The sequence below is a fragment of the Lagenorhynchus albirostris genome, chromosome 1 (genome assembly GCF_949774975.1).
Source record: "Lagenorhynchus albirostris chromosome 1, mLagAlb1.1, whole genome shotgun sequence".
Taxonomy (NCBI): domain Eukaryota; kingdom Metazoa; phylum Chordata; class Mammalia; order Artiodactyla; family Delphinidae; genus Lagenorhynchus; species Lagenorhynchus albirostris.
In genome coordinates this window covers 99,860,579-99,932,667 of record NC_083095.1, presented here as the reverse complement: position 1 = coordinate 99,932,667, position 72,089 = coordinate 99,860,579, and positions in this window count along the sequence as shown.

The following is a 72,089-nucleotide window of genomic DNA, read 5'->3' as shown; positions in this document are numbered from 1 at the left end:
TGAAACATCTAAAAAACAAAGCAACAGAGCCTAGGGCACTTCCACTTATGCTCCTATAGCTTAGGGAAATTCAAATCAAAAAGACACAGCCACCCCAACGTTTGGGACGGCTCTGTTTACAAGATCCTCGTTTATGGTACAAGTTCAATATCACAGAAAGCGAAAAATGAATAAAGAGTTTGTGGTATTTACGTACAATGCAATATCACTCAGCAATGAAATCTATGTCATCAGGCCCGTAGCACCATAATGAGTGGATTCAGATACAATGATTCTAAGTGAAATAAGTCACACAGAAAAAGAAACATCATAAGATATCACTAATACATGGAATGTAAATTTGGCTACCCAGGAACTGAATTACAAAACAGAACAGGGTCTCAAATGTAGAAAACCAACTTATGCTTGCTTAAGGGGAAAGGTGAGTTGGGGTGCTGCATAAAACCAGAGATTGAAATTAGCACAGATACCGTTCTATAAGCCAAATATGTAATAGACAAGAGCTACTCCTTGCTCAACGAAGTGGACTCAACACCCCATATTAAACGCCTAAAAATATACCTGAATACTAAGAATCTTAAAACCTATGGATTTATATGTCTCCGAAAAGGAATCAAGCGTGTGTACAGCAGCATAAACGCAGCAGTGATAGGATTAGTGAGTTTCGGTGAGCAAATGCAGACCCTTTGAAGTCATATTGCATGGTACCCATTCCATGGGTCACAACTCTCCAGGTAAGGGATTCTTCCTTCAGCTAAAACATGCATGTGGAACCCAGAGTATGATCCACCATGTGATCGGGAAACGTGTTCAAATGTGTCTCAGTTTTCGTCCCCTGGTCCTCGGTTGCAACATTCCAGACGCTTTACTAACACTCTCCCCACTTGGAGAGTGAGTGCCTTTAACCTCCTGGTTGGCCCAGTTTGCAATTTCTGTGGGAAATGAACAGGAATAGGGAGAACCAATGAGAGACTAGCTGGAGGTTTCTGGACGTGAAAATTTAACTCTCATTTCCCACCAGGAAGAGGAATTAACCAAAGGCTCAGCTTGCCGTGCCGGAACCACACTAGGGCCTGAAGCAATCCTGCGGTGTTGCGGCCAGCTCACAATAAAGAGAGTTGAAGAAAGGATCTCAGGGGCCCTGTCATTCACAAACCTGCAGAGTTATAAATGACAGCTATCGTCCAAAAATATATTGAAGTAAGGCTGCCAAGAGCACTTGAAAGTGGGGCAGAATTGCAGGAAACCGATTTCAGGAGGTAGACTGGATTTGCATGAAAAGCATAGGAAAAGAGGCAGAACGTCCACAATGATGCACTTGGCCAAAAAGGGTGTATGCGTTTTTTCCTGAATATATTCAGGTGAAAACGCATACGCCCTTTTTGGCCAACCAAGCAAGCTAGCAAAGGAAATCTGCACTACAATGAAGTCTCACTGCCCCACGGGCAAAAGGGCCATCTGAAAAAAGTGTAAAATCCAGAAACGCAGGACAGGCCATGGAGAACTGGGAGCCTTGTTATGCTGATGGGCGGGATGTCAATTGCCAACAGCCACTCTGGAGAAGTGTATGGTGTTTCCTGAAACATCTAAAAAACAAAGCAACAGAGCCTAGGGCACTTCCACTTATGCTCCTATAGCTTAGGGAAATTAAAATAAAAAAGACACAGCCACCCCAAAGTTTGGGACGGCTCTGTTTACAAGAACCTCGTTTATGGTACAAGTTCAATATCACAGAAAGCGAAAAATGAATAAAGAATTTGTGGTATTTACGTACAATGCAATATCACTCAGCAATGAAATCTATGTCATCAGACCCGTAGCAGCATAATGAGTGGACTCAGGTACGATGATTCTAAGAGAAATAAGTCACACAGAAAAAGAAATATAATAAGGTATCACTAATACACGGAATGTAAACTTGGCTACCCAGGAACTGAATTTCAAAACAGAACAGGGTCTCAAATGTAGAAAACCAACTTATGCTTGCTTAAGGGGAAAGGTGAGTTGGGGTGCTGCATAAAACCAGAGATTGAAATTAGCACAGATACCATTCCATAAGCCAAATATGTAATAGACAAGAGCTACTCCTTGCTCAACGAAGTGGACTCAACACCCCATATTAAACGCCTAAGAATATACCTGACTAGTAAGAATCTTAAAACCTATGGATTTACATGTCTCCAAAAGAGAATCAAGCGTGTGTACAGCAGCATAAACGCAGCAGTGATAGGATTTGTGAGATTCGGTGAGCAAATGCAGAGCCTTTGAAGTCATATTGCATGGTACCCATTCCATGGGTCTCAACTCTCCAGGTTTAAGGGATTCTTCCTTCAGCTAAAACATGCATGTGGAACCCAGAGTATGATCCACCGTGTGATCGGGAAACGTGTTCAAATGTGTCTCAGTTTTCGTCCCCTGGTACTCGGGTGAAACATTCCAGACGCTTTACTAACACTCTCCCCACTTGGAGAGTCAGTGCCTTTAACGTCCTGTTTGGCCCAGTTTGCAATTTCTGCGGGAAATGAACAGGAATAGGGAGAACCAATGAGAGACTAGCTGGAGGTGTCTGGACGTGCAAATTTAACTCTCATTTCCCACCAGGAAGAGGAATTAACCAAAGGCTCATCTTGCCGTGCCGGAACCACACTAGGGCCTGAAGCAATCTTGCGGTGTTGCGGCCAGCTCACAAGAAAGCGAGTTGAACAAAGGAGCTCAGGGGCACTGTCATTCACAAACCTGCAGAGTTATAAATGACAGCTATCGTCCAAAAATATATTGAAGTAAGGCTGCCAAGAGCACTTGAAAGCGGGGCAGAATTGCAGGAAACCGATTTCAGGAGGTAGACTGGAATTGCATGAAAAGCATAGGAAAAGAGGCAGAACGTCCACAATGATGCACTTGGCCAAAAAGGGCGTATGCGTTTTTTCCTGAATATATTCAGGAAAAAACGCATACGCCCTTTTTGGCCAACCAAGCAAGCTTGCAAAGGAAATCTGCACTACAATGAAGTCTCACTGCTCCCTGGTCAAAAGGGCCATCTGCAAAAAGTGTAAAATCCAGAAAGGCAGGACAGGCCATGGAGAACTGGGAGCCTTGTTATGCTGATGGGCGGGATGTAAATTGCCAACAGCCACTCTGGAGAAATGTATGGTGTTTCCTGAAACATCTAAAAAACAAAGCAACAGAGCCTAGGGCACTTCCACTTATGCTCCTATAGCTTAGGGAAATTCAAATCAAAAAGACACAGCCACCCCAATGTTTGGGACGGCTCTGTTTACATGTTCCTCGTTTATGGTACAAGTTCAATATCACAGAAAGCGAAAAATGAATAAAGAATTTGTGGTATTTACGTACAATGCAATATCACTCAGCAATGAAATCTATGTCATCAGGCCCGTAGCACCATAATGAGTGGATTCAGATACAATGATTCTAAGTGAAATAAGTCACACAGAAAAAGAAACATCATAAGATATCACTAATACACGGAATGTAAACTTGGCTACACAGGAACTGAATTACAAATCAGAACAGGGTCTCAAATGTAGAAAACCAACATATGTTTGCTTAAGGGGAAAGGTGAGTTGGGGTGCTGAATAAAACCAGATATTGAAATTAGCACAGATACCGTTCCATAAGCCAAATATGTAATAGACAAGAGCTACTCCTTGCTCAACGAAGTGGACTCAACACCCCATATTAAACGCCTAAAAATATACCTGAATAGTAAGAATCTTAAAACCTATGGATTTATATGTCTCCGAAAAGGAATCAAGCATCTGTACAGCAGCATAAACGCAGCAGTGATAGGATTGGTGAGTTTCAGTGAGCAAATGCAGACCATTTGAAGTCATATTGCATGGTACCCATTCCATGGGACACAACTCTCCAGGTAAGGGATTCTTCCTTCAGCTAAAACATGCATGTGGAACCCAGAGTATGATCCACCATGTGATCGGGAAACGTGTTCAAATGTGTCTCAGTTTTCGTCCCCTGGTACTCGGGTGCAACATTCCAGACGCTTTACTAACACTCTCCCCACTTGGAGAGTCAGTGCCTTTAAACTCCTGTTTGGCCCAGTTTGAAATTTCTGCGGGAAATGAACAGGAATAGGGAGAACCAATGAGAGACTAGCTGGAGGTGTCTGGACGTGCAAATTTAACTCTCATTTCCCACCAGGAAGAGGAATTATCCAAAGGCTCAGCTTGCCGTCCGGGAACCACACTAGGGCCTGAAGCAATCCTGCGGTGTTGCGGCCAGCTCACAATAAAGAGAGTTGAAGAAAGGATCTCAGGGGCCCTGTCATTCACAAACCTGCAGAGTTATAAATGACAGCTATCGTCCAAAAATATATTGAAGTAAGGCTGCCAAGAGGACTTGAAAGCGGGGCAGAATTGCAGGAAACCGATTTCAGGAGGTAGACTGGAATTGCATGAAAAGCATAGGAAAAGAGGCAGAACGTCCACAATGATGCACTTGGCCAAAAAGGGCGTATGCGTTTTTTCCTGAATATATTCAGGAAAAAACGCATACGCCCTTTTTGGCGAACCAAGCAAGCTTGCAAAGGAAATCTGCACTACAATGAAGTCTCACTGCCCCCCGGGCAAAAGGGCCATCTGAAAAAAGTGTAAAATCCAGAAAGGCAGGACAGGCCATGGAGAACTGGGAGCCTTGTTATGCTGATGGGCGGGATGTAAATTGCCAACAGCCACTCTGGAGAAGTGTATGGTGTTTCCTGAAACATCTAAAAAACAAAGCAACAGAGCCTAGGGCACTTCCACTTATGCTCCTATAGCTTAGGGAAATTAAAATAAAAAAGACACAGCCACCCCAAAGTTTGGGACGGCTCTGTTTACAAGAACCTCGTTTATGGTACAAGTTCAATATCACAGAAAGCGAAAAATGAATAAAGAATTTGTGGTACTTACGTACAATGCAATATCACTCAGCAATGAAATCTATGTCATCAGACCCGTAGCAGCATAATGAGTGGACTCAGGTACGATGATTCTAAGAGAAATAAGTCACACAGAAAAAGAAATATCTTAAGGTATCACTAATACACGGAATGTAAACTTGGCTACCCAGGAACTGAATTACAAAACAGAACAGGGTCTCAAATGTAGAAAACCAACTTATGCTTGCTTAAGGGGAAAGGTGAGTTGGGGTGCTGCATAAAACCAGAGATTGAAATTAGCACAGATACCATTCCATAAGCCAAATATGTAATAGGCAAGAGCTACTCCTTCCTCAACGAAGTGGACTCAACACCCCATATTAAACGCCTAAGAATATACCTGACTAGTAAGAATCTTAAAACCTATGGATTTACATGTCTCCAAAAGAGAATCAAGCGTGTGTACAGCAGCATAAACGCAGCAGTGATAGGATTAGTGAGGTTCGGTGAGCAAATGCAGACCCTTTGAAGTCATATTGCATGGTACCCATTCCATGGGTCTCAACTCTCCAGGTTTAAGGGATTCTTCCTTCAGCTAAAACATGCATGTGGAACCCAGAGTATGATCCACCGTGTGATCGGGAAACGTGTTCAAATGTGTCTCAGTTTTCGTCCCCTGGTACTCGGGTGCAACATTCCAGACGCTTTACTAACACTCTCCCCACTTGGAGAGTCAGTGCCTTTAACGTCCTGTTTGGCCCAGTTTGCAATTTCTGCGGGAAATGAACAGGAATAGGGAGAACCAATGAGAGACTAGCTGGAGGTGTCTGGACGGGCAAATTTAACTATCATTTCCCACCAGGAAGAGGAATTAACCAAAGGCTCAGCTTGCCGTGCCGGAACCACACTAGGGCCTGAAGCAATCCTGTGGTGTTGCGGCCAGCTCACAATAAAGAGAGTTGAAGAAAGGAGCTCAGGGGCACTGTCATTCACAAAGCTGCAGAGTTATAAATGACAGCTATCGTCCAAAAATATATTGAAGTAAGGCTGCCAAGAGGACTTGAAAGTGGGGCAGAATTGCAGGAAACCGATTTCAGGAGGTAGACAGGAATTGCATGAAAAGCATAGGAAAAGAGGCAGAACGTCCACAATGATGCACTTGGCCAAAAAGGGCGTATGCATTTTTTCCTGAATATATTCAGGAAAAAACGCATACGCCCTTTTTGGCCAACCAAGCAAGCTTGCAAAGGACATCTGCACTACAATGAAGTCTCACTGCCCCACGGGCAAAAGGGCCATCTGAAAAAAGTGTAAAATCCAGAAAGGCAGGTCAGGCCACGGAGAACTGGGAGCCTTGTTATGCTGATGGGCGGGATGTAAATTGCCAACAGCCACTCTGGAGAAGTGTATGGTGTTTCCTGAAATATCAAAAAAACAAAGCAACAGAGCCTAGAGGACTTACACTTATGGTCCTATAGCTTAGGGAAATTAAAATCTAAAAGACACAGCCACCCCAAAGTTTGGGACGGCTCTGTTTACAAGAACCTCGTTTACGGTACAAGTTCAATATCGCAGAAAGCGAAAAATGGATAAAGAAGTTTTGGTACTTACGTACAATGCAATATCACTAAACAATGAAATCTATGTCATCAGGCCCGTAGCAACATAATGAGTGGATTCAGGTATGATGATTCTAATTGAAATAAGTCACATAGAAAAAGAAACATCATAATATATCACTAATACCCGGAATGTAAACTTGGCTACCCAGGAACTGAATTACAAAACAGAACAGGGTCTCAAATGTAGAAAACCAACTTATGCTTGCTTAAGGGGAAAGGTGAGTTGGGGTGCTGCATAAAACCAGAGATTGAAATTAGCACAGATACCGTTCCATAAGCCAAATATGTAATAGACAAGAGCTACTCCTTCCTCAACGAAGTGGACTCAACACCCCATATTAAACGCCTAAGAATATACCTGACTAGTAAGAATCTTAAAACCTATGGATTTACATGTCTCCAAAAGAGAATCAAGCGTGTGTACAGCAGCATAAACGCAGCAGTGATAGGATTAGTGAGGTTCGGTGAGCAAATGCAGACCCTTTGAAGACATATTGCATGGTACTCATTCCATGGGTCTCAACTCTCCAGCTTTAAGGAATTCTTCCTTCAGCTAAAACATGCATGTGGAACCCAGAGTATGATCCACCGTGTGATCGGGAAACGTGTTCAAATGTGTCTCAGTTTTCGTCCCCTGGTACTCGGGTGCAACATTCCAGACGCTTTACTAACACTCTCCCCACTTGGAGAGTCAGTGCCTTTAACCTCCTGTTTGGCCCAGTTTGCAATTTCTGTGGGAAATGAACAGGAATAGGGAGAACCAATGAGAGACTAGCTGGAGGTGTCTGGACGTGCAAATTTAACTCTCATTTCCCACCAGGAAGAGGAATTAACCAAAGGCTCAGCTTGCCGTCCGGGAACCACACTAGGGCCTGAAGCAATCCTGCGGTGTTGCGGCCAGCTCACAATAAAGAGAGTTGAAGAAAGGATCTCAGGGGCCCTGTCATTCACAAACCTGCAGAGTTATAAATGACAGCTATCGTCCAAAAATATATTGAAGTAAGGCTGCCAAGAGGACTTGAAAGCGGGGCAGAATTGCAGGAAACCGATTTCAGGAGGTAGACTGGAATTGCATGAAAAGCATAGCAAAAGAGGCAGAACGTCCACAATGATGCACTTGGCCAAAAAGTGCGTATGCGTTTTTTCCTGAATATATTCAGGAAAAAACGCATACGCCCTTTTTGGCCAACCAAGCAAGCTTGCAAAGGAAATCTGCACTACAATGAAGTCTCACTGCCCCCCGGGCAAAAGGGCCATCTGAAAAAAGTGTAAAATCCAGAAAGGCAGGACAGGCCATGGAGAACTGGGAGCCTTGTTATGCTGATGGGAGGGATGTAAATTGCCAACAGCCACTCTGGAGAAGTGTATGGTGTTTCCTGAAACATCTGAAAAACAAAGCAACAGAGCCTAGGGCACTTCCACTTATGCTCCTATAGCTTAGGGAAATTAAAATCAAAAAGACACAGCAACCCCAAAGTTTGGGACGGCTCTGTTTACAAGATCCTCGTTTATGGTACAAGTTCAATATCACAGACAGCGAAAAATGAATAAAGAATTTGTGGTATTTACGTACAATGCAATATCACTCAGCAATGAAATCTCTGTCATCAGGCCCGTAGCACCATAATGAGTGGATTCAGATTCGATGATTCTAAGTGAAATAAGTCACACAGAAACAGAAACATCATAAGATATCACTAATACACGGAATGTAAACTTGGCTACACAGGACCTGAATTACAAAACAGAACAGGGTCTCAAATGTAGAAAACCAACTTATGCTTACTTAAGGGGAAAGGTGAGTTGGGGTGCTGCATAAAACAAGAGATTGAAATTAGCACAGATACCGTTCCATAAGCCAAATATGTAATAGACAAGAGCTACTCCTTGCTCAACGAAGTGGACTCAACACCCCATATTAAACGCCTAAGAATATACCTGACTAGTAAGAATCATAAAACCTATGGATTTATATGTCTCCAAAAAGGAATCAAGCATGTGTACAGCAGCATAAACGCAGCAGTGATAGGATTGGTGAGTTTTGGTGAGCAAATGCAGACCCTTTGAAGTCATATTGCATGGTACCCATTCCATGGGTCACAACTCTCCAGGTTTAAGGGATTCCTCCTTCACCTAAAACATGCATGTGGAACCCAGAGTATGATCCACCGTGTGATCGGGAAACGTGTTCAAATGTGTCTCAGTTTTCGTCCCCTGCTACTCGGGTGCAACATTCCAGACGCTTTACTAACACTCTCCCCACTTGGAGAGTCAGTGCCTTTAACCTCCTGTTTGGCCCAGTTTGCAGTTTCTGCGGGAAATGAACAGGAATAGGGAGAACCAATGAGAGACTAGCTGGAGGTGTCTGTACGGGCAAATTTAACTCTCATTTCCCACCAGGAAGAGGAATTAACCAAAGGCTCAGCTTGCCGTGCCGGAACCACACTAGGGCCTGAAGCAATCCTGCGGTGTTGCGGCCAGCTCACAATAAAGAGAGTTGAAGAAAGGATCTCAGGGGCCCTGTCATTCACAAACCTGCAGAGTTATAAATGACAGCTATCGTCCAAAAATATATTGAAGTAAGGCTGCCAAGAGGACTTGAAAGCGGGGCAGAATTGCAGGAAACCGATTTCAGGAGGTAGACTGGAATTGCATGAAAAGCATAGGAAAAGAGGCAGAACGTCCACAATGATGCACTTGGCCAAAAAGGGCGTATGCGTTTTTTCCTGAATATATTCAGGAAAAAACGCATACGCCCTTTTTGGCCAACCAAGCAAGCTTGCAAAGGACATCTGCACTACAATGAAGTCTCACTGCCCCACGGGCAAAAGGGCCATCTGAAAAAAGTGTAAAATCCAGAAAGGCAGGACAGGCCATGGAGAACTGGGAGCCTTGTTATGCTGATGGGCGGGATGTAAATTGCCAACAGCCACTCTGGAGAAGTGTATGGTGTTTCCTGAAACATCTAAAAAACAAAGCAACAGAGCCTAGGGCACTTCCACTTATGCTCCTATAGCTTAGGGAAATTAAAATCAAAAAGACACAGCCACACCAACGTTTGGGACAACTCTGTTTACAAGAACCTCGTTCATGGTACAAGTTCAATATCACAGAAAGCGAAAAATGAATAAAGAATTTGTGGTATTTACGTACAATGCAATATCACTCAGCAATGAAATCTATGTCATCAGACCCGTAGCAGCATAATGAGTGGATTCAGGTACGATGATTCTAAGTGAAATATGTCACACAGAAAAAGAAATATAATAAGGTATCACTAATACACGGAATGTAAACTTGGCTACCCAGGAACTGAATTTCAAAACAGAACAGGGTCTCAAATGTAGAAAACCAACCTATGCTTGCTTAAGGGGAAAGGTGAGTTGGGGGACTGCATAAAACCAGAGATTGAAATTAGCACAGATACCATTCCATAAGCCAAATATGTAATAGACAAGAGCTACTCCTTGCTCAACGAAGTGGACTCAACACCCCATATTAAACGCCTAAGAATATACCTGACTAGTAAGAATCTTAAAACCTATGGATTTACATGTCTCCAAAAGAGAATCAAGCGTGTGTACAGTAGCATAAACGCAGCAGTGATAGGATTAGTGAGGTTCAGTGAGCAAATGCAGAGCCTTTGAAGTCATATTGCATGGTACCCATTCCATGGGTCTCAACTCTCCAGGTTTAAGGGATTCTTCCTTCAGCTAAAACATGCATGTGGAACCCAGAGTATGATCCACCGTGTGATCGGGAAACGTGTTCAAATATGTCTCAGTTTTCGTCCCCTGGTACTCGGGTGCAACATTCCAGACGCTTTACTAACACTCTCCCCACTTGGAGAGTCAGTGCCTTTAACCTCCTGTTTGGCCCAGTTTGCAATTTCTGTGGGAAATGAACAGGAATAGGGAGAACCAATGAGAGACTAGCTGGAGGTGTCTGGACGGGCAAATTTAACTCTCATTTCCCACCAGGAAGAGGAATTAACCAAAGGCTCAGCTTGCCGTCCGGGAACCACACTAGGGCCTGAAGCAATCCTGCGGCTTTGCGGCCAGCTCACAATAAAGAGAGTTGAACAAAGGATCTCAGGGGCACTGTCATTCACAAACCTGCAGAGTTATAAATGACAGCTATCATCCAAAAATATATTCAATAAGGCTGCCAAGAGCACTTGAAAGCGGGGCAGAATTGCAGGAAACCGATTTCAGGAGGTAGACTGGAATTGCATGAAAAGCATAGGAAAAGAGGCAGAACGTCCACAATGATGCACTTGGCCAAAAAGGGCGTATGCGTTTTTTCCTGAATATATTCAGGAAAAAACGCATACGCCCTTTGGCCAACCAAGCAAGCTTGCAAAGGAAATCTGCACTACAATGAAGTCTCACTGCCCCCCGGGCAAAAGGGCCATCTGAAAAAAGTGTAAAATCCAGAAAGGCAGGACAGGCCATGGAGAACTGGGAGCCTTGTTATGCTGATGGGCGGGATGTAAATTGCCAACAGCCACTCTGGAGAAGTGTATGGTGTTTCCTGAAACATCTAAAAAACAAAGCAACAGAGCCTAGGGCACTTCCACTTATGCTCCTATAGCTTAGGGAAATTCAAATCAAAAAGACACAGCCACCCCAAAGTTTGGGCCGGCTCTGTTTACAAGAACCTCGTTTATGGTACAAGTTCAATATCACAGAAAGCGAAAAATGAATAAAGAATTTGTGGTATATGTACAATGCAATATCACTCAGCAATGAAATCTATGTCATCAGACCCGTAGCAGCATAATGAGTGGACTCAAGTACGATGATTCTAAGAGAAATAAGTCACACAGAAAAAGAAATATCATAAGGTATCACTAATACACGGAATGTAAACTTGGATACCCAGGAACTGAATTACAAAACAGAACAGGGTCTCAAATGTAGAAAACCAACTTATGCTTGCTTAAGGGGAAAGGTGAGTTGGGGTGCTGCATAAAACCAGAGATTGAAATTAACACAGGTACCGTTCCATAAGCCAAATATGTAATAGACAAGAGCAACTCCTTGCTCAACGAAGTGGACTCAACACCCCATATTAAACGCCTAAGAATATACCTGACTAGTAAGAATCTTAAAACCTATGGATTTATATGTCTCCGAAAGCGAATCAAGCGTGTGTATCACGGCATAAACGCAGCAGTGATAGGATTGGTGAGTTTCGGTGAGCAAATGCAGACCCTTTGAAGTCATATGCATGGTACCCATTCCATGGGTCTCAACTCTCCAGGTTTAAGGATTTCTTCATTCAGCTAAAACATGCATGTGTAACCCAGAGTATGATCCACCGTGTGATCGGGAAACGTGTTCAAATATGTCTCAGTTTTCGTCCCCTGGTACTCGGGTGCAACATTCCAGACGCTTTACTAACACTCTCCCCACTTGGAGAGTCAGTGCCTTTAACGTCCTGTTTGGCCCAGTTTGCAATTTCCGCGGGAAATGAACAGGAATAGGGAGAACCAATGAGAGACTAGCTGGAGGTGTCTGGACGGGCAAATTTAACTCTCATTTCCCACCAGGAAGAGGAATTAACCAAAGGCTCAGCTTGCCGTGCCGGAACCACACTAGGGCTTGAAGCAATCTTGCGGTGTTGCGGCCAGCTCACAAGAAAGCGAGTTGAAGAAAGGATCTCAGGGGCCCTGTTATTCACAAACCTGCAGAGTTATAAATGACAGCTATAGTCCAAAATTATATTGAAGTAAGGCTGCCAAGAGGACTTGAAAGCGGGGCAGAATTGCAGGAAACCGATTTCAGGAGGTAGACTGGAATTGCATGAAAAGCATAGGAAAAGAGGAAGAACGTCCACAATGATGCACTTGGTCAAAAAGGGCGTATGCGTTTTTTCCTGAATATATTCAGGAGAAAACGCATACGCCCTTTTTGGCCAACCAAGCAAGCTTGCAAAGGAAATCTGCACTACAATGAAGTCTCACTGCCTTCTGGTCAAAAGGGCCATCTGAAAAAAGTGTAAAATCCAGAAAGGCAGGACAGGCCATGGAGAATTGGGAGCCTTGTTATGCGGATGGGCGGGATGTAAATTGCCAACAGCCACTCTGGAGAAGTGTATGGTGTTTCCTGAAGCATCTAAAAAACAAAGCAACAGAGCCTAGGGCACTTCCACTTATGCTCCTATAGCTTAGGGAAATTCAAATCAAAAAGACACATCCACCCCAAAGTTTGGGCCGGCTCTGTTTACAAGAACCTCGTTTATGGTACAAGTTCAATATCACAGAAAGCGAAAAATGAATAAAGAATTTGTGGTATTTACGTACAATGCAATATCACTCAGCAATGAAATCTATGTCATCAGACCCGTAGCAGCATAATGAGTGAATTCAGGTACGATGATTCTAAGAGAAATAAGTCACACAGAAAAAGAAATATCATAAGGTATCACTAATACACGGAATGTAAACTTGGCTACCCAGGAACTGAATTACAAAACAGAACAGGGTCTCAAATGTAGAAAACCAACTTATGCTTGCTTAAGGGGAAAGGTGAGTTGGGGTGCTGCATAAAACCAGAGATTGAAATTAGCACAGATACCGTTCCATAAGCCAAATATGTAATAGACAAGATCTACTCCTTCCTCAACGAAGTGGACTCAACACCCCATATTAAACGCCTAAGGATATACCTGACTAGTAAGAATCTTAAAACCTATGGATTTACATGTCTCCAAAAGAGAATCAAGCATGTGTACAGCAGCATAAATGCAGCAGTGATAGGATTAGTGAGGTTCGGTGAGCAAATGCAGAGCCTTTGAAGTCATATTGCATGGTACCCATTCCATGGGTCACAACTCTCCAGGTAAGTGATTCTTCCTTCAGCTAAAACATGCATGTGGAACCCAGAATATGATGCACCGTGTGATCGGGAAACGTGATCAAATGTGTCTCAGTTTTCGTCCCCTGGTACTCGGGTGCAACATTCCAGACGCTTTACTAACACTCTCCCCACTTGGAGAGTCAGTGCCTTTAACCTCCTGTTTGGCCCAGTTTGCAATTTCTGTGGGAAATGAACAGGAATAGGGAGAACCAATGAGAGACTAGCTGGAGGTGTCTGGACGGGCAAATTTAACTCTCATTTCCCACCAGGAAGAGGAATTAACCAAAGGCTCAGCTTGCCGTGCCGGAACCACACTAGGGCCTGAAGCAATCCTGCGGTGTTGCGGCCAGCTCACAAGAAAGCGAGTTGAAGAAAGGATCTCAGGGGCCCTGTCATTCACAAACCTGCAGAGTTATAAATGACAGCTATCGTCCAAAAATATATTGAAGTAAGGCTGCCAAGAGGACTTGAAAGCAGGGCAGAATTGCAGGAAACCGATTTCAGGAGGTAGACTGGATTTGCATGAAAAGCATAGGAAAAGAGGCAGAACGTCCACAATGATGCACTTGGCCAAAAAGGGCGTATGCGTTTTTTCCTGAATATATTCAGGAAAAAACGCATACGCCCTTTTTGCCCAAGCAAGCAAGCTAGCAAAGGAAATCTGCACTACAATGAAGTCTCACTGCCCCACGGGCAAAAGGGCCATCTGAAAAAAGTGTAAAATCCAGAAAGGCAGGACAGGCCATGGAGAACTGGGAGCCTTGTTATGCTGATGGGCGGGATGTCAATTGCTAACAGCCACTCTGGAGAAGTGTATGGTGTTTCCTGAAACATCTAAAAAACAAAGCAACAGAGCCTAGGGCACTTCCACTTATGCTCCTATAGCTTAGGGAAATTCAAATCAAAAAGACACAGCCACCCCAAAGTTTGGGCCGGCTCTGTTTACAAGAACCTCGTTTATGGTACAAGTTCAATATCACAGAAAGCGAAAAATGAATAAAGAATTTGTGGTATTTACGTACAATGCAATATCACTCAGCAATGAAATCTATGTCATCAGACCCGTAGCAGCATAATGAGTGCACTCAGGTACGATGATTCTAAGAGAAATAAGTCACACAGAAAAAGAAATATCAGAAGGTATCACTAATACACGGAATGTAAACTTGGCTACCCAGGAACTGAATTACAAAACAGAACAGGGTCTCAAATGTAGAAAACCAACTTATGCTTGCTTTAGGGGAAAGGTGAGTTGGGGTGCTGCATAAAACCAGAGATTGAAATTAGCACAGATACCGTTCCATAAGCCAAATATGTAATAGACAAGAGCTACTCCTTGCTCAACGAAGTGGACTCAACACCCCATATTAAACGCCTAAAAATATACCTGAATAGTAAGAATCTTAAAACCTATTGATTTATATGTCTCCAAAAAGGAATCAAGCGTGTGTACAGCAGCATAAATGCAGCAGTGATAGGATTGGTGAGTTTCAGTGAGCAAATGCAGACCCTTTGAAGTCATATTGCATGGTACCCATTCCATGGGTCACAACTCTCCAGGTAAGGGATTCTTCCTTCAGCTAAAACATGCATTTGGAACCCAGAGTATGATCCACCATGTGATCGGGAAACGTGTTCAAATGTGTCTCAGTTTTCGTCCCCTGGTACTCGGGTGCAACATTCCAGACGCTTTACTAACACTCTCCCCAGTTGGAGAGTCAGTGCCTTTAACGTCCTGTTTGGCCCAGTTTGCAATTTCTGCGGGAAATGAACAGGAATAGGGAGAACTAATGAGAGACTAGCTGGAGGTTTCTGGACGTGCAAATTTAACTCTCATTTCCCACCAGGAAGAGGAATTAACCAAAGGCTCATCTTGCCGTGCCGGAACCACAGTAGGGCCTGAAGCAATCCTGCGGTGTTGCGGCCAGCTCACAATAAAGAGAGTTGAAGAAAGGATCTCAGGGGCACTGTCATTCACAAACCTGCAGAGTTATAAATGACAGCTATCGTCCAAAAATATATTGAAGTAAGGCTGCCAAGAGGACTTGAAAGCGGGGCAGAATTGCAGGAAACCGATTTCAGGAGGTAGACTGGAATTGCATGAAAAGCATAGGAAAAGAGGCAGAACGTCCACAATGATGCACTTGGCCAAAAAGGGCGTATGCGTTTTTTCCTGAATATATTCAGGAAAAAACGCATACGCCCTTTTTGGCCAACCAAGCAAGCTTGCAAAGGAAATCTGCACTACAATGAAGTCTCACTGCCCCACGGGCAAAAGGTCCATCTAAAAAAGGGTAAAATCCAGAAAGGCAGGACAGGCCATGGAGAACTGGGAGCCTTGTTATGCTGATGGGCGGGATGTAAATTGCCAACAGCCACTCTGGAGAAGTGTATGGTGTTTCCTGAAGCATCTAAAAAACAAAGCAACAGAGCCTAGGGCACTTCCACTTATGCTCCTATAGCTTAGGGAAATTCAAATAAAAAAGACACAGCCACCCCAAAGTTTGGGACGGCTCTGTTTACAAGAACCTCGTTTATGGTACAAGTTCAATATCACAGAAAGCGAAAAATGAATAAAGAATTTGTGGTACTTACGTACAATGCAATATCACTCAGCAATGAAATCTATGTCATCAGACCCGTAGCAGCATAATGAGTGGACTCAGGTATGATGATTCTAAGAGAAATAAGTCACACAGAAAAAGAAATATCATAAGGTATCACTAATACACGGAATGTAAACTTGGCTACCCAGGAACTGAATTACAAAACAGAACAGGGTCTCAAATGTAGAAAACCAACTTATGCTTGCTTAAGGGGAAAGGTGAGTTGGGGTGCTGCATAAAACCAGAGATTGAAATTAGCACAGATACAATTCCATAAGCCAAATATGTAATAGGCAAGAGCTACTCCTTCCTCAACGAAGTGGACTCAACACCCCATATTAAACGCCTAAGAATATACCTGACTAGTAAGAATCTTAAAACCTATGGATTTATATGTCTCCGAAAAGGAATCAAGCATGTGTACAGCAGCATAAACGCAGCAGTGATAGGATTGGTGAGTTTTGGTGAGCAAATGCAGACCCTTTGAAGTCATATTGCATGGTACCCATTCCATGGGTCACAACTCTCCAGGTTTAAGGGATTCCTCCTTCAGCTAAAACATGCATGTGGAACCCAGAGTATGATCCACCGTGTGATCGGGAAACGTGTTCAAATGTGTCTCAGTTTTCGTCCCCTGGTACTCGGGTGCAACATTCCAGACGCTTTACTAACACTCTCCCCACTTGGAGAGTCAGTGCCTTTAACCTCCTGTTTGGCCCAGTTTGCAGTTTCTGCGGGAATTGAACAGGAATAGGGAGAACCAATGAGAGACTAGCTGGAGGTGTCTGGACGGGCAAATTTAACTCTCATTTCCCACCAGGAAGAGGAATTAACCAAAGGCTCAGCTTGCCGTGCCGGAACCACACTAGGGCCTGAAGCAATCTTGCGGTGTTGCGACCATCTCACAAGAAAGCCAGTTGAAGAAAGGAGCTCAGGGGCACTGTAATTCACAAACCTGCAGAGTTATAAATGACAGCTATCGTCCAAAAATATATTGAAGTAAGGCTGCCAAGAGCACTTGAATGCGGGGCAGAATTGCAGGAAACCGATTTCAGGAGGTAGACTGGAATTGCATGAAAAGCATAGGAAAAGAGGCAGAACGTCCACAATGATGCACTTGGCCAAAAAGTGCGTATGCGTTTTTTCCTGAATATATTCAGGAAAAAACGCATACGCCCTTTTTGGCCAACCAAGCAAGCTTGCAAAGGAAATCTGCACTACAATGAAGTCTCACTGCCCCACGGGCAAAAGGGCCATCTGAAAAATGTGTAAAATCCAGAAAGGCAGGACAGGCCATGGAGAACTGGGAGCCTTGTTATGCTGATGGGCGGGATGTAAATTGCCAACAGCCACTCTGGAGAAGTGTATGGTGTTTCCTGAAACATCTAAAAAACAAAGCAACAGAGCCTAGGGCACTTCCACTTATGCTCCTATAGCTTAGGGAAATTAAAATCAAAAAGACACAGCCACCCCAAAGTTTGGGACGGCTCTGTTTACAAGATCCTCGTTTATGGTACAAGTTCAATATCACAGAAAGCGAAAAATGAATAAAGAATTTGTGGTATTTACGTACAATGCAATATCACTCAGCAATGAAATCTATGTCATCAGGCCCGTAGCACCATAATGAGTGGATTAAGATTCGATGATTCTAAGTGAAATAAGTCACACAGAAAAAGAAACATCATAAGATATCACTAATACACGGAATGTAAACTTGGCTACACAGGACCTGAATTACAAAACAGAACAGGGTCTCAAATGTAGAAAACCAACTTATGCTTACTTAAGGGGAAAGGTGAGTTGGGGTGCTGCATAAAACAAGAGATTGAAATTAGTACAGATACCGTTCCATAAGCCAAATATGTAATAGACAAGAGCTACTCCTTCCTCAACGAAGTGGACTCAACACCCCATATTAAACGCCTAAGAATATACCTGACTAGTAAGAATCTTAAAACCTATGGATTTATATGTCTCCGAAAAGGAATCAAGCATGTGTACAGCAGCATAAACGCAGCAGTGATAGGATTGGTGAGTTTTGGTGAGCAAATGCAGACCCTTTGAAGTCATATTGCATGGTACCCATTCCATGGGTCACAACTCTCCATGTTTAAGGGATTCCTCCTTCAGCTAAAACATGCATGTGGAACCCAGAGTATGATCCACCGTGTGATCGGGAAACGTGTTCAAATGTGTCTCAGTTTTCGTCCCCTGGTACTCGGGTGCAACATTCCAGACGCTTTACTAACACTCTCCCCACTTGGAGAGTCAGTGCCTTTAACCTCCTGTTTGGCCCAGTTTGCAGTTTCTGCGGGAAATGAACAGGAATAGGGAGAACCAATGAGAGACTAGCTGGAGGTGTCTGGACGGGCAAATTTAACTCTCATTTCCCACCAGGAAGAGGAATCAACCAAAGGCTCAGCTTGCCGTCCGGGAACCACACTAGGGCCTGAAGCAATCCTGCGGTGTTGCGGCCAGCTCACAATAAAGAGAGTTGAAGAAAGGATCTCAGTGGCACTGTCATTCACAAACTTGCAGAGTTATAAATGACAGCTATCGTCCAAAAATATATTGAAGTAAGGCTGCCAAGAGGACTTGAAAGCGGGGCAGAATTGCAGGAAACCGATTTCAGGAGGTACACTGGAATTGCATGAAAAGCATAGGAAAAGAGGCAGAACGTCCACAATGATGCACTTGGCCAAAAAGGGCGTATGCGTTTTTTCCTGAATATATTCAGGAAAAAACGCATACGCCCTTTTTGGCCAACCAAGCAAGCTTGCAAAGGAAATCTGCACTACAATGAAGTCTCACTGCCCCACGGGCAAAAGGGCCATCTGAAAAAAGTGTAAAATCCAGAAAGGCAGGACAGGCCATGGAGAACTGGGAGCCTTGTTATGCTGATGGGCGGGATGTAAATTGCCAACAGCCACTCTGGAGAAGTGTATGGTGTTTCCTGAAACATCTAAAAAACAAAGCAACAGAGCCTAGGGCACTTCCACTTATGCTCCTATAGCTTAGGGAAATTCAAATCAAAAAGACACAGCCACCCCAAAGTTTGGGACGGCTCTGTTTACAAGAACCTCGTTTATGGTACAAGTTCAATATCACAGAAAGCGAAAAATGAATAAAGAATTTGTGGTACTTACGTACAATGCAATATCACTCAGCAATGAAATCTATGTCATCAGACCCGTAGCAGCATAATGAGTGGACTCAGGTACGATGATTCTAAGAGAAATAAGTCACACAGGAAAAGAAATATCATAAGGTATCACTAATACACGGAATGTAAACTTGGCTACCCAGGAACTGAATTACAAAACAGAACAGGGTCTCAAATGTAGAAAACCAACTTATGCTTGCTTAAGGGGAAAGGTGAGTTGGGGTGCTACATAAAACCAGAGATTGAAATTAGCACAGATACAATTCCATAAGCCAAATATGTAATAGGCAAGAGCTACTCCTTCCTCAACGAAGTGGACTCAACACCCCATATTAAACGCCTAAGAATATACCTGACTAGTAAGAATCTTAAAACCTATGGATTTACATGTCTCCAAAAGAGAATCAAGCGTGTGTACAGCAGCATAAACACAGCAGTGATAGGATTAGTGAGGTTCGGTGAGCAAATGCAGACCCTTTGAAGTCATATTGCATGGTACCCATTCCATGGGTCTCAACTCTCCAGGTTTAAGGGATTCTTCCTTCAGCTAAAACATGCATGTGGAACCCAGAGTATGATCCACTGTGTGATCGGGAAACGTGTTCAAATGTGTCTCAGTTTTCGTCCCCTGGTACTCGGGTGCAACATTCCAGACGCTTTACTAACACTCTCCCCACTTGGAGAGTCAGTGCCTTTAACGTCGTGTTTGGCCCAGTTTGCAATTTCTGCGGGAAATGAACAGGAATAGGGAGAACCAATGAGAGACTAGCTGGAGGTGTCTGGACGGGCAAATTTAACTCTCATTTCCCACCAGGAAGAGGAATTAACCAAAGGCGCAGCTTGCCGTGCCGGAACCACACTAGGGCCTGAAGCAATCTTGCGGTGTTGCGGCCAGCTCACAAGAAAGCCAGTTGAAGAAAGGAGCTCAGGGGCACTGTAATTCACAAACCTGCAGAGTTATAAATGACAGCTATCGTCCAAAAATATATTGAAGTAAGGCTGCCAAGAGCACTTGAATGCGGGGCAGAATTGCAGGAAACCGATTTCAGGAGGTAGACTGGAATTGCATGAAAAGCATAGGAAAAGAGGCAGAACGTCCACAATGATGCACTTGACCAAAAAGGGCATATGCGTTTTTTCCTGAATATATTCAGGAAAAAACGCATACGCCCTTTTTGGCCAACCAAGCAAGCTTGCAAAGGAAATCTGCACTACAATGAAGTCTCAATGCCCCACGGGCAAAAGGGCCATCTGAAAAAAGTGTAAAATCCAGAAAGGCAGGACAGGCCATGGAGAACTGGGAGCCTTGTTATGCTGATTGGCGGGATGTAAATTGCCAACAGCCACTCTGGAGAAGTGTATGGTGTTTCCTGAAACATCTAAAAAACAAATAACAGAGCCTAGGGCATTTCCACTTATGCTCCTATAGCTTAGGGAAATTAAAATCAAAAAGACACAGCCACCTCAAAGTTTGGGACGGCACTGTTTACAAGATCCTCGTTTATGGTACAAGTTCAATATCACAGAAAGCGAAAAATGAATAAAGAATTTGTGGTATTTACGTACAATGCAATATCACTCAGCAATGAAATCTATGTCATCAGGCCCGTAGCACCATAATGAGTGGATTCAGATTCTGTGATTCTAAGTGAAATAAGTCACACAGAAAAAGAAACATCATAAGATATCACTAATACACGGAATGTAAACTTGGCTACACAGGACCTGAATTACAAAACAGAACAGGGTCTCAAATGTAGAAAACCAACTTATGCTTACTTAAGGGGAAAGGTGAGTTGGGGTGCTGCATAAAACAAGAGATTGAAATTAGCACAGATACCGTTCCATAAGCCAAATATGTAATAGACAAGAGCTACTCCTTCCTCAACGAAGTGGACTCAACACCCCATATTAAACGCCTAAGAATATACCTGACTAGTAAGAATCTTAAAACCTATGGATTTATATGTCTCCGAAAAGGAATCAAGCATGTGTACAGCAGCATAAACGCAGCAGTGATAGGATTGGTGAGTTTTGGTGAGCAAATGCAGACCCTTTGAAGTCATATTGCATGGTACCCATTCCATGGGTCACAACTCTCCAGGTTTAAGGGATTCCTCCTTCAGCTAAAACATGCATGTGGAACCCAGAGTATGATCCACCGTGTGATCGGGAAACGTGTTCAAATGTGTCTCAGTTTTCGTCCCCTGCTACTCGGGTGCAACATTCCAGACGCTTTACTAACACTCTCCCCACTTGGAGAGTCAGTGCCTTTAACGTCCTGTTTGGCCCAGTTTGCAATTTCTGCGGGAAATGAACAGGAATAGGGAGAACCAATGAGAGACTAGCTGGAGGTGTCTGGACGGGCAAATTTAACTCTCATTTCCCACCAGGAAGAGGAATTAACCAAAGGCTCAGCTTGCCGTGCCGGAACCACACTAGGGCCTGAAGCAATCTTGCGGTGTTGCGGCCATCTCACAAGAAAGCCAGTTGAAGAAAGGAGCTCAGGGGCACTGTAATTCACAAACCTGCAGAGTTATAAATGACAGCTATCGTCCAAAAATATATTGAAGTAAGGCTGCCAAGAGCACTTGAATGCGGGGCAGAATTGCAGGAAACCGATTTCAGGAGGTAGACTGGAATTGCATGAAAAGCATAGGAAAAGAGGCAGAAAGTCCACAATGATGCACTTGGCCAAAAAGGGCGTATGCGTTTTTTCCTGAATATATTCAGGAAAAAACGCATACGCCCTTTTTGGCCAACCAAGCAAGCTTGCAAAGGACATCTGCACTACAATGAAGTCTCACTGCCCCACGGGCAAAAGGGCCATCTGAAAAAAGTGTAAAATCCAGAAAGGCAGGACAGGCCATGGAGAACTGGGAGCCTTGTTATGCTGATGGGCGGGATGTAAATTGCCAACAGCCACTTTGTAGAAATGTATGGTGTTTCCTGAAACATCTAAAAAACAAAGCAACAGAGCCTAGGGCACTTCCACTTATGCTCCTATAGCTTAGGGAAATTCAAATCAAAAAGACACAGCCACCCAAACGTTTGGGACAGCTCTGTTTACAAGATCCTCGTTTACGGTACAAGTTCAATATCACAGAAAGCGAAAAATGAATAAAGAATTTGTGGTATTTACGTACAATGCAATATCACTCAGCAATGAAATCTATGTCTTCAGGCCCGTAGCACCATAATGAGTGGATTCAGATACAATGATTCTAAGTGAAATAAGTCACACAGAAAAAGAAACATCATAAGATATCACTAATACACGGAATGTAAACTTGGCTACCCAGGAACTGAATTACAAAACAGAACAGGGTCTCAAATGTAGAAAACCAACTTATGCTTGCTTAAGGGGAAAGGTGAGTTTGGGTGCTGCATAAAACCAGAGATTGAAATTAGCACAGATACCGTTCCATAAGCCAAATATGTAATAGACAAGAGCTACTCCTTGCTCAACGAAGTGGACTCAACACCCCATATTAAACGCCTAAAAATATACCTGAATAGTAAGAATCTTAAAACCTATGGATTTATATGTCTCCGAAAAGGAATCAAGCATGTGTACAGCAGAATAAACGCAGCAGTGATAGGATTGGTGAGTTTCGGTGAGCAAATGCAGACCCTTAGAAGTCATATTGCATGGAACCCATTCCATGGGTCACAACTCTCCAGGTAAGGGATTCTTCCTTCAGCTAAAACATGCATGTGGAACCCAGAGTATGATCCACCATGTGATCGGGAAACGTGTTCAAATGTGTCTCAGTTTTCGTCCCCTGGTACTCGGGTGCAACATTCCAGACGCTTTACTAACACTCTCCCCACTTGGAGAGTCAGTGCCTTTAACGTCGTGTTTGGCCCAGTTTGCAATTTCTGCGGGAAATGAACAGGAATAGGGAGAACCAATGAGAGACTAGCTGGAGGTGTCTGGACGGGCAAATTTAACTCTCATTTCCCACCAGGAAGAGGAATTAACCAAAGGCTCAGCTTGCCGTGCCGGAACCACACTAGGGCCTGAAGCAATCTTGCGGTGTTGCGGCCATCTCACAAGAAAGCCAGTTGAAGAAAGGAGCTCAGGGGCACTGTAATTCACAAACCTGCAGAGTTATAAATGACAGCTATCGTCCAAAAATATATTGAAGTAAGGCTGCCAAGAGCACTTGAATGCGGGGCAGAATTGCAGGAAACCGATTTCAGGAGGTAGACTGGAATTGCATGAAAAGCCTAGGAAAAGAGGCAGAACGTCCACAATGATGCACTTGGCCAAAAAGGGCGTATGCGTTTTTTCCTGAATATATTCAGGAAAAAACGCATACGCCCTTTTTGGCCAACCAAGCAAGCTTGCAAAGGAAATCTGCACTACAATGAAGTCTCACTGCCCCCCGGGCAAAAGGGCCATCTCAAAAAAGTGTAAAATCCAGAAAGGCAGGACAGGCCATGGAGAACTGGGAGCCTTGTTATGCTGATGGGCGGGATGTAAATTGCCAACAGCCACTCTGGAGAAGTGTATGGTGTTTCCTGAAACATCTAAAAAACAAAGCAACAGAGCCTAGGGCACTTCCACTTATGCTCCTATAGATTAGGGAAATTCAAATCAAAAAGACACAGCCACCCCAAAGTTTGGGACGGCTCTGTTTACAAGAACCTCGTTTATGGTACAAGTTCAATATCACAGAAAGCGAAAAATGAATAAAGAATTTGTGGTACTTACGTACAATGCAATATCACTCAGCAATGAAATCTATGTCATCAGGCCCGTAGCAGCATAATGAGTGGACTCAGGTACGATGATTCTAAGAGAAATAGGTCACACAGAAAAAGAAATATCATAAGGTATCACTAATACACGGAATGAAAACTTGGCTACCCAGGAACTGAATTACAAAACAGAACAGGGTCTCAAATATAGAAAACCAACTTATGCTTGCTTAAGGGGAAAGGTGAGTTAGGGTGCTGCATAAAACCAGAGATTGAAATTAGTACAGATACCGTTCCATAAGCCAAATATGTAATAGACAAGAGCTACTCCTTTCTCAACGAAGTGGACTCAACACCCCATATTAAACGCCTAAGAATATACCTGACTAGTAAGAATCTTAAAACCTATGGATTTACATGTCTCCGAAAGAGAATCAAGCGTGTGTACAGCAGCATAAATGCAGCAGTGATAGGATTGGTGAGGTACGGTGAGCAAATGCAGACCCTTTGAAGTCATATTGCATTGTACCCATTCCATGGGTCTCAACTCTCCAGGTTTAAGGGATTCTTCCTTCAGCTAAATCATGCATGTGGAACCCAGAGTATGATCCACCGTGTGATCGGGAAACGTGTTCAAATGTGTCTCAGTTTTCGTCCCCTGGTACTCGGGTGCAACATTCCAGACGCTTTACTAACACTCTCCCCACTTGGAGAGTCAGTGCCTTTAACCTCCTGTTTGCCCAGTTTGCAATTTCTGCGGGAAATGAACAGGAATAGGGAGAACCAATGAGAGACTAGCTGGAGGTGTCTGGACGGGCAAATTTAACTCTCATTTCCCACCAGGAAGAGGAATTAACCAAAGGCTCAGCTTGCCGTGCCGGAACCACACTAGGGCCTGAAGCAATCTTGCGGTGTTGTGGTCAGCTCACAAGAAAGTGAGTTGAACAAAGGAGCTCAGGGGCACTGTCATTCACAAACCTGCAGAGTTATAAATGACAGCTATCGTCCAAAAATATATTGAAGTAAGGCTGCCAAGAGCACTTGAAAGCGGGGCAGAATTGCAGGAAACCGATTTCAGGAGGTAGACTGGAATTGCATGAAAAGCATAGGAAAAGAGGCAGAACGTCCACAATGATGCACTTGGCCAAAAAGGGCGTATGCGTTTTTTCCTGAATATATTCAGGAAAAAACGCATACGCCCTTTTTGGCCAACCAAGCAAGCTTGCAAAGGAAATCTGCACTACAATGAAGTCTCACTGCCCCCCGGGCAAAAGGGCCATCTGAAAAAAGTGTAAAATCCAGAAAGGCAGGACAGGCCATGGAGAACTGGGAGCCTTGTTATGCTGATGGCCGGGATGTAAATTGCCAACAGCCACTCTGGAGAAGTGTATGGTGTTTCCTGAAACATCTAAAAAACAAAGCAACAGAGCCTAGGGCACTTCCACTTATGCTCCTATAGCTCAGGGAAATTAAAATCAAAAAGACACAGCCACCCCAAAATTTGGGACGGCTCTGTTTACAAGAACCTCGTTTATGGTACAAGTTCATTATCACAGAAAGCGAAAAATGAATAAAGAATTTGTGGTACTTACGTACAATGCAATATCACTCAGCAATGAAATCTATGTCATCAGGCCCGTAGCAGCATATTGAGTGGATTCAGGTACGATGATTCTAAGTGAAATATGTCACACAGAAAAAGAAATATCATAAGGTATCACTAATACACGGAATGTAAACTTGGCTACCCAGGAACTGAATTACAAAACAGAACAGGGTCTCAAATGTAGAAAACCAACTTATGCTTGCTTAAGGGAAAGGTGAGTTGGGGTGCTGCATAAAACCAGAGATTGAAATTAGCACAGATACCGTTCCATAAGCCAAATATGTAATAGACAAGAGCTACTCCTTGCTCAACGAAGTGGACTCAACACCCCATATTAAACGCCTAAGAATATACCTGACTAGTAAGAATCTTAAAACCTATGGATTTACATGTCTCCAAAAGAGAATCAAGCGTGTGTACAGCAGCATAAACGCAGCAGTGATAGGATTAGTGAGGTTCGGAGAGCAAATGCAGACCCTTTGAAGTCATATTGCATGGTACCCATTCCATGGGTTTCAACTCTCCAGGTTTAAGGGATTCTTCCTTCAGCTAAAACATGCATGTGGAACCCAGAGTATGATCCACCGTGTGATCGGGAACCGTGTTCAAATATGTCTCAGTTTAAGTCCCCTGGTACTCGGGTGCAACTTTCCAGACGCTTTACTATCACTCTCCCCACTTGGAGAGTCAGTGCCTTTAACCTCCTGTTTGGCCCAGTTTGCAATTTCTTCGGAAGATGAACAGGAATAAGGAGAAGCAATGGGAGACTATCTATAGGTGTCTGCACGGGCAAATTTAACTCTCATTTCCCACCAGGAAGACGAATGAAGCAAAGGCTCCACGTGCCGTGCTGGAACTAGATTAGTGCCTGAAGAGATCCTGCGGTTTTCGGCCAGCTCACAAGAAAGCGAGTTGAAGAAAGGAGCTCAGGGGCACTGTCATTCACAAACATGCGGAGTTATAAATGACAGCTATCAGCCAAAATTATACTGAAGTAATGCTGCGAAGAGGACTTGAATGCGGGGCTGATTGCTGGAAAGTGATTTCAGAAGGTACACGGGAGTCGCTCTTAAAGTATAGGAAAAGAGACAGAACTTGGAAAATAATGCACTTGGCAAAAAAGGGCATATGTGTTTTATCCAGAGCTCTCATAACTGAGGGGCGGAGATTCCCAGCAGGCTCCAACTGTCACCTGAGGGCTCACATTGCCAAGGCAACGTGATCAAGCCAGGCAGGAGTTACCCAACAGCAGAGGTCCCACCTCACAGAAAGGTGAGGAACACAGCCAGGATCAGACTCTCACCAGAGGGCCCACATCACCAAGGGGATGGGAACCAGGCAGGAGTGTCCCCACACCAGTGGGACAACATCATTGAAAGGTGAGGATCCCAGCACATGTGTCCTCAAATAGATGAACCACATCACCAAGGGGTCGGAATGAGGCTGGCAGAACCGGCCTCACAACACTGGGCCCATAGAATAAAAAAGTTGAGGAATCTAGCAGTTGGAACCTCCCAGCAAGTGGCCCAGAGCACCGAGGCTATGGGATCCAGGCTGCAGTGAACTCACAGCAGAGGGCCCACATCATGAACCTGTGAGCAGCGCAGCCATTGGGACCTCAGAACAGAAGGCCCACATCCCCATTGGGATGGGAACCTGGCAGGTGTGGCTTCGCACCACTTAGCACATATCAGAAAATGTTAGGAGCCCAGCAGATAGGGCCTGACGCCAGGGGGCTCTCATAACTGAGGGGAGGAGACTCCCAGCAGGTTCCAACTGCCAACAGAGGGCCCACGTCTACAAGGTGACATGCGCCAGCCAGGCAGTAGTGACCTCACAGCAGAGGGCCTATCTCACAGAAGGGTGAGGAACCGAGGCAGGATGAGACTCTCACCAGAGGGCCCACAACACCAAGGGGATGGGAACCAGTCAGGACTGTCCTCCCACCAGTGGGGCCACAACATCGAAAGGTGAGGAACCCAGCACATGTGGCCTCATATCAGAGGACATACATCACAAAGGGGATGGGAGTGAGGCAGGTAGGAGTAGCCTAAAAACAGAGGGCCCAAAGAATAAAAAAGGTGAGGAATCCAGCATTTGGAACCTCCCAGCAGGCGGCCGAGAGCACAGAAGCTATGGGATGCAGGCAGGAGTGAACTAACAGCAGAGAGCCCACATCATGAAACTGTGAGCAACCCAGGCATTGGGACCTCAGAGCAGAAAGCCCACATCCCCATGGGGATGGGAACCTGACAGGAGTGTCCTGGCATCACTGGGCTCACATCAGGAAACGTGGGGAGCCCAGCAGTTAGAGCCTGATGCTAGAGGGCCGTCATCACCGAGGGCAGGAGGCTCCCAGCAGGTTCCATGTGCCAACAGAGGGCCCACGTCGCCAAGATGATGTGTGCAAGTCAGGCAGGATTGACCTCACAGCAGAGGGCCTACCTCACAGAAGAGTGAGGAACCCAGCCAGGATAAGACTGTCACCAGAAGGCCCACATCACCAAGGGGATGGGAACCAGGCAGGAGTGTCCTCACACCAGTGGGGCCACATCATTGAAAGTTGCGGAACCCAGCACATGTGGCCTCAAACCAGAAGACCCACATCACGAAGGGGTTGCGAGTGAGGCAGGCAGGAGGAGCATCACAACACAGGACCCGTAGAATACAAAACTTGAGGAATCGAGCAGTTGGAACCTCCCAGCATAATGAGTGGATTGAGGCACGATGATTCTAAGTGAAATAAGTCACACAGAAAAAGAAACATCATAAGATGTTTGATGCATGGAATGTAAACTTGGCTACACATGAACTGAATTACAAAACAGAACAGGGTCTCAAGTTTAGAAAACCAACTTATGCTTGCTTAAGGGGAAAGGTGAGTTGGGGTGCTGCATAAAACCAGAGATTGAGGGTTCCCTGGTGGCTCAGAGGTTGAAAGTCCGCCTACTGATGCAGGGGACACGGGTGCGTGCCCCGATCCGGGAGGATCCCACATGCCGCGGAGTGGCTGGGCCCGTGAGCCTTGGCCGCTGAGCCTGCGCATCTGGAGCCTGTGCTCCACAACGGGAGACGCCACAACAATGAGAGGCCTCCGTACAGAAAAAAAAAAAAAACCAGAAATTGAAATTAGCACAGATACCGTTTCATAAGCCAAATATGTAATAGACAAGAGCTACTCCTTGCTCAACGAAGTGGACTCAACACCCCATATTAAACGCCTAAGAATATACCTCACTAGTAAGAATCTTAAAACCTATGGATTTATATGTCTACGAAAGAGAATCAAGCGTGTGTACAGCAGCATAAATGCAGCAGTGACAGGATTGGTGAGGTTCGGTGAGCAAAGGCAGACCCTTTGAAGTCATATTGCATGGTTCCCATTTCATGGGTCTCAACTCTCCAGCTTTAAGGGATTCTTCCTTCAGCTAAAACATGCATGTGGAACCCAGAGTATGATCCACCGTGTGATCGGGAAACGTGTTCAAATGTGTCTCAGTTTTCGTCCCCTGGTACTCGGGTGCAACATTCCAGACGCTTTACTAACACTCTCCCCACTTGGAGAGTCAGTGCCTTTAACCTCCTGTTTGGCCCAGTTTGCAATTTCTGCGGGAAATGAACAGGAATAGGGAGAACCAATGAGAGACTAGCTGGAGGTGTCTGGACGGGCAAATTTAACTCTCATTTCCCACCAGGAAGAGGAATTAACCAAAGGCTCAGCTTGCCGTGCCGGAACCATACTAGGGCCTGAAGCAATCCTGCGGTGTTGCGGCCAGCTCACAAGAAATCGAGTTGAAGGAAGGAGCTCAGGGGCACTGTCATTCACAAACCTGCAGAGTTATAAATGACAGCTATCGTCCAAAAATATATTGAAGTAAGGCTGCCAAGAGCACTTGAAAGGGGGGCAGAATTGCAGGAAACCGATTTCAGGAGGTAGACTGGAATTGCATGAAAAGCATAGGAAAAGAGGCAGAACGTCCACAATGATGCACTTGGTCAAAAAGGGCGTATGCGTTTTTTCCTGAATATATTCAGGAAAAAAACGCATACGCCCTTTTTGGCCAACCAAGCAAGCTTGCAAAGGAAATCTGCACTACAATGAAGTCTCACTGCCCCCCGGGCAAGAGGGCCATCTGAAAAAACTGTAAAATCCAGAAAGGCAGGACAGGCCATGGAGAACTGGGAGCCTTGTTATGCTGATGGGCGGGATGTATATTGCCAACAGCCACTCTGGAGAAGTGTATGGTGTTTCCTGAAACATCTAAAAAACAAAGCAACAGAGCCTAGGGCACTTCCACTTATGCTCCTATAGCTTAGGGAAATTAAAATCAAAAAGACACAGCCATCCCAAAGTTTGGGATGGCTCTGTTTACAAGAACCTCGTTTATGGTACAAGTTCAATATCACAGAAAGCGAAAAATGAATAAAGAATTTGTGGTACTTACGTACAATGCAATATCACTCAGCAATGAAATCTATGTCATCGGGCCCGTAGCAGCATAATGAGTGGATTCAGGTACGATGATTCTAAGTGAAATAAGTCACACAGAAAAAGAAATATCATAAGGTATCACTAATACACGGAATGTAAACTTGGCTACACAGGAACTGAATTACAAAACAGAACAGGGTCTCAAATGTAGAAAACCAACTTATGCTTGCTTAAGGGCAAAGGTGAGTTGGGGTGCTGCATAAAACAAGAGATTGAAATTAGCACAGATACCGTTCCATAAGCCAAATATGTAATAGACAAGAGCTACTCCTTGCTCAAGGAAGTGGACTCAACACCCCATATTAAACGCCTAAGAATATACCTGACTAGTAAGAATCTTAAAACCTATGGATTTACATGTCTCCGAAAGAGAATCAAGCATGTGTACAGCAGCATAAACGCAGCAGTGATAGGATTGGTGAGGTTCGGTGAGCAAATGCAGACCCTTTGAAGTCATATTGCATGGTACCCATTCCATGGGTCTCAACTCTCCAGGTTTAAGGGATTCTTCCTTCAGCTAAAACATGCATATGGAACCCACAGTATGATCCACCGTGTGATTGGGAAACGTGTTCAAATGTGTCTCAGTTTTCGTCCCCTGGTACTCGGGTGCAACATTCCAGACGCTTTACTAACACTCTCCCCACTTGGAGAGTCAGTGCCTTTAACCTCCTGTTTGGCCCAGTTTGCAATTTCTGTGGGAAATGAACAGGAATAGGGAGAACCAATGAGAGACTAGCTGGAGGTGTCTGGACGGGCAAATTTAACTCTCATTTCCCACCAGGAAAAGGAATTAACCAAAGGCTCAGCTTGCCGTGCCGGAACCACACTAGGGCCTGAAGCAATCTTGCGGTGTTGCGGCCAGCTCACAAGAAAGCGAGTTGAACAATGGAGCTCAGGGGCACTGTAATTCACAAACCTGCAGAGTTATAAATGACAGCTATCGTCCAAAAATATATTGAAGTAAGGCTGCCAAGAGGACTTGAAATCGGGGCAGAATTGCAGGAAACCGATTTCAGGAGGTAGACTGGAATTGCATGAAAAGCATAGGAAAAGAGGCAGAACGTCCACAATGATGCACTTGGCCAAAAAGGGCGTATGCGTTTTTTCCTGAATATATTCAGGAAAAAACGCATACGCCCTTTTTGGCCAACCAAGCAAGCTTGCAAAGGAAATCTGACTACAATGAAGTCTCACTGCCCCTTGGTCAAAAGGGCCATCTGAAAAAAGTGTAAAATCCAGAAAGGCAGGACAGGTCATGGAGAACTGGGAGCCTTGTTATGAAGATGGGCGGGATGTAAATTGCGAACAGCCACTCTCGAGAAGTATATGGGGTTTCCTGAAACATCTAAAAAGCAAAGCAACAGAGCCTAGGGCACTTCCACTTATGCTCCTATAGCTTAGGGAAATTAAAATCAAAAAGACACAGCCACCCCAAAGTTTGGGACGGCTCTGTTTACAAGAACCTCGTTTATGGTAGAAGTTCAATATCGCAGAAAGCAAAAAATGGATAAAGAAGCTGTGGTACTTACGTACCATGCAATATCACTCAGCAATGAAATCTATGTCATCAGGCCCGTAGCAGCATAATGAGTGGATTCAGGTACGATGATTCTAAGTGAAATAAATCACACAGAAAAAGAAACATCATAAGATATCACTACTAAACGGAATGTAAACTTGGCTACACAGGAACTGAATTACAAAACAGAACAGGGTCTCAAATGTAGAAAACCAACTTATGCTTGCTTAAGGGGAAAGGTGAGTTGGGGTGCTGCATAAAACCAGAGATTGAAATTAGCACAGATACCGTTCCATAAGCCAAATATGTAATAGACAAGAGCTACTCCTTGCTCAACGAAGTGGACTCAACACCCCATATTAAACGCATAAGAATATACCTGACTAGTAAGAATCTTAAAACCTATGGATTTATATGTCTCCGAAAGAGAATCAAGCATGTGTACAGCGGCATAGACGCAGCAGTGATAGGATTGGTGAGGTTCGGAGAGCAAATGCAGACCCTTTGAAGTCATATTGCATGGTACCCATTCCATGGGTCTCAACTCTCCAGGTTTAAGGGATTCTTCCTTCAGCTAAAACATGCATGTGAAACCCAGAGTTGATCCACCATGTGATCGGGAAACGTGTTAAAATGTATCTCATTTTTCGTCCCCTGCTACTCGGTGCAACTTTCCAGACGCTTTACTAACACTCTCCCCACTTGGAGAGTCAGTGCCTTTAACCTCCTGTTTGGCCCAGTTTGCAATTTCTTCGGAAGATGAACAGGAATAAGGAGAAGCAATGGGAGACTATCTATAGGTGTCTGCACGGGCAAATTTAACTCTCATTTCCCACCAGGAAGACGAATGAAGCAAAGGCTCCACGTGCTGTGCTGGAACTAGATTAGTGCCTGAAGAGATCCTGCGGTTTTCGGCCAGCTCACAAGAAAGCGAGTTGAAGAAAGGAGCTCAGGGGCACTGTCATTCACAAACATGCGGAGTTATAAATGACAGCTATCAGCCAAAATTATACTGAAGTAATGCTGCGAAGAGGACTTGAATGCGGGGCTGATTGCTGGAAAGCGATTTCAGAAGGTACACGGGAGTCGCTCTTAAAGTATAGGAAAAGAGACAGAACTTGGAAAATAATGCACTTGGCAAAAAAGGGCATATGTGTTTTATCCAGAGCTCTCATAACTGAGGGGCGGAGATTCCCAGCAGGCTCCAACTGTCACCTGAGGGCTCACATTGCCAAGGCAACGTGATCAAGCCAGGCAGGAGTTACCCAACAGCAGAGGTCCCACCTCACAGAAAGGTGAGGAACACAGCCAGGATCAGACTCTCACCAGAGGGCCCACATCACCAAGGGGATGGGAACCAGGCAGGAGTGTCCCCACACCAGTGGGACAACATCATTGAAAGGTGAGGATCCCAGCACATGTGTCCTCAAATAGATGAACCACATCACCAAGGGGTCGGAATGAGGCTGGCAGAACCGGCCTCACAACACTGGGCCCATAGAATAAAAAAGTTGAGGAATCTAGCAGTTGGAACCTCCCAGCAAGTGGCCCAGAGCACCGAGGCTATGGGATCCAGGCTGCAGTGAACTCACAGCAGAGGGCCCACATCATGAACCTGTGAGCAGCGCAGCCATTGGGACCTCAGAACAGAAGGCCCACATCCCCATTGGGATGGGAACCTGGCAGGTGTGGCTTCGCACCACTTAGCACATATCAGAAAATGTTAGGAGCCCAGCAAATAGGGCCTGACGCCAGGGGGCTCTCATAACTGAGGGGAGGAGACTCCCAGCAGGTTCCAACTGCCAACAGAGGGCCCACGTCTACAAGGTGACATGCGCCAGCCAGGCAGTAGTGACCTCACAGCAGAGGGCCTATCTCACAGAAGGGTGAGGAACCGAGGCAGGATGAGACTCTCACCAGAGGGCCCACAACACCAAGGGGATGGGAACCAGTCAGGACTGTCCTCCCACCAGTGGGGCCACAACATCGAAAGGTGAGGAACCCAGCATATGTGGCCTCATATCAGAGGACATACATCACAAAGGGGATGGGAGTGAGGCAGGTAGGAGTAGCCTAAAAACAGAGGGCCCAAAGAATAAAAAAGGTGAGGAATCCAGCATTTGGAACCTCCCAGCAGGCGGCCGAGAGCACAGAAGCTATGGGATGCAGGCAGGAGTGAACTAACAGCAGAGAGCCCACATCATGAAACTGTGAGCAACCCAGGCATTGGGACCTCAGAGCAGAAAGCCCACATCCCCATGGGGATGGGAACCTGACAGGAGTGTCCTGGCATCACTGGGCTCACATCAGGAAACGTGGGGAGCCCAGCAGTTAGAGCCTGATGCTAGAGGGCCGTCATCACCGAGGGCAGGAGGCTCCCAGCAGGTTCCATGTGCCAACAGAGGGCCCACGTCGCCAAGATGATGTGTGCAAGTCAGGCAGGATTGACCTCACAGCAGAGGGCCTACCTCACAGAAGAGTGAGGAACCCAGCCAGGATAAGACTGTCACCAGAAGGCCCACATCACCAAGGGGATGGGAACCAGGCAGGAGTGTCCTCACACCAGTGGGGCCACATCATTGAAAGTTGCGGAACCCAGCACATGTGGCCTCAAACCAGAAGACCCACATCACGAAGGGGTTGCGAGTGAGGCAGGCAGGAGGAGCATCACAACACAGGACCCGTAGAATACAAAACTTGAGGAATCGAGCAGTTGGAACCTCCCAGCATAATGAGTGGATTGAGGCACGATGATTCTAAGTGAAATAAGTCACACAGAAAAAGAAACATCATAAGATGTTTGATGCATGGAATGTAAACTTGGCTACACATGAACTGAATTACAAAACAGAACAGGGTCTCAAGTTTAGAAAACCAACTTATGCTTGCTTAAGGGGAAAGGTGAGTTGGGGTGCTGCATAAAACCAGAGATTGAGGGTTCCCTGGTGGCTCAGAGGTTGAAAGTCCGCCTACTGATGCAGGGGACACGGGTGCGTGCCCCGATCCGGGAGGATCCCACATGCCGCGGAGTGGCTGGGCCCGTGAGCCTTGGCCGCTGAGCCTGCGCATCTGGAGCCTGTGCTCCACAACGGGAGACGCCACAACAATGAGAGGCCTCCGTACAGAAAAAAAAAAAAAACCAGAAATTGAAATTAGCACAGATACCGTTTCATAAGCCAAATATGTAATAGACAAGAGCTACTCCTTGCTCAACGAAGTGGACTCAACACCCCATATTAAACGCCTAAGAATATACCTCACTAGTAAGAATCTTAAAACCTATGGATTTATATGTCTACGAAAGAGAATCAAGCGTGTGTACAGCAGCATAAATGCAGCAGTGACAGGATTGGTGAGGTTCGGTGAGCAAAGGCAGACCCTTTGAAGTCATATTGCATGGTTCCCATTTCATGGGTCTCAACTCTCCAGCTTTAAGGGATTCTTCCTTCAGCTAAAACATGCATGTGGAACCCAGAGTATGATCCACCGTGTGATCGGGAAACGTGTTCAAATGTGTCTCAGTTTTCGTCCCCTGGTACTCGGGTGCAACATTCCAGACGCTTTACTAACACTCTCCCCACTTGGAGAGTCAGTGCCTTTAACCTCCTGTTCGGCCCAGTTTGCAATTTCTGCGGGAAATGAACAGGAATAGGGAGAACCAATGAGAGACTAGCTGGAGGTGTCTGGACGGGCAAATTTAACTCTCATTTCCCACCAGGAAGAGGAATTAACCAAAGGCTCAGCTTGCCGTGCCGGAACCATACTAGGGCCTGAAGCAATCCTGCGGTGTTGCGGCCAGCTCACAAGAAATCGAGTTGAAGGAAGGAGCTCAGGGGCACTGTCATTCACAAACCTGCAGAGTTATAAATGACAGCTATCGTCCAAAAATATATTGAAGTAAGGCTGCCAAGAGCACTTGAAAGGGGGGCAGAATTGCAGGAAACCGATTTCAGGAGGTAGACTGGAATTGCATGAAAAGCATAGGAAAAGAGGCAGAACGTCCACAATGATGCACTTGGTCAAAAAGGGCGTATGCGTTTTTTCCTGAATATATTCAGGAAAAAAACGCATACGCCCTTTTTGGCCAACCAAACAAGCTTGCAAAGGAAATCTGCACTACAATGAAGTCTCACTGCCCCCCGGGCAAGAGGGCCATCTGAAAAAACTGTAAAATCCAGAAAGGCAGGACAGGCCATGGAGAACTGGGAGCCTTGTTATGCTGATGGGCGGGATGTATATTGCCAACAGCCACTCTGGAGAAGTGTATGGTGTTTCCTGAAACATCTGAAAAACAAAGCAACAGAGCCTAGGGCACTTCCACTTATGCTCCTATAGCTTAGGGAAATTAAAATCAAAAAGACACAGCCATCCCAAAGTTTGGGATGGCTCTGTTTACAAGAACCTCGTTTATGGTACAAGTTCAATATCACAGAAAGCGAAAAATGAATAAAGAATTTGTGGTACTTACGTACAATGCAATATCACTCAGCAATGAAATCTATGTCATCAGGCCCGTAGCAGCATAATGAGTGGATTCAGGTACGATGATTGTAAGTGAAATAAGTCACACAGAAAAAGAAATATCATAAGGTATCACTAATACACGGAATGTAAACTTGGCTACACAGGAACTGAATTACAAAACAGAACAGGGTCTCAAATGTAGAAAACCAACTTATGCTTGCTAAAGGGGAAAGGTGAGTTGGGGTGCTGCATAAAACCAGAGATTGAAATTAGCACAGATACCGTTCCATAAGCCAAATATGTAATAGATAAGAGCTACTCCTTGCTCAACGAAGTGGACTCAACACCCCATATTAAACGCCTAAGAATATACCTGACTAGTAAGAATCTTAAAACCTATGGATTTACATGTCTCTGAAAGAGAATCAAGCGTGTGTACAGCAGCATAAATGCAGCAGTGATGGGATTCGTGAGGTTCGGTGAGCAAATGCAGACCCTTTGAAGTCATATTGCATGGTACCCATTCCATGGTTCTCAACTCTCCAGGTTTAAGAGATTCTTCCTTCAGCTAAAACATGCATGTGGAACCCAGAGTATGATCCACCGTGTGATCGGGAAACGTGTTCAAATGTGTCTCAATTTTCGTCCCCTGGTACTCGGGTACAACATTCCAGACGCTTTACTAACACTCTCCCCACTTGGAGAGTCAGTGCCTTTAACGTCGTGTTTGGCCCAGTTTGCAATTTCTGCGGGAAATGAACAGGAATAGGGAGAACCAATGAGAGACTAGCTGGAGGTGTCTGGACGGGCAAATTTAACTCTCATTTCCCACCAGGAAGAGGAATTAACCAAAGGCTCAGCTTGCCGTGCCGGAACCACACTAGGGCCTGAAGCAATCTTGCGGTGTTGCGGCCAGCTCACAAGAAAGCGAATTGAACAAAGGAGCTCAGGGGCACTGTCATTCACAAACCTGCAGAGTTATAAATGACAGCTATCGTCCAAAAATATATTGAAGTAAGGCTGCCAAGAGCACTTGAAAGCGGGCCAGAATTGCAGGACACCGATTTCAGGAGGTAGACTGGAATTGCATGAAAAGCATAGGAAAAGAGGCAGAACGTCCACAATGATGCACTTGGCCAAAAAGGGCGTATGCGTTTTTTCCTGAATATATTCAGGAAAAAACGCATACGCCCTTTTTGGCCAACCAAGCAAGCTTGCAAAGGAAATCTGCACTACAATGAAGTCTCACTGCCCCCCGGTCAAAAGGGCCATCTGAAAAAAGTGTAAAATCCACAAAGGCAGGACAGGCCATGGAGAACTGGGAGCCTTGTTATGCTGATGGGCGGGATGTAAATTGCCAACAGCCACTCTGGAGAAGTGTATGGTGTTTCCTGAAACATCTAAAAAACAAAGCAACAGAGCCTAGGGCACTTCCATTTATGCTCCTATAGCTTAGGGAATTCAAATCAAAAAGACACAGCCACCCCAAAGTTTGGGACGGCTCTGTTTACAAGAACCTCGTTTATCGTACAAGTTCAATATCACAGAAAGCGAAAAATGAATAAAGAATTTGTGGTACTTACGTACAATGCAATATCACTCAGCAATGAAATCTATGTCATCAGACCCGTAGCAGCATAATGAGTGGACTCAGGTACGATGATTCTAATAGAAATAAGTCACACAGAAAATGAAATATCATAAGGTATCACTAATACACGGAATGTAAACTTGGCTACCCAGGAACTGAATTACAAAACAGAACAGGGTCTCAAATGTAGAAAACCAACTTATGCTTGCTTAAGGGGAAAGGTGAGTTAGGGTGCTGCATAAAACCAGAGATTGAAATTAGTACAGATACCGTTCCATAAGCCAAATATGTAATAGACAAGAGCTACTCCTTGCTCAACGAAGTGGACTCAACACCCCATATTAAACGCCTAAGAATATACCTGACTAGTAAGAATCTTAAAACCTATGGATTTACATGTCTCTGAAAGAGAATCAAGCGTGTGTACAGCAGCATAAACGCAGCAGTGATAGGATTAGTGAGGTTCGGAGAGCAAATGCAGACCCTTTGAAGTCATATTGCATGGTACCCATTCCATGGGTCACAACTCTCCAGGTTTAAGGGATTCTTCCTTCAGCTAAAACATGCATGTGGAACCCAGAGTATGATCCACCGTATGATCGGGAAACGTGTTCAACTATGTCTCAGTTTAAGTCCCCTGGTACTCGGGTGCAACATTCCACACGCTTTACTAACACTCTCCGCACTTGGAGGGTCAGTGCCTTTAACGTCGTGTTTGGCCCAGTTTGCAATTTCTGCGGGAAATGAACAGGAATAGGGAGAACCAATGAGAGACTAGCTGGAGGTGTCTGGACGGGCAAATTTAACTCTCATTTCCCACCAGGAAGAGGAATTAACCAAAGGCTCAGCTTGCCGTGCCGGAACCACACTAGGGCCTGAAGCAATCCTGCGGTGTTGCGGCCAGCTCACAATAAAGAGAGTTGAAGAAAGGATCTCAGGGGCACTGTCATTCACAAACCTGCAGAGTTATAAATGACAGCTATCGTCCAAAAATATATTGAATTAAGGCTGCCAAGAGGACTTGAAATCGGGGCAGAATTGCAGGACACCGATTTCAGGAGGTAGACTGGAATTGCATGAAAAGCATAGGAAAAGAGGCAGAACGTCCACAATGATGCACTTGGCCAAAAAGGGCGTATGCGTTTTTTCCTGAATATATTCAGGAAAAAACGCATACGCCCTTTTTGGCCAACCAAGCAAGCTTGCAAAGGAAATCTGCACTACAATGAAGTCTCACTGCCCCCCGGGCAAAAGGGCCATCTGAAAAAAGTGTAAAATCCAGAAAGGCAGGACAGGCCATGGAGAACTGGGAGCCTTGTTATGCTGATGGGCGGGATGTAAATTGCCAACAGCCACTCTGGAGAAGTGTATGGTGTTTCCTGAAACATCTAAAAAACAAAGCAACAGAGCCTAGGGCACTTCCACTTATGCTCCTATAGCTTAGGGAAATTCAAATCAAAAAGTCAAAGCCACCCAAAAGTTTGGGACGGCTCTGTTTACAAGATCCTCGTTTATGGTACAAGTTCAATATCACAGAAAGCGAAAAATGAATAAAGAATTTGTGGTATTTACGTACAATGCAATATCACTCAGCAATGAAATCTATGTCATCAGGCCCGTAGCAGCATAATGAGTGGATTCAGATACGATGATTCTAAGTGAATTAAGTCACACAGAAAAAGAAACATCATAAGATATCACTAATACACGGAATGTAAACTTGGCTACACAGGAACTGAATTACAAATCAGAACAGGGTCTCAAATGTAGAAAACCAACTTATGCTTGCTTAAGGGGAAAGGTGAGTTGGGGTGCTGCATAAAACCAGAGATTGAAATTAGCACAGATGCCGCTCCATAAGGCAAATATGTAATAGACAAGAGCTACTCCTTGCTCAACGAAGTGGACTCAACACCCCATATTAAACGCCTAAGAACATACCTGACGAGTAAGAATCTTAAAAGCTATGGATTTATATGTCTCCGAAAGAGAACCAAGCTTCTGTGCAGCGGCATAAACGCAGCAGTGATAGGATTGGTGAGGTTCGGTGAGCAAACGCAGACCCTTTGAAGTCATATTTCATGGTACCCATTCCATGGGTCACAACTCTCCAGGTTTAAGGGACTCTTCCCTCAGCTAAAACATGCATGAGGTACGCAGACTGTGATCCACCATGTGATCGGGAAACGTGTTCAAATGTGTCTCAGTTGTCGTCCCTGGTACTCGGGTGCAACATTCCAGATGGTTTATTAACACTCTCCCCACTTGGAGAGTCAGTGCCTTCAACCTCCTCTTTGGCCAAGTTTGCAATTTCTGCGGACAATGAACAGGAATAGGGAGAACCAATGAGAGACTAGCTGGAGGTGTCTGGACGGGCAAATTTAACTCTCATTTCCCACCAGGAAGAGGAATTAACCAAAGGCTCAGCGTGAGATACCGGGACCACACTAGGGCCTGAAGCAATCATGCGGTGTTGCGGCCAGCTCACAAGAAAGCGAGTTGAAGAAAGGAGCTCAGGGGCACTGTAATTCACAAACCTGCAGAGTTATAAATGACAGCTATCGTCCAAAAATATATTGAAGTAAGGCTGCCAAGAGGACTTGAAAGCGGGGCAGAATTGCAGGAAACCGATTTCAGGAGGTAGACTGGAATTGCATGAAAAGCAGAGGAAAAGAAGCAGACCGTCCACAATGATGCACTTGGCCAAAAATGGTGTATGCGTTTTTTCCTGAATATATTCATGAAAAAACGCATACGCACATTTTGGCCAACCGAGCAAGCTTGCAAAGGAAATCTGCACTACAATGAAGTCTCACTGCCCCACGGGCAAAAGGGCCATCTGAAAAAAGTGTAAAATCCAGAAAGGCAGGACAGGCCATGGAGAACTGGGAGCCTTGTTATGCTGATGGGCGGGATGTAAATTGCCTGCAGACAATCTGGAGAAGTGTATGTTGTTTCCTGAAACATCCAAAAAACAAAGCAACAGAGCGTAGTGCACTTCCACTGATGGTCCTATAGTTTAGGGAAACTAAAATGAAAAAGACACAGCCACCCCAAAGTTTGGGACGGCTCTGTTTACAAGAACCTCGTTTATGGTACAAGTTCAATATCGCAGAAAGCGAAAAATGGATAAAGAATTTGTGGTACTTACGTACAATGCAATATCACTCTGCAATGAAATCTATGTCATCAGGCCCGTAGCAGCCTAATGAGTGGATTCAGGTACGATGATTCTAAGTGAAATAAGTCACACAGAAAAAGAAACATCATAAGATATCACTAATACACGGAATGTAAACTTGGCTACACAGGAACTGAATTACAAAACAGAACAGGGTCTCTAATGTAGAAAACCAACTTATGCTTACTTAAGGGGAAAGGTGAGTTGTGGTGCTGCGTAAAACAAGAGATTGAAATTAGCAGAGATACCGTTACATAAGCCAAATATGTAATAGACAAGAGCTACTCCTTGCTCAACGAAGTGGACTCAACACACCATATTAAACGCCTAAGAATATACCTGACTAGTAAGAATCTTAAAACCTATGGATTTATATGTCTCCGAAAAGGAATCAAACCTGTGCACAGCAGCATAAACGCAGCAGTGATAGGATTGGTGAGTTTCGGTGAGCAAATGCAGACCCTTTGAAGTCATATTGCATGGTACCCATTCCATGGGTCACAGCTCTCCAGGTTTAAGGGATTCCTCCTTCAGCTAAAACATGCATGTGGCACCCAGAGTATGATCCAACGTGTGATCGGGAAACGTGTTCAAATGTGTCTCAGTTTTCATCCCCTGCTACTCGGGTGCAACATTCCAGACGCTTTACTTACACTCTCCCCACTTGGAGAGTCAGTGCCTTTAACGTCCTGTTTGGCCCAGTTTGCAATTTCTGCGGGAAATGAACAGGAATAGGGAGAACCAATGAGAGACTAGCTGGAGGTGTCTGGACGTGAAAATTTAACTCTCATTTCCCACCAAGAAGAGGAATTCACCAAAGGCTCAGCTTGCCATGCCGGAACCACACTAGGGCCTGAAGCAATCCTGCGGTGTTGCGGCCAGCTCACAATAAAGAGAGTTGAAGAAAGGATCTCAGGGGCCCTGTCATTCACAAACCTGCAGAGTTATAAATGACAGCTATCATCCAAAAATATATTGAAGTAAGGCTGCCAAGAGGACTTGAAAGTGGGGCAGAATTGCAGGACACCGATTTCAGGAGGTAGACTGGAATTGTATGAAAAGCATAGGAAAAGAGGCAGAAGGTCCACAATGATGCACTTGGCCAAAAAGGGCGTATGCGTTTTTTCCTGAATATATTCAGGAAAAAACGCATACGCCCTTTTTGGCCAACCAAGCAAGCTTGCAAAGGAAATCTGCACTACAATGAAGTCTCACTGCCCCACCGGCAAAAGGGCCATCTGAAAGAAGTGTAAAATCCAGAAAGACAGGACAGGCCATGGAGAATTGGGAGCCTTGTTATGCTGATGGGCGGGATGTAAATTGCCAACAGCCACTCTGGAGAAGTGTATGGTGTTTCCTGAAACATCTAAAAAACAAAGCAACAGAGCCTAGGGCACTTCCACTTATGCTCCTATAGCTTAGGGAAATTAAAATCAAAAAGACACAGCCACCCCAAAATTTGGGATGGCTCTGTTTACAAGAACCTCGTTTATGGTACAAGTTCATTATCACAGAAAGCGAAAAATGAATAAAGAATTTGTGGTACTTACGTACAATGCAATATCACTCAGCAATGAAATCTATGTCATCAGGCCCGTAGCAGCATAATGAGTGGATTCAGGTACGATGATTCTAAGTGAAATATGTCACACAGAAAAAGAAATATCATAAGGTATCACTAATACACGGAATGTAAACTTGGCTACACAGGAACTGAATTACAAATCAGAACAGGGTCTCAAATGTAGAAAACCAACTTATGCTTGCTTAAGGGAAAGGTGAGTTGGGGTGCTGCATAAAACCAGAGATTGAAATTAGCACAGATACCGTTCCATAAGCCAAATATGTACTAGACAAGAGCTACTCCTTGCTCAACGAAGTGGACTCAACACCCCATATTAAACGGCTAAGTATATACCTGAATAGTAAGAATCTTAAAACCTATGGATTTACATGTCTCTGAAAGAGAATCAAGCGTGTGTACAGCAGCATAAACGCAGCAGTGATAGGATTGTTGAGGTTCGGTGAGCAAATGCAGACCCTTTGAAGTCATATAGCATGGTACCCATTCCATGGGTCTCAACTCTCCAGGTTTAAGGGATTCTTCCTTCAGCTAAAACATGCATGTGGAACCCAGAGTATGATCCACCGTGTGATCGGGAAACGTGTTCAAATGTGTCTCAGTTTAAGTCCCCTGGTACTCGGGTGCAACATTCCAGACGCTTTACTAACACTCTCCCCACTTGGAGAGTCAGTGCCTTTAACCTCCTGTTTGGCCCAGTTTGCAATTTCTGCGGGAAATGAACAGGAATAGGGAGAACCAATGAGAGACTAGCTGGAGGTGTCTCGACGGGCAAATTTAACTCTCATTTCCCACCAGGATGAGGAATTAACCAAAGGCTCAGCTTGCCGTGCCGGAAGCACACTAGGGCCTGAAGCAATCTTGCGGTGTTGCGGCCAGCTCACAAGAAAGTGAGTTGAACAAAGGAGCTCAGGGGAACTGTCATTCACAAACCTGCAGAGTTATAAATGACAGCTATCGTCCAAAAATATATTGAAGTAAGGCTGCCAAGAGGACTTGAAAGCGGGTCACAATTGCAGGAAACCGATTTCAGGAGGTAGACTGGAATTGCATGAAAAGCATAGGAAAAGAGGCAGAACGTCCACAATGATGCACTTGGCCAAAAAGGGCGTATGCGTTTTTTCCTGAATATATTCAGGAAAAAACGCATACGCCCTTTTTGGCCAACCAAGCAAGCTTGCAAAGGAAATCTGCACTACAATGAAGTCTCACTGCCCCACGGGCAAAAGGGCCATCTGAAAAAAGTGTAAAATCCAGAAAGGCAGGACAGGCCATGGAGAACTGGGAGCCTTGTTATGCTGATGGGCGGGATGTAAATTGCCAACAGCCACTCTGGAGAAGTGTATGGTGTTTCCTGAAACATCTAAAAAACAAAGCAACAGAGCCTAGGGCACTTCCACTTATGCTCCTATACCTTAGGGAAATTAAAATCAAAAAGACACAGCCACCCCAAAGTTTGGGACGGCTCTGTTTACAAGAACCTCGTTTATGGTACAAGTTCAATATCACAGAAAGCGAAAAATGAATAAAGAATTTGTGGTACTTACGTACAATGCAATATCACTCAGCAATGAAATCTATGTCATCAGGCCCGTAGCAGCATAATGAGTGCACTCAGGTACGATGATTCTAAGAGAAATAAGTCACACAGAAAAAGAAATATCATAAGGTATCACTAATACACGGTATGTAAACTTGGCTACACAGGAACTGAATTACAAAACAGAACAGGGTCTCAAATGTAGAAAACCAACTTATGCTTGCTTAAGGGGAAAGGTGAGTTGGGGTGCTGCATAAAACCAGAGATTGAAATTAGCACAGATACCGTTCCATAAGCCAAATATGTAATAGACAAGAGCTACTCCTTGCTCAACGAAGTGGACTCAACACCCCATATTAAACGCCTAAAAATATACCTGAATAGTAAGAATCTTAAAACCTATGGATTTATATGTCTCCAAAAAGGAATCAAGCATGTGTACAGCAGCATAAATGCAGCAGTGATAGGATTGGTGAGTTTCAGTGAGCAAATGCAGACCCTTTGAAGTCATATTGCATGGTACCCATTCCATGGGTCACAACTCTCCAGGTAAGGGATTCTTCCTTCAGCTAAAACATGCATTTGGAACCCAGAGTATGATCCAACATGTGATCGGGAAACGTGTTCAAATGTGTCTCAGTTTTGGTCCCCTGGTACTCGGGTGCAACATTCCAGATGCTTTACTAACACTCTCCCCACTTGGAGAGTCAGTGCCTTTAACGTCCTGTTTGGCCCAGTTTGCAATTTCTGCGGGAAATGAACAGGAATAGGGAGAACCAATGAGAGACTAGCTGGAGGTGTCTGGACGTGCAAATTTAACTCTCATTTCCCACCAGGAAGAGGAATTAACAAAAGGCTCATCTTGCCGTGCCGGAACCACACTAGGGCCTGAAGCAATCCTGCGGTGTTGCGGCCAGCTCACAATAAAGAGAGTTGAAGAAAGGATCTCAGGGGCACTGTCATTCACAAACCTGCAGAGTTATAAATGACAGCTATCGTCCAAAAATATATTGAAGTAAGGCTGCCAAGAGCACCTGAAAGCGGGGCAGATGCAGGAAACCGATTTCAAGAGGTAGACTGGAATTGCATGAAAAGCATAGGAAAAGAGGCAGAACGTCCACAATGATGCACTTGGCCAAAAAGGGCGTATGCGTTTTTTCCTGAATATATTCAGGAAAAAACGCATACGCCCTTTTTGGCCAACCAAGCAAGCTTGCAAAGGAAATCTGCACTACAATGAAGTCTCACTGCCCCACGGGCAAAAGGGCCATCTGAAAAAAGTGTAAAATCCAGAAAGGCAGAACAGGCCAAGGAGAACTGGGAGCCTTGTTATGCTGATGGGCGGGATGTATATTGCCAACAGCCACTCTGGAGAAGTGTATGGTGTTTCCTGAAACATCCAAAAAACAAAGCATCAGAGCCTAGGGCACTTCCACTTATGCTCCTATAGCTTAGGGAAATTAAAATCAAAAAGACACAGCCATCCCAAAGTTTGGGATGGCTCTGTTTACAAGAACCTCGTTTATGGTACAAGTTCAATATCACAGAAAGCGAAAAATGAATAAAGAATTTGTGGTACTTACGTACAATGCAATATCACTCAGCAATGAAATCTATGTCATCAGGCCCGTAGCAGCATAATGAGTGGATTCAGGTACGATGATTGTAAGTGAAATAAGTCACACAGAAAAAGAAATATCATAAGGTATCACTAATACACGGAATGTAAACTTGGCTACACAGGAACTGAATTACAAAACAGAACAGGGTCTCAAATGTAGAAAACCAACTTATGCTTGCTAAAGGGGAAAGGTGAGTTGGGGTGCTGCATAAAACCAGAGATTGAAATTAGCACAGATACCGTTCCATAAGCCAAATATGTAATAGATAAGAGCTACTCCTTGCTCAACGAAGTGGACTCAACACCCCATATTAAACGCCTAAGAATATACCTGACTAGTAAGAATCTTAAAACCTATGGATTTACATGTCTCTGAAAGAGAATCAAGCGTGTGTACAGCAGCATAAATGCAGCAGTGATGGGATTCGTGAGGTTCGGTGAGCAAATGCAGACCCTTTGAAGTCATATTGCATGGTACCCATTCCATGGTTCTCAACTCTCCAGGTTTAAGAGATTCTTCCTTCAGCTAAAACATGCATGTGGAACCCAGAGTATGATCCACCGTGTGATCGGGAAACGTGTTCAAATGTGTCTCAATTTTCGTCCCCTGGTACTCGGGTACAACATTCCAGACGCTTTACTAACACTCTCCCCACTTGGAGAGTCAGTGCCTTTAACGTCGTGTTTGGCCCAGTTTGCAATTTCTGCGGGAAATGAACAGGAATAGGGAGAACCAATGAGAGACTAGCTGGAGGTGTCTGGACGGGCAAATTTAACTCTCATTTCCCACCAGGAAGAGGAATTAACCAAAGGCTCAGCTTGCCGTGCCGGAACCACACTAGGGCCTGAAGCAATCTTGCGGTGTTGCGGCCAGCTCACAAGAAAGCGAATTGAACAAAGGAGCTCAGGGGCACTGTCATTCACAAACCTGCAGAGTTATAAATGACAGCTATCGTCCAAAAATATATTGAAGTAAGGCTGCCAAGAGCACTTGAAAGCGGGGCAGAATTGCAGGACACCGATTTCAGGAGGTAGACTGGAATTGCATGAAAAGCATAGGAAAAGAGGCAGAACGTCCACAATGATGCACTTGGCCAAAAAGGGCGTATGCGTTTTTTCCTGAATATATTCAGGAAAAAACGCATACGCCCTTTTTGGCCAACCAAGCAAGCTTGCAAAGGAAATCTGCACTACAATGAAGTCTCACTGCCCCCCGGTCAAAAGGGCCATCTGAAAAAAGTGTAAAATCCACAAAGGCAGGACAGGCCATGGAGAACTGGGAGCCTTGTTATGCTGATGGGCGGGATGTAAATTGCCAACAGCCACTCTGGAGAAGTGTATGGTGTTTCCTGAAACATCTAAAAAACAAAGCAACAGAGCCTAGGGCACTTCCATTTATGCTCCTATAGCTTAGGGAATTCAAATCAAAAAGACACAGCCACCCCAAAGTTTGGGACGGCTCTGTTTACAAGAACCTCGTTTATCGTACAAGTTCAATATCACAGAAAGCGAAAAATGAATAAAGAATTTGTGGTACTTACGTACAATGCAATATCACTCAGCAATGAAATCTATGTCATCAGACCCGTAGCAGCATAATGAGTGGACTCAGGTACGATGATTCTAATAGAAATAAGTCACACAGAAAATGAAATATCATAAGGTATCACTAATACACGGAATGTAAACTTGGCTACCCAGGAACTGAATTACAAAACAGAACAGGGTCTCAAATGTAGAAAACCAACTTATGCTTGCTTAAGGGGAAAGGTGAGTTAGGGTGCTGCATAAAACCAGAGATTGAAATTAGTACAGATACCGTTCCATAAGCCAAATATGTAATAGACAAGAGCTACTCCTTGCTCAACGAAGTGGACTCAACACCCCATATTAAACGCCTAAGAATATACCTGACTAGTAAGAATCTTAAAACCTATGGATTTACATGTCTCTGAAAGAGAATCAAGCGTGTGTACAGCAGCATAAACGCAGCAGTGATAGGATTAGTGAGGTTCGGAGAGCAAATGCAGACCCTTTGAAGTCATATTGCATGGTACCCATTCCATGGGTCACAACTCTCCAGGTTTAAGGGATTCTTCCTTCAGCTAAAACATGCATGTGGAACCCAGAGTATGATCCACCGTATGATCGGGAAACGTGTTCAACTATGTCTCAGTTTAAGTCCCCTGGTACTCGGGTGCAACATTCCACACGCTTTACTAACACTCTCCGCACTTGGAGGGTCAGTGCCTTTAACGTCGTGTTTGGCCCAGTTTGCAATTTCTGCGGGAAATGAACAGGAATAGGGAGAACCAATGAGAGACTAGCTGGAGGTGTCTGGACGGGCAAATTTAACTCTCATTTCCCACCAGGAAGAGGAATTAACCAAAGGCTCAGCTTGCCGTGCCGGAACCACACTAGGGCCTGAAGCAATCCTGCGGTGTTGCGGCCAGCTCACAATAAAGAGAGTTGAAGAAAGGATCTCAGGGGCACTGTCATTCACAAACCTGCAGAGTTATAAATGACAGCTATCGTCCAAAAATATATTGAATTAAGGCTGCCAAGAGGACTTGAAATCGGGGCAGAATTGCAGGACACCGATTTCAGGAGGTAGACTGGAATTGCATGAAAAGCATAGGAAAAGAGGCAGAACGTCCACAATGATGCACTTGGCCAAAAAGGGCGTATGCGTTTTTTCCTCAGGAAAAAACGCATACGCCCTTTTTGGCCAACCAAGCAAGCTTGCAAAGGAAATCTGCACTACAATGAAGTCTCACTGCCCCCCGGGCAAAAGGGCCATCTGAAAAAAGTGTAAAATCCAGAAAGGCAGGACAGGCCATGGAGAACTGGGAGCCTTGTTATGCTGATGGGCGGGATGTAAATTGCCAACAGCCACTCTGGAGAAGTGTATGGTGTTTCCTGAAACATCTAAAAAACAAAGCAACAGAGCCTAGGGCACTTCCACTTATGCTCCTATAGCTTAGGGAAATTCAAATCAAAAAGTCAAAGCCACCCGAAAGTTTGGGACGGCTCTGTTTACAAGATCCTCGTTTATGGTACAAGTTCAATATCACAGAAAGCGAAAAATGAATAAAGAATTTGTGGTATTTACGTACAATGCAATATCACTCAGCAATGAAATCTATGTCATCAGGCCCGTAGCAGCATAATGAGTGGATTCAGATACGATGATTCTAAGTGAATTAAGTCACACAGAAAAAGAAACATCATAAGATATCACTAATACACGGAATGTAAACTTGGCTACACAGGAACTGAATTACAAATCAGAACAGGGTCTCAAATGTAGAAAACCAACTTATGCTTGCTTAAGGGGAAAGGTGAGTTGGGGTGCTGCATAAAACCAGAGATTGAAATTAGCACAGATGCCGCTCCATAAGGCAAATATGTAATAGACAAGAGCTACTCCTTGCTCAACGAAGTGGACTCAACACCCCATATTAAACGCCTAAGAACATACCTGACGAGTAAGAATCTTAAAAGCTATGGATTTATATGTCTCCGAAAGAGAACCAAGCTTCTGTGCAGCGGCATAAACGCAGCAGTGATAGGATTGGTGAGGTTCGGTGAGCAAACGCAGACCCTTTGAAGTCATATTTCATGGTACCCATTCCATGGGTCACAACTCTCCAGGTTTAAGGGACTCTTCCCTCAGCTAAAACATGCATGAGGTACGCAGACTGTGATCCACCATGTGATCGGGAAACGTGTTCAAATGTGTCTCAGTTGTCGTCCCTGGTACTCGGGTGCAACATTCCAGATGGTTTATTAACACTCTCCCCACTTGGAGAGTCAGTGCCTTCAACCTCCTCTTTGGCCAAGTTTGCAATTTCTGCGGACAATGAACAGGAATAGGGAGAACCAATGAGAGACTAGCTGGAGGTGTCTGGACGGGCAAATTTAACTCTCATTTCCCACCAGGAAGAGGAATTAACCAAAGGCTCAGCGTGAGATACCGGGACCACACTAGGGCCTGAAGCAATCATGCGGTGTTGCGGCCAGCTCACAAGAAAGCGAGTTGAAGAAAGGAGCTCAGGGGCACTGTAATTCACAAACCTGCAGAGTTATAAATGACAGCTATCGTCCAAAAATATATTGAAGTAAGGCTGCCAAGAGGACTTGAAAGCGGGGCAGAATTGCAGGAAACCGATTTCAGGAGGTAGACTGGAATTGCATGAAAAGCAGAGGAAAAGAAGCAGACCGTCCACAATGATGCACTTGGCCAAAAATGGTGTATGCGTTTTTTCCTGAATATATTCATGAAAAAACGCATACGCACATTTTGGCCAACCGAGCAAGCTTGCAAAGGAAATCTGCACTACAATGAAGTCTCACTGCCCCACGGGCAAAAGGGCCATCTGAAAAAAGTGTAAAATCCAGAAAGGCAGGACAGGCCATGGAGAACTGGGAGCCTTGTTATGCTGATGGGCGGGATGTAAATTGCCTGCAGACAATCTGGAGAAGTGTATGTTGTTTCCTGAAACATCCAAAAAACAAAGCAACAGAGCGTAGTGCACTTCCACTGATGGTCCTATAGTTTAGGGAAACTAAAATGAAAAAGACACAGCCACCCCAAAGTTTGGGACGGCTCTGTTTACAAGAACCTCGTTTATGGTACAAGTTCAATATCGCAGAAAGCGAAAAATGGATAAAGAATTTGTGGTACTTACGTACAATGCAATATCACTCTGCAATGAAATCTATGTCATCAGGCCCGTAGCAGCCTAATGAGTGGATTCAGGTACGATGATTCTAAGTGAAATAAGTCACACAGAAAAAGAAACATCATAAGATATCACTAATACACGGAATGTAAACTTGGCTACACAGGAACTGAATTACAAAACAGAACAGGGTCTCTAATGTAGAAAACCAACTTATGCTTACTTAAGGGGAAAGGTGAGTTGTGGTGCTGCGTAAAACAAGAGATTGAAATTAGCAGAGATACCGTTACATAAGCCAAATATGTAATAGACAAGAGCTACTCCTTGCTCAACGAAGTGGACTCAACACACCATATTAAACGCCTAAGAATATACCTGACTAGTAAGAATCTTAAAACCTATGGATTTATATGTCTCCGAAAAGGAATCAAACCTGTGCACAGCAGCATAAACGCAGCAGTGATAGGATTGGTGAGTTTCGGTGAGCAAATGCAGACCCTTTGAAGTCATATTGCATGGTACCCATTCCATGGGTCACAGCTCTCCAGGTTTAAGGGATTCCTCCTTCAGCTAAAACATGCATGTGGCACCCAGAGTATGATCCAACGTGTGATCGGGAAACGTGTTCAAATGTGTCTCAGTTTTCATCCCCTGCTACTCGGGTGCAACATTCCAGACGCTTTACTTACACTCTCCCCACTTGGAGAGTCAGTGCCTTTAACGTCCTGTTTGGCCCAGTTTGCAATTTCTGCGGGAAATGAACAGGAATAGGGAGAACCAATGAGAGACTAGCTGGAGGTGTCTGGACGTGAAAATTTAACTCTCATTTCCCACCAAGAAGAGGAATTCACCAAAGGCTCAGCTTGCCATGCCGGAACCACACTAGGGCCTGAAGCAATCCTGCGGTGTTGCGGCCAGCTCACAATAAAGAGAGTTGAAGAAAGGATCTCAGGGGCCCTGTCATTCACAAACCTGCAGAGTTATAAATGACAGCTATCATCCAAAAATATATTGAAGTAAGGCTGCCAAGAGGACTTGAAAGTGGGGCAGAATTGCAGGACACCGATTTCAGGAGGTAGACTGGAATTGCATGAAAAGCATAGGAAAAGAGGCAGAACGTCCACAATGATGCACTTGGCCAAAAAGGGCGTATGCGTTTTTTCCTGAATATATTCAGGAAAAAACGCATACGCCCTTTTTGGCCAACCAAGCAAGCTTGCAAAGGAAATCTGCACTACAATGAAGTCTCACTGCCCCACCGGCAAAAGGGCCATCTGAAAGAAGTGTAAAATCCAGAAAGACAGGACAGGCCATGGAGAATTGGGAGCCTTGTTATGCTGATGGGCGGGATGTAAATTGCCAACAGCCACTCTGGAGAAGTGTATGGTGTTTCCTGAAACATCTAAAAAACAAAGCAACAGAGCCTAGGGCACTTCCACTTATGCTCCTATAGCTTAGGGAAATTAAAATCAAAAAGACACAGCCACCCCAAAATTTGGGATGGCTCTGTTTACAAGAACCTCGTTTATGGTACAAGTTCATTATCACAGAAAGCGAAAAATGAATAAAGAATTTGTGGTACTTACGTACAATGCAATATCACTCAGCAATGAAATCTATGTCATCAGGCCCGTAGCAGCATAATGAGTGGATTCAGGTACGATGATTCTAAGTGAAATATGTCACACAGAAAAAGAAATATCATAAGGTATCACTAATACACGGAATGTAAACTTGGCTACACAGGAACTGAATTACAAAACAGAACAGGGTTTCAAATGTAGAAAACCAACTTATGCTTGCTTAAGGGAAAGGTGAGTTGGGGTGCTGCATAAAACCAGAGATTGAAATTAGCACAGATACCGTTCCATAAGCCAAATATGTACTAGACAAGAGCTACTCCTTGCTCAACGAAGTGGACTCAACACCCCATATTAAACGGCTAAGTATATACCTGAATAGTAAGAATCTTAAAACCTATGGATTTACATGTCTCTGAAAGAGAATCAAGCGTGTGTACAGCAGCATAAACGCAGCAGTGATAGGATTGTTGAGGTTCGGTGAGCAAATGCAGACCCTTTGAAGTCATATAGCATGGTACCCATTCCATGGGTCTCAACTCTCCAGGTTTAAGGGATTCTTCCTTCAGCTAAAACATGCATGTGGAACCCAGAGTATGATCCACCGTGTGATCGGGAAACGTGTTCAAATGTGTCTCAGTTTAAGTCCCCTGGTACTCGGGTGCAACATTCCAGACGCTTTACTAACACTCTCCCCACTTGGAGAGTCAGTGCCTTTAACCTCCTGTTTGGCCCAGTTTGCAATTTCTGCGGGAAATGAACAGGAATAGGGAGAACCAATGAGAGACTAGCTGGAGGTGTCTCGACGGGCAAATTTAACTCTCATTTCCCAACAGGATGAGGAATTAACCAAAGGCTCAGCTTGCCGTGCCGGAAGCACACTAGGGCCTGAAGCAATCTTGCGGTGTTGCGGCCAGCTCACAAGAAAGTGAGTTGAACAAAGGAGCTCAGGGGAACTGTCATTCACAAACCTGCAGAGTTATAAATGACAGCTATCGTCCAAAAATATATTGAAGTAAGGCTGCCAAGAGGACTTGAAAGCGGGTCACAATTGCAGGAAACCGATTTCAGGAGGTAGACTGGAATTGCATGAAAAGCATAGGAAAAGAGGCAGAACGTCCACAATGATGCACTTGGCCAAAAAGGGCGTATGCGTTTTTTCCTGAATATATTCAGGAAAAAACGCATACGCCCTTTTTGGCCAACCAAGCAAGCTTGCAAAGGAAATCTGCACTACAATGAAGTCTCACTGCCCCCCGGGCAAAAGGGCCATCTGAAAAAAGTGTAAAATCCAGAAAGGCAGGACAGGCCATGGAGAACTGGGAGCCTTGTTATGCTGATGGGCGGGATGTAAATTGCCAACAGCCACTCTGGAGAAGTGTATGGTGTTTCCTGAAACATCTAAAAAACAAAGCAACAGAGCCTAGGGCACTTCCACTTATGCTCCTATAGCTTAGGGAAATTCAAATCAAAAAGTCAAAGCCACCCGAAAGTTTGGGACGGCTCTGTTTACAAGATCCTCGTTTATGGTACAAGTTCAATATCACAGAAAGCGAAAAATGAATAAAGAATTTGTGGTATTTACGTACAATGCAATATCACTCAGCAATGAAATCTATGTCATCAGGCCCGTAGCAGCATAATGAGTGGATTCAGATACAATGATTCTAAGTGAATTAAGTCACACAGAAAAAGAAACATCATAAGATATCACTAATACACGGAATGTAAACTTGGCTACACAGGAACTGAATTACAAAACAGAACAGGGTCTCAAATGTAGAAAACCAACTTATGCTTGCTTAAGGGGAAAGGTGAGTTGGGGTGCTGCATAAAACCAGAGATTGAAATTAGCACAGATGCCGCTCCATAAGGCAAATATGTAATAGACAAGAGCTACTCCTTGCTCAACGAAGTGGACTCAACACCCCATATTAAACGCCTAAGAACATACCTGACGAGTAAGAATCTTAAAAGCTATGGATTTATATGTCTCCGAAAGAGAACCAAGCTTCTGTGCAGCGGCATAAACGCAGCAGTGATAGGATTGGTGAGGTTCGGTGAGCAAACGCAGACCCTTTGAAGTCATATTTCATGGTACCCATTCCATGGGTCACAACTCTCCAGGTTTAAGGGACTCTTCCCTCAGCTAAAACATGCATGAGGTACGCAGACTGTGATCCACCATGTGATCGGGAAACGTGTTCAAATGTGTCTCAGTTGTCGTCCCTGGTACTCGGGTGCAACATTCCAGATGGTTTATTAACACTCTCCCCACTTGGAGAGTCAGTGCCTTCAACCTCCTCTTTGGCCAAGTTTGCAATTTCTGCGGACAATGAACAGGAATAGGGAGAACCAATGAGAGACTAGCTGGAGGTGTCTGGACGGGCAAATTTAACTCTCATTTCCCACCAGGAAGAGGAATTAACCAAAGGCTCAGCGTGAGATACCGGGACCACACTAGGGCCTGAAGCAATCCTGCGGTGTTGCGGCCAGCTCACAAGAAAGCGAGTTGAAGAAAGGAGCTCAGGGGCACTGTAATTCACAAACCTGCAGAGTTATAAATGACAGCTATCGTCCAAAAATATATTGAAGTAAGGCTGCCAAGAGGACTTGAAAGCGGGGCAGAATTGCAGGAAACCGATTTCAGGAGGTAGACTGGAATTGCATGAAAAGCAGAGGAAAAGAAGCAGACCGTCCACAATGATGCACTTGGCCAAAAATGGTGTATGCGTTTTTTCCTGAATATATTCATGAAAAAACGCATACGCACATTTTGGCCAACCGAGCAAGCTTGCAAAGGAAATCTGCACTACAATGAAGTCTCACTGCCCCACGGGCAAAAGGGCCATCTGAAAAAAGTGTAAAATCCAGAAAGGCAGGACAGGCCATGGAGAACTGGGAGCCTTGTTATGCTGATGGGCGGGATGTAAATTGCCTGCAGACAATCTGGAGAAGTGTATGTTGTTTCCTGAAACATCCAAAAAACAAAGCAACAGAGCGTAGTGCACTTCCACTGATGGTCCTATAGTTTAGGGAAACTAAAATGAAAAAGACACAGCCACCCCAAAGTTTGGGACGGCTCTGTTTACAAGAACCTCGTTTATGGTACAAGTTCAATATCGCAGAAAGCGAAAAATGGATAAAGAATTTGTGGTACTTACGTACAATGCAATATCACTCTGCAATGAAATCTATGTCATCAGGCCCGTAGCAGCCTAATGAGTGGATTCAGGTACGATGATTCTAAGTGAAATAAGTCACACAGAAAAAGAAACATCATAAGATATCACTAATACACGGAATGTAAACTTGGCTACACAGGAACTGAATTACAAAACAGAACAGGGTCTCTAATGTAGAAAACCAACTTATGCTTACTTAAGGGGAAAGGTGAGTTGTGGTGCTGCGTAAAACAAGAGATTGAAATTAGCAGAGATACCGTTACATAAGCCAAATATGTAATAGACAAGAGCTACTCCTTGCTCAACGAAGTGGACTCAACACACCATATTAAACGCCTAAGAATATACCTGACTAGTAAGAATCTTAAAACCTATGGATTTATATGTCTCCGAAAAGGAATCAAACCTGTGCACAGCAGCATAAACGCAGCAGTGATAGGATTGGTGAGTTTCGGTGAGCAAATGCAGACCCTTTGAAGTCATATTGCATGGTACCCATTCCATGGGTCACAGCTCTCCAGGTTTAAGGGATTCCTCCTTCAGCTAAAACATGCATGTGGCACCCAGAGTATGATCCAACGTGTGATAAGGAAACGTGTTCAAATGTGTCTCAGTTTTCATCCCCTGCTACTCGGGTGCAACATTCCAGACGCTTTACTTACACTCTCCCCACTTGGAGAGTCAGTGCCTTTAACGTCCTGTTTGGCCCAGTTTGCAATTTCTGCGGGAAATGAACAGGAATAGGGAGAACCAATGAGAGACTAGCTGGAGGTGTCTGGACGTGAAAATTTAACTCTCATTTCCCACCAAGAAGAGGAATTCACCAAAGGCTCAGCTTGCCATGCCGGAACCACACTAGGGCCTGAAGCAATCCTGCGGTGTTGCGGCCAGCTCACAATAAAGAGAGTTGAAGAAAGGATCTCAGGGGCCCTGTCATTCACAAACCTGCAGAATTATAAATGACAGCTATCATCCAAAAATATATTGAAGTAAGGCTGCCAAGAGGACTTGAAAGCGGGGCAGAATTGCAGGACACCGATTTCAGGAGGTAGACTGGAATTGCATGAAAAGCATAGGAAAAGAGGCAGAACGTCCACAATGATGCACTTGGCCAAAAAGGGCGTATGCGTTTTTTCCTGAATATATTCAGGAAAAAACGCATACGCCCTTTTTGGCCAACCAAGCAAGCTTGCAAAGGAAATCTGCACTACAATGAAGTCTCACTGCCCCACCGGCAAAAGGGCCATCTGAAAGAAGTGTAAAATCCAGAAAGACAGGACAGGCCATGGAGAATTGGGAGCCATGTTATGCTGATGGGCGGGATGTAAATTGCCAACAGCCACTCTGGAGAAGTGTATGGTGTTTCCTGAAACATCTAAAAAACAAAGCAACAGAGCCTAGGGCACTTCCACTTATGCTCCTATAGCTTAGGGAAATTAAAATCAAAAAGACACAGCCACCCCAAAATTTGGGATGGCTCTGTTTACAAGAACCTCGTTTATGGTACAAGTCCATTATCACAGAAAGCGAAAAATGAATAAAGAATTTGTGGTACTTACGTACAATGCAATATCACTCAGCAATGAAATCTATGTCATCAGGCCCGTAGCAGCATAATGAGTGGATTCAGGTACGATGATTCTAAGTGAAATATGTCACACAGAAAAAGAAATATCAAAAGGTATCACTAATACACGGAATGTAAACTTGGCTACACAGGAACTGAATTACAAATCAGAACAGGGTCTCAAATGTAGAAAACCAACTTATGCTTGCTTAAGGGAAAGGTGAGTTGGGATGCTGCATAAAACCAGAGATTGAAATTAGCACAGATACCGTTCCATAAGCCAAATATGTACTAGACAAGAGCTACTCCTTGCTCAACGAAGTGGACTCAACACCCCATATTAAACGGCTAAGTATATACCTGAATAGTAAGAATCTTAAAACCTATGGATTTACATGTCTCTGAAAGAGAATCAAGCGTGTGTACAGCAGCATAAACGCAGCAGTGATAGGATTGTTGAGGTTCGGTGAGCAAATGCAGACCCTTTGAAGTCATATAGCATGGTACCCATTCCATGGGTCTCAACTCTCCAGGTTTAAGGGATTCTTCCTTCAGCTAAAACATGCATGTGGAACCCAGAGTATGATCCACCGTGTGATCGGGAAACGTGTTCAAATGTGTCTCAGTTTAAGTCCCCTGGTACTCGGGTGCAACATTCCAGACGCTTTACTAACACTCTCCCCACTTGGAGAGTCAGTGCCTTTAACCTCCTGTTTGGCCCAGTTTGCAATTTCTGCGGGAAATGAACAGGAATAGGGAGAACCAATGAGAGACTAGCTGGAGGTGTCTCGACGGGCAAATTTAACTCTCATTTCCCACCAGGATGAGGAATTAACCAAAGGCTCAGCTTGCCGTGCCGGAAGCACACTAGGGCCTGAAGCAATCTTGCGGTGTTGCGGCCAGCTCACAAGAAAGTGAGTTGAACAAAGGAGCTCAGGGGAACTGTCATTCACAAACCTGCAGAGTTATAAATGACAGGTATCGTCCAAAAATATATTGAAGTAAGGCTGCCAAGAGGACTTGAAAGCGGGTCACAATTGCAGGAAACCGATTTCAGGAGGTAGACTGGAATTGCATGAAAAGCATAGGAAAAGAGGCAGAACGTCCACAATGATGCACTTGGCCAAAAAGGGCGTATGCGTTTTTTCCTGAATATATTCAGGAAAAAACGCATACGCCCTTTTTGGCCAACCAAGCAAGCTTGCAAAGGAAATCTGCACTACAATGAAGTCTCACTGCCCCCCGGGCAAAAGGGCCATCTGAAAAAAGTGTAAAATCCAGAAAGGCAGGACAGGCCATGGAGAACTGGGAGCCTTGTTATGCTGATGGGCGGGATGTAAATTGCCAACAGCCACTCTGGAGAAGTGTATGGTGTTTCCTGAAACATCTAAAAAACAAAGCAACAGAGCCTAGGGCACTTCCACTTATGCTCCTATACCTTAGGGAAATTAAAATCAAAAAGACACAGCCACCCCAAAGTTTGGGACGGCTCTGTTTACAAGAACCTCGTTTATGGTACAAGTTCAATATCACAGAAAGCGAAAAATGAATAAAGAATTTGTGGTACTTACGTACAATGCAATATCACTCAGCAATGAAATCTATGTCATCAGGCCCGTAGCAGCATAATGAGTGCACTCAGGTACGATGATTCTAAGAGAAATAAGTCACACAGAAAAAGAAATATCATAAGGTATCACTAATACACGGTATGTAAACTTGGCTACACAGGAACTGAATTACAAAACAGAACAGGGTCTCAAATGTAGAAAACCAACTTATGCTTGCTTAAGGGGAAAGGTGAGTTGGGGTGCTGCATAAAACCAGAGATTGAAATTAGCACAGATACCGTTCCATAAGCCAAATATGTAATAGACAAGAGCTACTCCTTGCTCAACGAAGTGGACTCAACACCCCATATTAAACGCCTAAAAATATACCTGAATAGTAAGAATCTTAAAACCTATGGATTTATATGTCTCCAAAAAGGAATCAAGCATGTGTACAGCAGCATAAATGCAGCAGTGATAGGATTGGTGAGTTTCAGTGAGCAAATGCAGACCCTTTGAAGTCATATTGCATGGTACCCATTCCATGGGTCACAACTCTCCAGGTAAGGGATTCTTCCTTCAGCTAAAACATGCATTTGGAACCCAGAGTATGATCCAACATGTGATCGGGAAACGTGTTCAAATGTGTCTCAGTTTTGGTCCCCTGGTACTCGGGTGCAACATTCCAGATGCTTTACTAACACTCTCCCCACTTGGAGAGTCAGTGCCTTTAACGTCCTGTTTGGCCCAGTTTGCAATTTCTGCGGGAAATGAACAGGAATAGGGAGAACCAATGAGAGACTAGCTGGAGGTGTCTGGACGTGCAAATTTAACTCTCATTTCCCACCAGGAAGAGGAATTAACAAAAGGCTCATCTTGCCGTGCCGGAACCACACTAGGGCCTGAAGCAATCCTGCGGTGTTGCGGCCAGCTCACAATAAAGAGAGTTGAAGAAAGGATCTCAGGGGCACTGTCATTCACAAACCTGCAGAGTTATAAATGACAGCTATCGTCCAAAAATATATTGAAGTAAGGCTGCCAAGAGCACCTGAAAGCGGGGCAGATGCAGGAAACCGATTTCAGGAGATAGACTGGAATTGCATGAAAAGCATAGGAAAAGAGGCAGAACGTCCACAATGATGCACTTGGCCAAAAAGGGCGTATGCGTTTTTTCCTGAATATATTCAGGAAAAAACGCATACGCCCTTTTTGGCCAACCAAGCAAGCTTGCAAAGGAAATCTGCACTACAATGAAGTCTCACTGCCCCACGGGCAAAAGGGCCATCTGAAAAAAGTGTAAAATCCAGAAAGGCAGAACAGGCCAAGGAGAATTGGGAGCCTTGTTATGCTAATGGGCGGGATGTAAATTGCTAACAGCCACTCTGGAGAACTGTATGGTGTTTCCTGAAATATCTAAAAAACAAAGCAACAGAGCCTAGGGCACTTCCACTTATGCTCCTATAGCTTAGGGAAATTCAAATCAAAAAGACACAGCCACCCCAAAGTTTGGGACGGCTCTGTTTACAAGATCCTCGTTTATGGTACAAGTTCAATATCACAGAAAGCGAAAAATGAATAAAGAATTTGTGGTATTTACGTACAATGCAATATCACTCAGCAATGAAATCTATGTCATCAGACCCATAGCAGCATAATGAGTGCACTCAGGTACGATGATTCTAAGAGAAATAAGTCACACAGAAAAAGAAATATCAGAAGGTATCACTAATACACGGAATGTAAACTTGGCTACCCAGGAACTGAATTACAAAACAGAACAGGGTCTCAAATGTAGAAAACCAACTTATGCTTGCTTAAGGGGAAAGGTGAGTTGGGGTGCTGCATAAAACCAGAGATTGAAATTAGCACAGATACCGTTCCATAAGCCAAATATGTAATAGACAAGAGCTACTCCTTCCTCAACGAAGTGGACTCAACACCCCATATTAAACGCCTAAGGATATACCTGACTAGTAAGAATCTTAAAACCTATGGATTTACATGTCTCAAAAAGAGAATCAAGCGTGTGTACAACAGCATAAACGCAGCAGTGATAGGATTAGTGAGGTTCGGTGAGAAATGCAGACCCTTTGAAGTCATATTGCATGGTACCCATTCCATGGGTCTCAACTCTCCAGGTTTACGGGATTCTTCCTTCAGCTGAAACATGCATGTGGAACCCAGAGTATGATCCACCGTGTGATCGGGAAACGTGTTCAAATGTGTCTCAGTTTTCGTCCCCTGGTACTCGGGTGCAACTTTCCAGACGCTTTACTAACACTCTCCCCACTTGGAGAGTCAGTGCCTTTAACCTCCTGTTTGGCCCAGTTTGCAATTTCTGCGGGAAATGAACAGGAATAGGGAGAACCAATGAGAGACTAGCTGGAGGTGTCTGGACGTGCAAATTTAACTCTCATTTCCCACCAGGAAGAGGAATTAACCAAAGGCTCAGCTTGCCGTGCCGGAACCACACTAGGGCCTGAAGCAATCCTGCGGTGTTGCGGCCAGCTCACAATAAAGAGAGTTGAAGAAAGGATCTCAGGGGCCCTGTCATTCACAAACCTGCAGAGTTATAAATGACAGCTATCGTCCAAAAATATATTGAAGTAAGGCTGCCAAGAGCACTTGAAAGCGGGGCAGAATTGCAGGAAACCGATTTCAGGAGGTAGACTGGAATTGCATGAAAAGCATAGGAAAAGAGGCAGAACGTCCACAATGATGCACTTGGCCAAAAAGGGTGTATGCGTTTTTTCCTGAATATATTCAGGTGAAAACGCATACGCCCTTTTTGGCCAACCAAGCAAGCTTGCAAAGGAAATCTGCACTACAATGAAGTCTCACTGCCCCACGGGCAAAAGGGCCATCTGAAAAAAGTGTAAAATCCAGAAAGGCAGGACAGGCCATGGAGAACTGGGAGCCTTGTTATGCTGATGGGCGGGATGTAAATTGCCAACAGCCACTCTGGAGAAGTGTATGGTGTTTCCTGAAACATCTAAAAAACAAAGCAACAGAGCCTAGGGCACTTCCACTTATGCTCCTATAGCTTAGGGAAATTAAAATAAAAAAGACACAGCCACCCCAAAGTTTGGGACGGCTCTGTTTACAAGAACCTCGTTTATGGTACAAGTTCAATATCACAGAAAGTGAAAAATGAATAAAGAATTTGTGGTATTTACGTACAATGCAATATCACTCAGCAATGAAATCTATGTCATCAGACCCGTAGCAGCATAATGAGTGGATTCAGATACAATGATTCTAAGTGAAATAAGTCACACAGAAAAAGAAACATCATAAGATATCACTAATACACGGAAAGTAAACTTGGCTACACAGGAACTGAATTACAAAACAGAACAGGGTCTCAAATGTAGAAAACCAACTTATGCTTGCTTAAGGGGAAAGGTGAGTTGGGGTGCTGCATAAAACCAGAGATTGAAATTAGCACAGATACCGTTCCATAAGCCAATTATGTAATAGACAAGAGCTACTCCTTGCTCAACGAAGTGGACTCAACACCCCATATTAAACGCCTAAAAATATACCTGAATAGTAAGAATCTTAAAACCTATGGATTTACATGTCTCTGAAAGAGAATCAAGCGTGTGTACAGCAGCATAAACGCAGAAGTGATAGGATTGGTGAGTTTCGGTGAGCAAATGCAGACCCTTTGAAGTCATATTGCATGGTACCCATTCCATGGGTCACAACTCTCCAGGTAAGGGATTCTTCCTTCAGCTAAAACATGCATTTGGAACCCAGAGTATGATCCACCATGTGATCGGGAAACGTGTTCAAATGTGTCTCAGTTTTCGTCCCCTGGTACTCGGGTGCAACATTCCAGACGCTTTACTAACACTCTCCCCACTTGGAGAGTCAGTGCCTTTAACCTCCTGTTTGGCCCAGTTTGCAATTTTTTGAGGGAAATGAACAGGAATAGGGAGAACCAATGAGAGACTAGCTGGAGCTGTCTGGACGTGCAAATTTAACTCTCATTTCCCACCAGGAAGAGGAATTAACCAAAGGCTCAGCTTGCCGTGCCGGAACCACACTAGGGCCTGAAGCAATCCTGCGGTGTTGCGGCCAGCTCACAATAAAGAGAGTTGAAGAAAGGATCTCACGGGCACTGTCATTCACAAACCTGCAGAGTTATAAATGACAGCTATCGTCCAAAAATATATTGAAGTAAGGCTGCCAAGAGCACTTGAAAGCGGGGCAGAATTGCAGGAAACCGATTTCAGGAGGTAGACTGGATTTGCATGAAAAACATAGGAAAAGAGGCAGAACGTCCACAATGATGCACTTGGCCAAAAAGGGTGTATGCGTTTTTTCCTGAATATATTCAGGTGAAAACGCATACGCCCTTTTTGGCCAACCAAGCAAGCTGGCAAAGGAAATCTGCACTACAATGAAGTCTCACTGCCCCACGGGCAAAAGGGCCATCTGAAAAAAGTGTAAAATCCAGAAAGGCAGGACAGGCCATGGAGAACTGGGAGCCTTGTTATGCTGATGGGCGGGATGTAAATTGCCAACAGCCACTCTGGAGAAGTGTATGGTGTTTCCTGAAACATCTAAAAAACAAAGCAACAGAGCCTAGGGCACTTCCACTTATGCTCCTATAGCTTAGGGAAATTAAAATAAAAAAGACACAGCCACCCCAAAGTTTGGGACGGCTCTGTTTACAAGAACCTCGTTTATGGTACAAGTTCAATATCACAGAAAGCGAAAAATGAATAAAGAATTTGTGGTATTTACGTACAATGCAATATCACTCAGCAATGAAATCTATGTCATCAGACCCGTAGCAGCATAATGAGTGCACTCAGGTACGATGATTCTAAGAGAAATAAGTCACACAGAAAAAGAAATATCAGAAGGTATCACTAATACACGGAATGTAAACTTGGCTACCCAGGAACTGAATTACAAAACAGAACAGGGTCTCAAATGTAGAAAACCAACTTATTCTTGCTTAAGGGGAAAGGTGAGTTGGGGTGCTGCATAAAACCAGAGATTGAAATTAGCACAGATACCGTTCCATAAGCCAATTATGTAATAGACAAGAGCTACTCCTTGCTCAACGAAGTGGACTCAACACCCCATATTAAACGCCTAAAAATATACCTGAATAGTAAGAATCTTAAAACCTATGGATTTACATGTCTCTGAAAGAGAATCAAGCGTGTGTACAGCAGCATAAACGCAGAAGTGATAGGATTGGTGAGTTTCGGTGAGCAAATGCAGACCCTTTGAAGTCATATTGCATGGTACCCATTCCATGGGTCTCAACTCTCCAGGTTTAAGGGATTCTTCCTTCAGCTAAAACATGCATGTGGAACCCAGAGTATGATCCACCGTGTGATCGGGAAACGTGTTCAAATGTGTCTCAGTTTTCGTCCCCTGGTACTCGGGTGCAACATTCCAGACGCTTTACTAACACTCTCCCCACTTGGAGAGTCAGTGCCTTTAACGTCCTGTTTGGCCCAGTTTGCAATTTCTGCGGGAAATGAACAGGAATAGGGAGAACCAATGAGAGACTAGCTGGAGGTGTCTGGACGTGCAAATTTAACTCTCATTTCCCACCAGGAAGAGGAATTAACCAAAGGCTCAGCTTGCCGTCCAGGAACCACACTAGGGCCTGAAGCAATCTTGCGGTGTTGCGGCCAGCTCACAAGAAAGCCAGTTGAAGAAAGGAGCTCAGGGGCACTGTCATTCACAAACCTGCAGAGTTATAAATGACAGCTATCGTCCAAAAATATATTGAAGTAAGGCTGCCAAGAGGACTTGAAAGCGGGGCAGAATTGCAGGAAACCGATTTCAGGAGGTAGACTGGAATTGCATGAAAAGCATAGCAAAAGAGGCAGAACGTCCACAATGATGCACTTGGCCAAAAAGGGCGTATGCGTTTTTTCCTGAATATATTCAGGAAAAAACGCATACGCCCTTTTTGGCCAACCAAGCAAGCTTGCAAAGGAAATCTGCACTACAATGAAGTCTCACTGCCCCCCGGGCAAAAGGGCCATCTGAAAAAAGTGTAAAATCCAGAAAGGCAGGACAGGCCATGGAGAACTGGGAGCCTTGTTATGCTGATGGGCGGGATGTAAATTGCCAACAGCCACTCTGGAGAAATGTATGGTGTTTCCTGAAACATCTAAAAAACAAAGCAACAGAGCCTAGGGCACTTCCACTTATGCTCCTATAGCTTAGGGAAATTAAAATCAAAAAGACACAGCCACCCCAAAATTTGGGACGGCTCTGTTTACAACAACCTCGTTTATGGTACAAGTTCATTATCACAGAAAGCGAAAAATGAATAAAGAATTTGTGGTATTTACGTACAATGCAATATCACTCAGCAATGAAATCTATGTCATCAGGCCCGTAGCACCATAATGAGTGGATTCAGATACAATGATTCTAAGTGAAATAAGTCACACAGAAAAAGAAACATCATAAGATATCACTAATACACGGAATGTAAACTTGGCTACACAGGAACTGAATTACAAATCAGAACAGGGTCTCAAATGTAGAAAACCAACATATGTTTGCTTAAGGGGAAAGGTGAGTTGGGGTGCTGCATAAAACCAGATATTGAAATTAGCACAGATACCGTTCCATAAGCCAAATATGTAATAGACAAGAGCTACTCCTTGCTCAACGAAGTGGACTCAACACCCCATATTAAACGCCTAAAAATATACCTGAATAGTAAGAATCTTAAAATCTATGGATTTATATGTCTCCGAAAAGGAATCAAGCATGTGTACAGCAGCATAAACGCAGCAGTGATAGGATTGGTGAGTTTCAGTGAGCAAATGCAGACCATTTGAAGTCATATTGCATGGTACCCATTCCATGGGACACAACTCTCCAGGTAAGGGATTCTTCCTTCAGCTAAAACATGCATGTGGAACCCAGAGTATGATCCACCATGTGATCGGGAAACGTGTTCAAATGTGTCTCAGTTTTCGTCCCCTGGTACTCGGGTGCAACATTCCAGACGCTTTACTAACACTCTCCCCACTTGGAGAGTCAGTGCCTTTAACCTCCTGTTTGGCCCAGTTTGCAATTTCTGCGGGAAATGAACAGGAATAGGGAGAACCAATGAGAGACTAGCTGGAGGTGTCTGGACGTGCAAATTTAACTCTCATTTCCCACCAGGAAGAGGAATTAACCAAAGGCTCAGCTTGCCGTCCGGGAACCACACTAGGGCCTGAAGCAATCCTGCGGTGTTGCGGCCAGCTCACAATAAAGAGAGTTGAAGAAAGGATCTCAGGGGCCCTGTCATTCACAAACCTGCAGAGTTATAAATGACAGCTATCGTCCAAAAATATATTGAAGTAAGGCTGCCAAGAGGACTTGAAAGCGGGGCAGAATTGCAGGAAACCGATTTCAGGAGGTAGACAGGAATTGCATGAAAAGCATAGGAAAAGAGGCAGAACGTCCACAATGATGCACTTGGCCAAAAAGGGCGTATGCATTTTTTCCTGAATATATTCAGGAAAAAACGCATACGCCCTTTATGGCCAACCAAGCAAGCTTGCAAAGGACATCTGCACTACAATGAAGTCTCACTGCCCCACGGGCAAAAGGGCCATCTGAAAAAAGTGTAAAATCCAGAAAGGCAGGTCAGGCCACGGAGAACTGGGAGCCTTGTTATGCTGATGGGCGGGATGTAAATTGCCAACAGCCACTCTGGAGAAGTGTATGGTGTTTCCTGAAATATCAAAAAAACAAAGCAACAGAGCCTAGAGCACTTACACTTATGGTCCTATAGCTTAGGGAAATTAAAATCTAAAAGACACAGCCACCCCAAAGTTTGGGACGGCTCTGTTTACAAGAACCTCGTTTACGGTACAAGTTCAATATCGCAGAAAGCGAAAAATGGATAAAGAAGTTTTGGTACTTACGTACAATGCAATATCACTAAACAATGAAATCTATGTCATCAGGCCCGTAGCAACATAATGAGTGGATTCAGGTATGATGATTCTAATTGAAATAAGTCACATAGAAAAAGAAACATCATAATATATCACTAATACCCGGAATGTAAACTTGGCTACCCAGGAACTGAATTACAAAACAGAACAGGGTCTCAAATGTAGAAAACCAACTTATGCTTGCTTAAGGGGAAAGGTGAGTTGGGGTGCTGCATAAAACCAGAGATTGAAATTAGCACAGATACCGTTCCATAAGCCAAATATGTAATAGACAAGAGCTACTCCTTCCTCAACGAAGTGGACTCAACACCCCATATTAAACGCCTAAGAATATACCTGACTAGTAAGAATCTTAAAACCTATGGATTTACATGTCTCCAAAAGAGAATCAAGCGTGTGTACAGCAGCATAAACGCAGCAGTGATAGGATTAGTTAGGTTCGGTGAGCAAATGCAGACCCTTTGAAGACATATTGCATGGTACTCATTCCATGGGTCTCAACTCTCCAGCTTTAAGGAATTCTTCCTTCAGCTAAAACATGCATGTGGAACCCAGAGTATGATCCACCGTGTGATCGGGAAACGTGTTCAAATGTGTCTCAGTTTTCGTCCCCTGGTACTCGGGTGCAACATTCCAGACGCTTTACTAACACTCTCCCCACTTGGAGAGTCAGTGCCTTTAACCTCCTGTTTGGCCCAGTTTGCAATTTCTGTGGGAAATGAACAGGAATAGGGAGAACCAATGAGAGACTAGCTGGAGGTGTCTGGACGTGCAAATTTAACTCTCATTTCCCACCAGGAAGAGGAATTAACCAAAGGCTCAGCTTGCCGTCCGGGAACCACACTAGGGCCTGAAGCAATCCTGCGGTGTTGCGGCCAGCTCACAATAAAGAGAGTTGAAGAAAGGATCTCAGGGGCCCTGTCATTCACAAACCTGCAGAGTTATAAATGACAGCTATCGTCCAAAAATATATTGAAGTAAGGCTGCCAAGAGGACTTGAAAGCGGGGCAGAATTGCAGGAAACCGATTTCAGGAGGTAGACTGGAATTGCATGAAAAGCATAGCAAAAGAGGCAGAACGTCCACAATGATGCACTTGGCCAAAAAGGGCGTATGCGTTTTTTCCTGAATATATTCAGGAAAAAACGCATACGCCCTTTTTGGCCAACCAAGCAAGCTTGCAAAGGAAATCTGCACTACAATGAAGTCTCACTGCCCCCCGGGCAAAAGGGCCATCTGAAAAAAGTGTAAAATCCAGAAAGGCAGGACAGGCCATGGAGAACTGGGAGCCTTGTTATGCTGATGGGAGGGATGTAAATTGCCAACAGCCACTCTGGAGAAGTGTATGGTGTTTCCTGAAACATCTGAAAAACAAAGCAACAGAGCCTAGGGCACTTCCACTTATGCTCCTATAGCTTAGGGAAATTAAAATCAAAAAGACACAGCCACCCCAAAGTTTGGGACGGCTCTGTTTACAAGATCTTCGTTTATGGTACAAGTTCAATATCACAGACAGCGAAAAATGAATAAAGAATTTGTGGTATTTACGTACAATGCAATATCACTCAGCAATGAAATCTCTGTCATCAGGCCCGTAGCACCATAATGAGTGGATTCAGATTCGATGATTCTAAGTGAAATAAGTCACACAGAAAAAGAAACATCATAAGATATCACTAATACACGGAATGTAAACTTGGCTACACAGGACCTGAATTACAAAACAGAACAGGGTCTCAAATGTAGAAAACCAACTTATGCTTACTTAAGGGGAAAGGTGAGTTGGGGTGCTGCATAAAACAAGAGATTGAAATTAGCACAGATACCGTTCCATAAGCCAAATATGTAATAGACAAGAGCTACTCCTTGCTCAACGAAGTGGACTCAACACCCCATATTAAACGCCTAAGAATATACCTGACTAGTAAGAATCTTAAAACCTATGGATTTATATGTCTCCGAAAAGGAATCAAGCATGTGTACAGCAGCATAAACGCAGCAGTGATAGGATTGGTGAGTTTTGGTGAGCAAATGCAGACCCTTTGAAGTCATATTGCATGGTACCCATTCCATGGGTCACAACTCTCCAGGTTTAAGGGATTCCTCCTTCAGCTAAAACATGCATGTGGAACCCAGAGTATGATCCACCGTGTGATCGGGAAACGTGTTCAAATGTGTCTCAGTTTTCGTCCCCTGCTACTCGGGTGCAACATTCCAGACGCTTTACTAACACTCTCCCCACTTGGAGAGTCAGTGCCTTTAACCTCCTGTTTGGCCCAGTTTGCAGTTTCTGCGGGAAATGAACAGGAATAGGGAGAACCAATGAGAGACTAGCTGGAGGTGTCTGGACGGGCAAATTTAACTCTCATTTCCCACCAGGAAGAGGAATTAACCAAAGGCTCAGCTTGCCGTGCCGGAACCACACTAGGGCCTGAAGCAATCTTGCGGTGTTGCGGCCATCTCACAAGAAAGCCAGTTGAAGAAAGGAGCTCAGGGGCACTGTAATTCACAAACCTGCAGAGTTATAAATGACAGCTATCGTCCAAAAATATATTGAAGTAAGGCTGCCAAGAGCACTTGAATGCGGGGCAGAATTGCAGCAAACCGATTTCAGGAGGTAGACTGGAATTGCATGAAAAGCATAGGAAAAGAGGCAGAACGTCCACAATGATGCACTTGGCCAAAAAGGGCGTATGCGTTTTTTCCTGAATATATTCAGGAAAAAACGCATACGCCCTTTTTGGCCAACCAAGCAAGCTTGCAAAGGAAATCTGCACTACAATGAAGTCTCACTGCCCCACGGGCAAAAGGGCCATCTGAAAAAAGTGTAAAATCCAGAAAGGCAGGACAGGCCATGGAGAACTGGGAGCCTTGTTATGCTGATGGGCGGGATGTCAATTGCCAACAGCCACTCTGGAGAAGTGTATGGTGTTTCCTGAAACATCTAAAAAACAAAGCAACAGAGCCTAGGGCACTTCCACTTATGCTCCTATAGCTTAGGGAAATTAAAATCAAAAAGACACAGCCACCCCAAAGTTTGGGACGGCTCTGTTTACAAGATCCTCGTTTATGGTACAAGTTCAATATCACAGAAAGCGAAAAATGAATAAAGAATTTGTGGTATTTACGTACAATGCAATATCACTCAGCAATGAAATCTATGTCATCAGGCCCGTAGCACCATAATGAGTGGATTCAGATTCGATGATTCTAAGTGAAATAAGTCACACAGAAAAAGAAACATCATAAGATATCACTAATACACGGAATGTAAACTTGGCTACACAGGACCTGAATTACAAAACAGAACAGGGTCTCAAATGTAGAAAACCAACTTATGCTTACTTAAGGGGAAAGGTGAGTTGGGGTGCTGCATAAAACAAGAGATTGAAATTAGCACAGATACCGTTCCATAAGCCAAATATGTAATAGACAAGAGCTACTCCTTCCTCAACGAAGTGGACTCAACACCCCATATTAAACGCCTAAGAATATACCTGACTAGTAAGAATCTTAAAACCTATGGATTTATATGTCTCCGAAAAGGAATCAAGCATGTGTACAGCAGCATAAACGCAGCAGTGATAGGATTGGTGAGTTTTGGTGAGCAAATGCAGACCCTTTGAAGTCATATTGCATGGTACCCATTCCATGGGTCACAACTCTCCAGGTTTAAGGGATTCCTCCTTCAGCTAAAACATGCATGTGGAACCCAGAGTATGATCCACCGTGTGATCGGGAAACGTGTTCAAATGTGTCTCAGTTTTCGTCCCCTGCTACTCGGGTGCAACATTCCAGACGCTTTACTAACACTCTCCCCACTTGGAGAGTCAGTGCCTTTAACCTCCTGTTTGGCCCAGTTTGCAGTTTCTGCGGGAAATGAACAGGAATAGGGAGAACCAATGAGAGACTAGCTGGAGGTGTCTGGACGGGCAAATTTAACTCTCATTTCCCACCAGGAAGAGGAATCAACCAAAGGCTCAGCTTGCCGTCCGGGAACCACACTAGGGCCTGAAGCAATCCTGCGGTGTTGCGGCCAGCTCACAATAAAGAGAGTTGAAGAAAGGATCTCAGTGGCACTGTCATTCACAAACTTGCAGAGTTATAAATGACAGCTATCGTCCAAAAATATATTGAAGTAAGGCTGCCAAGAGGACTTGAAAGCGGGGCAGAATTGCAGGAAACCGATTTCAGGAGGTAGACTGGAATTGCATGAAAAGCATAGGAAAAGAGGCAGAACGTCCACAATGATGCACTTGGCCAAAAAGGGCGTATGCGTTTTTTCCTGAATATATTCAGGAAAAAACGCATACGCCCTTTTTGGCCAACCAAGCAAGCTTGCAAAGGAAATCTGCACTACAATGAAGTCTCACTGCCCCACGGGCAAAAGGGCCATCTGAAAAAAGTGTAAAATCCAGAAAGGCAGGACAGGCCATGGAGAACTGGGAGCCTTGTTATGCTGATGGGCGGGATGTAAATTGCCAACAGCCACTCTGGAGAAGTGTATGGTGTTTCCTGAAACATCTAAAAAACAAAGCAACAGAGCCTAGGGCACTTCCACTTATGCTCCTATAGCTTAGGGAAATTAAAATAAAAAAGACACAGCCACCCCAAAGTTTGGGACGGCTCTGTTTACAAGAACCTCGTTTATGGTACAAGTTCAATATCACAGAAAGCGAAAAATGAATAAAGAATTTGTGGTACTTACGTACAATGCAATATCACTCAGCAATGAAATCTATGTCATCAGACCCGTAGCAGCATAATGAGTGGACTCAGGTACGATGATTCTAAGAGAAATAAGTCACACAGGAAAAGAAATATCATAAGGTATCACTAATACACGGAATGTAAACTTGGCTACCCAGGAACTGAATTACAAAACAGAACAGGGTCTCAAATGTAGAAAACCAACTTATGCTTGCTTAAGGGGAAAGGTGAGTTGGGGTGCTGCATAAAACCAGAGATTGAAATTAGCACAGATACAATTCCATAAGCCAAATATGTAATAGGCAAGAGCTACTCCTTCCTCAACGAAGTGGACTCAACACCCCATATTAAACGCCTAAGAATATACCTGACTAGTAAGAATCTTAAAACCTATGGATTTACATGTCTCCAAAAGAGAATCAAGCGTGTGTAGAGCAGCATAAACGCAGCAGTGATAGGATTGGTGAGGTTCGGTGAGAAAATGCAGACCCTTTGAAGTCATATTGCATGGTACCCATTCCATGGGTCTCAACTCTCCAGGTTTAAGGGATTCTTCCTTCAGCTAAAACATGCATGTGGAACCCAGAGTATGATCCACCGTGTGATCGGGAAACGTGTTCAAATATGTCTCAGTTTTCGTCCCCTGGTACTCGGGTGCAACATTCCAGACGCTTTACTAACACTCTCCCCACTTGTAGAGTCAGTGCCTTTAACCTCCTGTTTGGCCCAGTTTGCAATTTCTGCGGGGAATGAACAGGAATAGGGAGAACCAATGAGAGACTAGCTGGAGGTGTCTGGACGGGCAAATTTAACTCTCATTTCCCACCAGGAAGAGGAATTAACCAAAGGCTCAGCTTGCCGTGCCGGAACCACACTAGGGCCTGAAGCAATCTTGCGGTGTTGCGGCCAGCTCACAATAAAGAGAGTTGAAGAAAGGAGCTCAGGGGCACTGTCATTCACAAACCTGCAGAGTTATAAATGACAGCTATCGTCCAAAAATATATTGAAGTAAGGCTGCCAAGAGCACTTGAAAGCGGGGCAGAATTGCAGGACACCGATTTCAGGAGGTAGACTGGAATTGCATGAAAAGCATAGGAAAAGAGGCAGAACGTCCACAATGATGCACTTGGCCAAAAAGGGCGTATGCGTTTTTTCCTGAATATATTCAGGAAAAAACGCATACGCCCTTTTTGGCCAACCAAGCAAGCTTGCAAAGGAAATCTGCACTACAATGAAGTCTCACTGCCCCCCGGGCAAAAGGGCCATCTGAAAAAAGTGTAAAATCCAGAAAGGCAGGACAGGCCATGGAGAACTGGGAGCCTTGTTATGCTGATGGGCGGGATGTAAATTGCCAACAGCCACTCTGGAGAAGTGTATGGTGTTTCCTGAAACATCTAAAAAACAAAG